General features: G+C 32.0%; 1 pseudogene; it reads left to right on the forward strand.

The window, feature by feature from the left end:
• The first annotated feature begins 14,740 nt into the window (after positions 1–14,740).
• LOC140701200 (small ribosomal subunit protein eS1-like) lies at positions 14,741–54,872 on the forward strand (annotated as a pseudogene).
• The last annotated feature ends 17,217 nt before the right edge of the window (positions 54,873–72,089 follow it).

Below are 72,089 nucleotides of genomic sequence, written 5' to 3' on the forward strand. Positions count from 1 at the left end.
TGTAATTTGTTGTAGCCACTATGGGAAACAGTATGGAGTTTCCTTAAAGAAAAAAAAACTAAAAATAATTACCATATGATACAACAATCCCACTCCTAGGCATATATCTGGAGAAAATGCTAATTTGAAAAGATACATGCACCCAAATATTCCTAGCAGCACTATTTACAAAGGCCAAGACATGAAAGCAACCTAAATGATCACAGATAGATGATTTGATAAAAAAGATGTGATATGGATATAAAATAGAATACTATTCAACCATAAAAAAGGAATGGAACAATGCCATTTGCAGCAACATAGATGGACCTAAAGGTTATTGTACTAAGTGAAATAAGTCAGACAGAAATATTTTATGATATCAATTATATGAGGAATCCAAAAAGTGATAAAATAAACTTATTTACCAAACAAAAACAAACACACAGGCATAGAAAACAAATTTATGGTTAACAACTGGAAAGGGGTGAGGGGAGGGATAAAGTAGGAGTTTGGTATTAGCAGATACTAACTACTATATATAAATAGATAACAAGATCCTACTATATAGCACAGGGAACTATATTCAATATCTTATAATAACCTATATTGAGAAAAGAATTTGTATGTATAACTGAATATGCTATACACCAGAAACTAATACAACATTGTAAATCAACTATATTGCAATAAAAAAATAATAGGTATATTAATGATTATAGCATTTATGCATTTACAAAAATATATCTATATATGTACATATATGAAACTAAATAAAATTATTTGAAAATAAATAATAAAATAAAATAAGGGAAAAGATCTTTTTTATTATTATAAGAAAAAATCCTAGATAAACAAGTTTATACTGTATAGCACAGGGTAATATATTCAATATCTTGTAGTAGCTCACAGTGAAAAAGAGTATGAAAATGAATATATGTATATTCATGCATGACTGAAATATTGTGCTAGACACCAGAAATTGACACAACATTGTAAACTGACTATAACTCAATTAAACAAACAAATGCAAAAAAATATTCTGAACCCTTGTCTTCCTAGGTCCTCCAATTCAAAACTATAATACCATAGTTTGCCAAATGAAAACCAGTGTCTTTTCTCACAGTCTACTTTAAAATCATTCACCCCAGGCCTTAAAACCTTTCCTAATTTCCCTGTTTTGATAAAATATTAAGTCAATATAGTGAATTTTGTCCCTCTCTCTGCTAGGTCTAAACTCATTGGTTTTGGTTGACCAAAATATTCAGAACATTAGAGGAATAACACTGTGAATTCATAAGACCTTGACTTTTGAAATGAAATTATACACATTTCAAGGTGAGAACTCTTTGTTTTCTTAAGCTATCTCCTGGTGAAATGCACATCCACCTTGGTTTCAACTGGATACCTTGAAGCACTATAAGGTCACTCATTCAAAGACTCCTTGAGGAAGTAATGAGGGTTATCAAAGCAACAGAGCTTTCCAGCATTACTTTTATCACTTCAGTCTCTTCTGACACCCAAACTTTGGAACTTTTTATGAAGGACATGCATTTTGCAGACTTTGTTTACATTGTTTGGTAATACAGAAGATATGTTTTCTGAGCAGAGGAGCCTCAAATAAGAATAAGAATCATGAAGTTCTCATTGACAGTCTCCCCTAAAGAGGCAGACAGGTTATGAATTCAATGTTTTGTTTTAGATGGGCCAATCTAGAGAAATTCTTACCAATTGATGGAAAGTAATCTCTATACACTCAGTAAATTGCTTCGATTGCTTAACAAAAACTAGAGCTGGTGGTTAGCCTCAAGCTAGTTGGGTCTCCAGTTACTGCAATTATTACAAGCATTTTTTTTTAATTTTATGGAACCTGTCACTTACACAATTTAGTGGGATTTTACAATCAAGTAATACAAAATTACTACTGACAAATTCTTAGGAATTGTACCAAAGACATGAAAGAAGCTTGTGCAAGTATTTAGTTCTGAAGGTTAAACTTCATTGCTTCACAGTAAATTCCCTTAGAGTTTTCCCCCTATTTTACAAGAATGAGAGAAAACAAAGACATGCCTTCCATTCAAACAGAAAAAAATTCCATATCACAGAGAACTGTCTGCTATTTAGGTCAGATCAACCTTGGGGAGCCAGGTAGTAATAGTGGTGATTCTTCTAGTGAGCACTGGATATAATAATCCTAAAAAGAGCAGTTAATCTATATATAAAATAAATTGTGAAGAACTGCCATAAAAAGGGCTTGTAGTATTTCTTCTATGCATGTGCTCATCCCACACCCCACAACATCAGTAACACTGGAAAGCTGATGCTTTAGACTGAGCATCTCAAATAATGTCAGGACTGATACCAGCAGCTGCCAGACTGATATTAGTTCATAAGTCAAATCTGAGTGGGATAATGAGGTTTTCACCACTGTATTCACTTAATGAAGACATTTCCAACAGAGTGATGGTATTCTCTGCTATAGCTGGGACAGTCACAGGAGGCTATTGGGGGTTGTCTGGCTTGTCTGTATGACAAGGTCACAATGGTCTTTCATCTCACTAGTCAAAATCTGTCATCCACTTCCCAGAGGAGCCAGCTGATTATTTTTCTGTTGGAATGAATGTTAATCTAGAAGAATGAAAAAAGATTTATTGTTCTCTCACTAAAGGTGACCCCTAAAAGTGGGATGGTGGCTATAAAAGAGAGGGAATCTATTGCACAGGCATAAGAGCCATTGTGAATAAAGTATATGACAAAACTGTGAAACCACTGGTGAGAATAATAAAGTCAGAGTTATCCTTTCAGTGTATATGGCCATCAGATGTCATTGTGAAATTTAAAAGAAAAAAAAAAAGACTTCAACGTTGTATTCATCCAGTCATCATTGCCAGTATCCCTTAGCTGGGATCAGGGTGGGAAAGGAGGAAAAAAAAGTGAATATTGTTGGTGTTTAGATACTCTCAGTTCTATTTCAGTTCTGTTACATCAAATGAGTTTCCCTTTTGTTTTCCGTTTTCAAACTCCTAGGTACCTATGAGCTTCACCATGTAGGGAGGACCCTGCAGAGTATGTCTATCTTCATGTTTTAAGGATTTTCTTGGAAAGTCTTGCTCCTTGAATTAATTACTTCTGTATTTAATGTTACCTGCTATATTTGTGTGCAATTGACCGGGTATAGCTAGAAACTCCTACGTTGGAGTTGACAGTATCCAGGAAGAGTTTCCAGTTTCTAGTTTACATCAAGTCTGTGTCCATCACATACAATTCATATAACAAATGTTGTTATTTCAATGCCTTAATACTTATGCAAGCTAAGAAAACAGCACTTTAATATCCCAAAATCATTCTATAGAACCCATAAGAACAGTGGTAGAGAGTTGGGGAAAAAAGTATATCTATAAAATGTAAGCTTGTCCAAATTTATATGGTACTATGCCCAGCTCACGTTCAGCTCCATACACATATACATGGAGAAAAGGCAAAACTCTGCAAATGTCATTAGATCCTCTTCATGTGTCCAGTGAATTTCTTAGTGTATAACCTGGAATTTCATGTTACTTTTGTAACCAATTTGTTTTAGGCATGGACTTGGCATCACCAATGAAATGACAATGCATGCAATCCTGAACATATTCCAGATGTTGTCGGAGCCAGCCGACAATCGATCAGGTCCAGAAATCTGTGCTGCAGGACTGAGAAAAGAAAGACAAGACTAAAAGGAAGACAAGACTAAAAGGTGGGGGAGAGGGTCTCACTCTAGCCCGCAAGACGCTAGGTCAAGAGTGGACCTCGTGTTTATTTCCAGCAGTTAATTTATATGCTTTTAACCCATAGGCAACAGTATCGTGGGTAACGGTATTGTTTTTATGATCTCTTAACAATGTGTACTAAAATCAGTAACTTGTGCATAGTTACATACATCATTATTGTTTATATTTCTCATCAATCAAGACTAACTGTTCCCCATGAGCTAACATCATTGATAACTGTTATTGTTCCTCTAGGCTAACATCGTGATTTGTGTATTGGTAACTCAGGTGATTGTCACTAAGATCACTAACTTATGTAACTTGTGTATTGGTAACTCAGGTGATTGTTACTAAGATCACTAACTTGTGTGACCTGTATCTCTCTTTCCAGAAGCCCCTGTTCTTAATAACTCAATGGCATCAAGATGTTTTTCCGACTCCAAATGCACCTGCTGTTTTTCTAACAAAGGGGTGGCGGGACAGAGATTGTCTTTGCTCAGTCAGCCTTAGAGCCTGACGCCCCGTACTCTGGGAGTTTAGGCCCAGTTTCTGTGCTCGGCAGTCCCAACCTCAGAGCCTGGTGCCCCGCACTCTGGGAGTTTAGGCCCAGTTTCTGTGCTCGGCAGCCCTCAGGTCATGAGTGGCCCCCCGCAAGATGTTGTTCTCAATGTGGTAGTCCAGCTTTCAGAGGATGTATACGTTGAACATCAGATCTGGTTTATAATTTGATTGTTGTACTTTCTTTCATAATGTATAAGCCATATGATAGTGCTTTTAATTGACCACACTAGACTATTGGTGATGGCCCAAGATTAAATATATACTTTAGTCAATGTATGGGTAGCATGCTAAGCCAGAATTTAGCCATTTACAAGTAATTACCAATACAAAATACCAACAATATTTTACTAATATTTTGATGAATATTAAAAGCACTCTGTCAAATTTCTCCCTACCAAGAAGGAATCCTTGATTTCTTTTCAGATACTAACTCTTGTGAGAATCTCTTTAACTCAAAACCCCTTTAAATTTAAATAATTTAATAGGGTCACACCTTTTACTACTGGGTGAGCAAGTACACATTTATATGATTCGTTTAGTCATCAGGAGCCAGGTTTGTCTCATTGGAGGCAATGTTTTTTAATTTTATGATAGCATTTTCTATGGTTTATCCCACTTCAATTGATCTTGGCTTGAAGAATACTCCTGTCAGTATTGAAATATTGACTAATTGAAATGATATTTTCTATTGGGAAATAATTTGTTTCCACTAAGCACAAGGAACAGTTTTAAAGCTTCATTCAGTTGAATGGAAAAATTATGAGCTCCTATGTCCAGGAAGTCCAGGAATTTCTGAGATTTTTCCCTTTCCAATTCCCATATACTGGAGTATATGGTCAGTGATGCCTGTGGGGACCAAAGGAAGAAGGTAGTAGGAGACTGGGAAACTGTCTTGACATTCAATTTAGGAAAATCCTCAACGTAGACATAGACATGACCTGTAGCACAGATTAGGATCAAGTTTACAAGACAGAACTGAGGGCTGTGGGTGATCTTGTCAATACTTTCATTTCATTATTTCTTAAAAATACTGGTGTCATCATTTGGGCCCCCTTCTGAGGTCCGAGTGGACTTAGTGTCTTCCAGAAAGATGGTGATGCAAGAGAGAGGGGTTTTCATATTTAAATGGAATATTTCCAGGAATATTTCTTGTCCAAATCTCTCAGATGTTTTCATTGCAGAACACACTGTCTCCTTTAGTACATTATTTGGTAAATCTTTCTTTTTTTTTTTCTTTTTGGAATTTATGGTTTCCTTTGGATTCCTCATGGTTCTATGTCCTCACTCCTATATCTTCTATATTTGAGAATTTGGCAAGTTATCAGTTTCCTCTTTGTCAACCTCTTAGCATCATAATCACATTATTTTATTTGAAGAAACATTATTAGGGATCCTGACCTAATACTTGTGCCCTATCTTTGATCCTTCCTCCCACATTGTCCAGTTCTACTTTCTATCTTGGGCAGAAAACTGGATTGCTTTCTAAGATACTTTTGCCTTTACTTCCTCCTATGACCTGGCTTCTGATGTAGCCTAGAAGAGCTAACCTATTCCTCACAATGTGCTCAATCTATGGTGCAAATCCAAATTGTTCCCAGCATTTCTACAGTGAAGGGCAATCTCCTTGTACTTAGGACTCTCCCATAAACATGTGGGGATGCCAGCTTCTTTCAGGGTGGTGACAACAGCACTAGGGGTCCTCTTGTTTGTGGTTTGGGCTCCAGAGAAATCCTTCTAGTGGGAATAAACCACTTTTCCATGCCTGCCTCACTTTTACTCTTACAAAATGTCCTTTGTGTGCATGTACAACAGGGAATAATTGACTCATAAATATGTTGTAACTTAAGGCTAAAGGATGTGACTCACTGAATGAGTCATAAAATGTTTTGACAGAAAACAAACAAGTTTTTAAGGATAATATTCTCAATATTTTAAAGAAATATCTTACAAATACATTTTACAGTATGTATGTACATATGTATCTTAAACATTTACTTCTTTGAAAACTGCTGAGACTAAATTGGGATGGTGTAAAACAACCAAAACACAAACACACAATTTTGTTGATTATAAGAAGTATCATCATAATTTTTTCCTGTAAACCAAGTTATCTTCTCATTCTCTAGTGAAAAATATTTAAACTTCACACTGTCAAAAATGAGAATAAAATAATCGTATTATTAAGCTTTTTATTTCACTTAATGACTAAAAATAGTTCAGGAAAGTTTTAAACAAACTTTATTTTTCAGAATAATTTAGAGTTACTAAACTAATAAAATTCAGAGAGTTTCTGTATACCTCAGGCCAGTTTCCCCTATTAACAAATTACATTAGTATTATATATTTGTTACAATTGATGAATTAATATCAATGCATTATTAGTAATATAATCCATATTTTATTTAGAATTACTTGTTTCTTACCTAATGCTCTGTTTCTATTCCAGGACTCTATTCAGGAAGCCACATTATATTTTTGTGTCATGAACCCTTAGATGCCTCTAGATTGTGACAGTTTCTTGTACTCTCCTTGTGTTTAATGACCCCGACAGCTTTAAAAAGTCCTGCTTAGTAATTTTGCAGAATGCCACTCAGTGGGATTTGCCTGATAATTTTCTCTGGAGTTATGGGTTTAGGGAGGAAAACCACAGAAGTAAGTTGCTCTTTTCATCACATCATGTCGAGGGTACATATTACTGTCGATGTTTACCATGATTATCTGTCTTCAGACAGTGTCAGGTTTCTGCATTGTGAAGTTTCTGTTTTTTCACGCTTTTCCAAACCATACTCTTTGGAAGGAAGCCGTTATGCTCAGCCCACACTTAAAGAGAGGGCAGTTAGGTCCTTCTTCTTCCAGGCAGACAATCTGCATGAACTTGAAATTTGTCTTCATGAGAGAGACATCTCTTTTTCCCTACATATTACTTCAAAATTTATTTAAATTAGTAGGGAAACATGGATGTGTATTTTAGACTCTGTTTTATAATCCGATACTATTTCATTTTGACTTTTAAATTGTACCAGCTCTGCCTACTGGGGACTCTTTCTTTTGCTTCCTGTGACCCTTTGACCTACACACATCATTGCTTTCCATTTTGGTTCTGCTTTGTTTTGGCTCTAGAGTACTTTCTTTCTGGCCACACCAGACATTTTAGGTTTACCTTGTATAATGTTTACTCTAGCCTTAGAAATATCCATTTTTATAAGGAGCCACATTTTCTTTAATTGGAGAATAATATTAGAAACCAAATCTGGGTACTAAGGTTGATAATACTACTAGAGTGTCATTATTTCTAGGCATTCTTGGTTGATAGAACAACTAGATATACGTGTGTCTGTTAACCCATGTACATATCTGTCTGTCTATCTATCTATTATCTCTTTATCTATCATCTATCTATCTAACATGTATTTATCATTTATCTATATCTATGTACCTCTTTATTATGCTAAACATGAGTTTATACTAATGTCTTCAATTCTGATCCATTATGACAAGTATATCCTAGCTGCCTCCCTTTGCTTATTTGTAAAGTTCAACTCAGGCAGAAAATTGGTCCCCACTGTCACCATTCATTTACTTAACTGCTCAGTTCCAGTGTGAATGTATAGTGGTTTATTTTTCTTGGTCTGTATTCCAAGTGAGTAAAGTGCACAGGTTTTAGGGTTTTGGGGGGCTAGCTTTAGTTTTACAACTCTTCTCATTTCCATAGTTATTTATGCCAGCCGCATTTTTTTCCAGCCTCATCAATGAGGTTGCTTTATACGTTTGTAACATAGTTAGATTATTTTGTCATAGTCTTCCTACAAGGCTAGGATTCCCTTGACAACTAAATGATATTTTATATTTACATGCATTAAAGTTTATTCTTCTGCAGTAAAGTTCAGTGAGTTTTGACAAATGCATAGTATCTTGTATCCACAATTACAGTTACATACAGAACAGTTTCACTGCCCTAAAATATTTCCCGTGCTTCAATGATTCAACTCTTTCTTTCTCCCTCTGAACTCTGGCAATAACTGACTTTTACTGTCTCTCTAGCATTGCCTTTTCCAGAATTTTGTACTATTGGAATTATATACTATTCTCTTTCACATAGCAAAATGCATTCATGATTCATCTATGTTCATGGCTGGATGTTATTTTTATCATGCAATAATATTCCATTGTATGGATGTACCAGTTTTTAATTCATTCGTGAAGTTTTTGGTAATTATGAATGAAAGTGCTATAAACAATCACATATAGGTTTTTGTGTGGGCTTACGTTTTCAAAGCAGTTGGAGAAACACTTGGAACCAAGATTTCTGGATATTATAACACAAAACTAAGTCTGTAAAAAATGGGCAAACTGTTTTCCAAAATGACTATATCATCTTACATTCCCATCAGCCATGAATAACAGCTCATATTGCTCCTCAATCTTACCAAGAGTTGGTGTTTTCAGATTTTTGAATTTCAGCCATTCTAACAGATGTGCATTGGGGTCTAAGTATTGCTTTAATTTGCAATTCACTTTTCTTCCACAATAGCAAAGTTTAATTCTTAACGCAATTAAAGAAAAATAAATACAAAAATGACAATTTTTTCCAGCCATAGTTCAGGCTATCAGCAGGGATACACTGGGTGTGTAGCGCACATAGTAGGACTGAGTTTGATCTTGAGGAATCTATAAATAGTATCCTTGCTTGATTAGTTTACCTATTTTTCCTACTCAAGCATCTCCAGTGAAAGAAGATAATAGATTGCAAACCTACTACTGTTCCTTCCTATCCTATAACTTTTAGATTGCATTAGCATCACAAACAGTCACTGTAAATGAAACTTTACATTCAGGTAGTCTTACTGGCAAATTCTACCAAACATATAAAAACAAAATAATTCCAATTTTACAATTGTCCATAGAATAAGAATGGATTGACTCCCTTCCAATGTGTTTATGAGATTAGCATAACCTTAACAGCAATACCCAAAGAAGTCAACATAAAGCAAATATCAGGCCAATCTCATTCACAAACATACATACTAACGTCCTAAAATAATATTAGCAAACAGAATCTGGCAATATGTGAAAAGGACATTATATTATGAACAAATTAAATTTAACCTAGAAATGCGAAATTGGTTTAACGTTTGTTAGTCAATCGGTATAATTTTTATAAATTACCAGAGAAAAAGGGAAAAATAGATACAGAAGAATATTTATCCTAATAAAAACCTTAGCAAACTAAGAGAAGGAAAAGTTCTTTAATCTCACTATGGACACCTACAAAAGGCTTACAGCAAGCATCACACTTAAAGTAGAACTGATGAATTGAGAAAAGAAGACAATACTTTTATTCAATAGTGTTTTGTAAGCAAAAAAAACTTAAAAAGCTACAAAGATTAAAGAAATCAATGAAATATTGTCATTCTTAGACAGTATGGCTGTGTAAATTGACAATTCAAAACAGCCTACAGGTTAAATTATCATAACTTATCATAAGGTAACTAGTAAGTTTTCTGGGTACAAAGTCTACATATAAATTTTATATATTTCTATATAATATGACAAAGTTGGGCAATAAAATACAAAATAACTATTTTCAATAGCTTCAAAAACATACAATTTCTGGTTTTAAATCTAATGGAAGATAGTAGGCTTCTACACATAAATATGTACAGTGTTATTATTATGAATTAAAGACAAAACTATGGATGTATATACCATGTTCATTGATTAGAGGAAGCAGTATTGTACAGATAGCCATTCTCCTCTCATTCACTTATAGATTTAAATCACAACCAGATTCTCAACAGGGTTTAGTTTTTCCTCCTTTGTGAAAACTAAGAAGCTGATTTTAAAATTTATATGGAATTGCAAAGGGCCAATAATATCCAAAATACTCTTTAAAGCAGAAGAAGACAGGGAACTTTTTGTGCTGTTCAGCATCTGGGTTAAAAGACATAATAATTGGTGATACTATTAACTTTTAATAAACAATGTTGAGCATCTTTTCTTATGTTTATTTGACAGGTGCATATTTTCTTTGATAAGATATCTATCCAGCTTTTCCCAGATTTTATTTGGATTATTTTCTGGATTATTTTCTGGATTATTTTGAGTTTTAAATGTTCTTTGTATGTTTTGGTTATAAATCCTTTATCAGATATGTGTTTGGCAAATATTTTCTCCAAATCTATGCCTTATCCTTTATTCTATTAACAGACACATGATACACTTTAAATGTTTTATAATTTTATTTGAATATCCCTCAGTAAAGTTGAGAAAAGGACATCTACAAAAAACAAAAACCAAAAACCAAACCAAAAAACAAAAAATCCCTACACCTAATGTTCATACTTACAGGTGAGAAATGCAACACTTTCCCACTACATTGGGAATAAGGGAACTTTACCTTCTCTCAGCACTCCTCTTCCACTTTGTACTAAGAAGTCCTAGCTGGTGGAGTAAGATAAGAAAAGAAAAAAGGTATGCTGATTGGGACAAAAGAAGCGACTGTCTGCTTTTGCAAATTACCTGATTATCAAGGTAGAAAATTCTAAAGCTGAAAAAAAAACCACTTACAGAACTACTAAATGATCATAGAATATTGCTTAAACTGTAAACATCTTTGATGAGCCCACTTTTCATTTTGTAATATTGTACTCCTGCTAAATAAAAGAACATAATTTTTATGGTACAGTTCTGCTCCAGATTAATTATCTCAGCTTTGTTATGTGTGAAATACCTTTATTTCACCTTTGTTTTTAAAATTTTATGTTATTTGCTTATTTATTTTAAACTCAAAAGATTGTATCTGAATTAACATACTTTATGGTATTTATGGTGTGCTGAACTTATTGGAGAAATGTATGTTCATATTTTTCATTGAATTTGGATAATTTTCAGTCATTATGACTAAATATATTTATTCTGACTTCTCCCTGACCCCAATCTTATTTTCATCTCTTTCTGGGAATGCAGTTGAATGAATATAAAACCAGCTGATATTTTTCCATAGGAAAATTTCCTCACAAAAGGAGAAAAGACATTTAGGATATAGTATAGAGGAATAGGGATATATGGAGAAATAGAGCTAAGAAATTGAAAACTAATGTCTAATAATATTAAGTGATTCTTAATTATGTTAAGTGTGATGATAACATTATGGATAAGATTTTTCTTAACATTTTTTATTGAGTTATAGTCATTTTATAATGTTATGTCAATTTCCACTGTTGAGCACAATTTTTCAGTTATACAATAACACATATATATTTATTGTCACATTTTTTTCTCTGTGATCTACCACAAGATCTTGTATATATTTCCCTGTGCTATACAGTATAACCTTGTTTATCTATTCCACATATGCCTGTCAGTATCTACAAATTTTGAAATCCCAGTCTGTCGCTTCCTACGCCCCTCCCCACCTGGCAACCACAAGTTTGAATTCTATGTCTATTAGTCTGCTTCTGTTTTGTTTTTAAGTTTTATTTTTTTTAGATTCCACATATGAGCGATCTCATATGGTATTTTTCTCTCTTTCTGGCTTACTTCACTTAGAATGACATTCTCCAGGGACATCCATGTTGCTGCAAATGGCGTTATGTTGTCATTTTTTTATGGCTGAATAGCATTTCATTGTATAAATATATCACCTCTTCTTTATCCAGTCGCCTATCAATGGACATTTAGGCTGTTTCCATGTTGTGGCCATTGTAAATAGTGCTGCTACAAACATTGAGGTGCAGGTGTCTTTTTGAAGTAGGGTTCCTTCTGGATATATGGCCAGGAGCAGAAATATTGGGTCATATGGTAAGTCTATTCCTAGTCTTTTGAGGAATCTCCATACTGTTTTCCACAGTGGCTGCACCAAACTGCATTCCCACAAGCCCTGTGGGAAGGCTCCCTTTTCTCCACAGCCTCTCCAGCGTTTGTCATTTGTGGACTTTTGAATGATGGCCTTTATGACTGGTATGGATAAGATTTTTAAAGAGTATTTATCTCTTAAAGGTAAATACAAAATATGTATAGATGTAGTAAGCAGATCTGGGTTTTACTTCAAAACATTCTTCAACATTCACAGTAGATAAGAGTATAGAGAAAACAATGTTGTCCAAGGTTTGACAGTTGTTGAAGCTGTCATGTGTTACCCTATTACCTGTACATTTGTGCATGTTTGATTTTTCTTAATGAAATACAATGAATAAAACAAACAAAAAAAACCCAGAATATTATATTAGCCATGAATGGGTTAATATTTCAATAATAAACATAGTCTGACTATGAAAACAAAGTCAACAACAAAATAAGTAATATTTAGAGAACTAGAGATAATGGGACGAGAGATGTTACAGATGATCAAGGGAGTCTGCCAAATTTCTGTAATTAGCTAGAGACACTAGTTTTTATTTCTCCCATCTTTGCTGATTGATACTTTTTCAAATTTTCCATCATATCTTTTGTCATAATTTTACATTGTCATCCCTGAGCACACTAATTCTGTTTCTACTCTTCTGGAAACCAGTTAGTCCTAAAGTATGGATGTTATTCCAAAAATATTGCTTAAGCTTTATACATTGCTTTCCTATACCCTATCTTGTTTCTTCTCCACACACATATTCTAGGTTACTATATTATCTGCTAGTAGTCAACAATTGCTTGTGATATTTACATTGTTTTAGCCTTTATAACATTTACTTTTTAATATGCATGAAATTTTGCTTAATTTACAGTGTGAGAACATACTAGCTTACTTTCTTCTATGTGGCTTGCTAAATATTTAAGTGCAATTTATTTTCTTCTGAATGGAAATAACTAAATATCCTCATCTAAAAATCTAACATATACTGGAACCTGTGCATATCTAGCTAGATATTTTTCTTCTATTTACTGTTTTATTTGTCTATACTATGCAAAATTGTATTAATTTTTAACAATGAGGTTTAATAAGCCTTCTGCTATAATGTAAAGTAATCCATCTGTTACTATTCTTTTAAAATATTTTCAAAGTATTCATGGACATTTATTCTCTTTCATAAACCATTAGATCATTTTATCCAATTATAATTCCCTTTGTAAAACTGGAAATGCATAAATGGAGTAGAGAAGACATAAAACATTTGGTACTTTATTGAGTACTACACAAAAATTTTGAACAACAATCAGGTAGATCATTACTGGCTTTAGGACTATTTTAGTTCTTCCTAAAAGCTCTAGAATTTTGTAAGGTGCCATTAAACAAAGTCACTCTGTCCCAAATAATGGTTTCAAATAAGGTTTCTTTATTTCCTTAGTGATTAGGTTGAGGACAAGTTTAATCCTCAGGAATAATATTTCTAACCCCTTTAAATATTTTCATCATGTTTTCTACAGTATATTTGTGTGCATGTGTGTCTGTACTTGTGTGTGAGAGAGAGAGAAAGGAACAGAGAAAGGCAATAAACTATAAATTTAAAAGGATAAGACATAAACTTCTGTTGGAATTGCATGGTACTGAATCAGTTAATTTAAATACAGTTTTCTTAGTAATATAATCTTAGTAAAGAACATTAGTGTTACTCTAATGAGTTAGATATTGAATCTGGTATCTAGCAACATTTGTAATATAAATATAAATATTCTCTTGAATTTTATCTGATAGCAAATACATGTGAAAACTTTTTAAGGGAAGTTCATTCAACTAAAATAGAAAAATATTTCCATTTAGGTGGTTAAGACAAAATGTTAAAGACAAAGTACTGCTGCAGTTTCTTATATTTATGAAATAATCTTGTATTTGGTATTCAGCATGTTCTCTAAAGTGTAATATCAAATTATTATCATTGGCCAGTAGCCAAAGCCATATGCTTTTACATACATTTTTAATTGATGGTCTAAGATATAAATATATGAAATTTAAAATGACTTCTTCAAAATCAAAATATTTGTGTCTCTATATTTAATGCTGGAGATTATGAAGTCATTATTGAAGAGGGCAGTTCTAATTCAGTTCTTTACTTGATAGTTGGTAAGCACATTTTAGATATATTCTAGCAAAGTAGTCTTCAGAGTTTAATAATGTTTCATACAATAAATATTAATACAAATGATAATTTTTTCAGAACACAGGCATCCTAAGATATCATACTAATATTTTCATATGCATGTACTTATAAATTACTCAATTTTAATGTACTATAATTTACTATAAATTTTTTGAGATTCTATAATTATTTTATAAAAATTAAGATTTTGTATGATTCTACAAACTTTAGTTATTAAAGCCCAAGGAAGTATATAAAAGAAATATCAAAATCAATGATAATTTGAGTGACGTCAGCATCATGACAGCATGATATCTCTTATTTTTGTTCCACTTCTCAACAACAGAAACATATCTACAACTTCTGAGTGAAGTTCCTACTGTACCTGAAAGGGAGGTGAGTGAGAATGAAGCAAAAGGTCTTGTAGGGGTCTGAGCATACATGAGGTACTGTGCTTTCCCCTCTGTGGACTGGCAGCCCAACGTCAAAGAATTCATGGAGGAGCAGCAGAAGGCAGCAGAAGCAGAGTCCTACTGGGAAAAAGAGTTTGGTCAACAGATATTCTACAACTCAGAAAAAGCATTTTGCTTGAACCATGAGGAATGAGAAAAACCCAATAAATCAGTGGGCAGACCCTGTCTATTTCTGAGAATAAGAGTTCAGAAAGAGCAGGGAGCAGACAGAATTCTTCCTGAAACCTTAAGGAAGGGTATCATAGTGACCACTATACCAAGACCTAACTGGGAGAACCTACTTCATTTTCTTGAGCTTGTAATAAGATAATTGAACAACTGATTCCTGGAGAAACAGAGATAAAGAAAACTAACAATTGGACGATAGAGATTAAGAATTAATCAAATTATCAGAAGGGAGCACACATTAAAAATAAAAATAAAACTGAAGAAAGAAAACTATTTAAGATTTAAATAAAATACATTTATTTATAATTTATTTTAATTCAATACATAAAGTGAAGGAAAGTATGCTTATTCACTGTTGAGTTCTTAATCAGTGTCTTAAATCTGAAGGTGAAAGTTCTCACTGAGATTCTAGGGGATTGATAGGAAAATATACAAACAAGAGAATATACAGCAGAAATCACCAATTCAAAAGAAAATGAGAATTTGCTAACCCTCCTACTCTGCTGGTGGGAATGCAGTTTGGTGCAGCCACTGTGGAAAACAGTATGGAGATTCCTCAAAAGACTAGGAATAGACTTACCATATGACCCAATATTTCTGCTCCTGGCCATATATCCAGAAGGAACCCTACTTCAAAAAGACACCTGCACCTCAATGTTTGTAGCAGCACTATTTACAATGGCCACAACATGGAAACAGCCTAAATGTCCATTGACAGATGACTGGATAAAGAAGAGGTGGTATAGGAATACTATTCAGCCATAAAATGACAACATAACGCCATTTGCAGCAACATGGATGTCCCTGGAGAATGTCATTCTAAGTGAAGTAAGCCAGAAAGAGAAAGAAAAATACATATGAGATCACTCATATGTGGAATCTAAATAAATAAATAAATAAATAAATACATACATACATACATACATACATACATACATACATACATACATACATACAAAACAGAAGCAGACTAATAGACATAGAATTCAAACTTGTGTTTGCCAGGTGGGGAGGGTTGTAGGAAGCGACAGACTGGGATTTCAAAATTTGTAGATACTGACAGGCATATGTAGAATAGATAAACAAGGTTATACTGTATAGCACAGGGAAATATATACAAGATCTTGTGGTAGCTCACAGTGAAAAAGAATGAGACAATGAATATATGTAAGTCCGTGTATAACTGAAAAATTGTGTTCTATACTGGAAAGTGACACAACATTGTAAACTGACTGTAACTCAATAAAAAAAGTTAAAAAAAAAACAAAAGAAACAAACAAAACAAACAAAAAAAAAACAAAAGAAAATGAGGAAAATGTAAGATTCCAGGGAAAATGTGCAACTACTTCAAATACAATGTATTGGACTGCAATGTGTTTCTGCTTTTTAATATGAAAAATCAGAAACTGGAAGACAGTGAAAGAAAACCTAAGACTTCTGTGAGAAATATACTGCTTCTCAGTAGCCTAAAATCCTACCAAAAAATCTGGAGTATGGAAAGGGGAAAAAGATTTTCTTTTTCCCTAATAGCCCATCTTCTACAAAATCAGATTTAAGAGAGGGAATGGAGGGGTGGATTACAGCGTCTTAGTGGGAGAACCAGTGCAACTTAATGGGGAAAAGAATGGATATATTGTGTATAAAGACAGTAGAGAAATCTGTGTCCAATTATGAGTAACCAGAAGAGAGAGGCAATCATGAATGAAATGAGAAATGATATTAGAGCTTTTCAAAGTAACAAAGAAAAAAAAAGAATAGCTATTTCAGCAACAAATGGAAATGATGAAGGTTGAAAACAATGACTAAAATAGTTTTTAAAATATAACAGAAAAAATATTTTAAAAATCAGTCATCACTATTTCAGGCATATACTGAATACTGTTTTTAAAATATCAAGGCTGCTATACTGTCCATAACTAAAATTCAAAAAGTATATATATTTAACATAATATACACATAATATAATTTAAAAAGTGTTTCAAAAATTGTGAAAAGAGATTCCAGATAACTAAACAAATCATTAGTTATAATGCTAGAACAATATAGATTTTTAGTTTAATATGATACTGACTTGATAGCTATACTGTGTAAGACTGTTTCAATTTGCAATAATTTGTTGTATATGGCAGAAATTTGCTTTCAGCTTAAAATAAAGCAGAAAAGATGAGACCATATTTATGATTGTAAGTGAAAATAAGTTTCCAAGAATATGAAATGTCTAACATATATTAGATATAAAATGCATTTTTAAAGTTTAAGAAATGAATAATAAAGTCATTAACCTCAAGCATTACATTTCCAAATGTTTCTGTATGTATATTCATGGATATATGTATTCATGTTAATATATTATGTTAAAAATGAACCAAGCACTCAGCCACAAATATCTGGAATCTTCATTACAAGTAATGCATAGCTTCCTAGAAAAAAATTACAAAAATTGATCTTTGTCAAATAGATAACTAGAAGATATTAATTGAAACAGAAGCTGTAAAGCTGGCTAGAGATACACTTGCAAAAATTTATCGGATCCAGATGGCTCACATATAACCTTGAAAGAACTCATAATACCAATACCATTTAAATTATTCAAGACTAAGACAAAGATGAAGTTAGATAGATTTCTTAAAGCAGCACAATGCTACCATAACCTTATATGCATAATAAAAATCAAACTAAGAATCAAATTCTGCTATAAATATTGATGCAAAAATTCCAAAATAAAATCTTTGTAAGAAATCTACCAAAATGTCTAATCAAGAATTTTTAATTCAGACATCTTTTACCGTTACGAATTATCTAATCAACTTACCATATTAAACTTTAAGAGAATGAATCAGATACTTCTATCAACAGATGCTAAAAAGCCTGTTAAAGGATATCCAGCACTGAAGGATAAATAAAACTCCAAAGAGAGGTAAAATATTATAGAGGGTAATGGTATTTAAGAAAATGTACTTATTGGAGAGAATAAAAGCAATTATTGAATTTGCCAAATTGTAAAAGTCGTATTACTTGAAAACAAGAATGTTATGAATCAGAGTTATGGCAAGAAACTTGGGAATATGGAGATAAGAAAACTGAAAATAACCAAAAAATTCTCTTCAAAACATCTCAGCATGTAATACATGATCCTTCTGGGCATTTGGGTGGTATGTATATGTGTCTGTACATACCTATGAATATATTACTAAAATCTATCTGGATTTTTAACATGTTTTTAGAAGGACAGCATTTGGTCTCCATGTTATTACCCATGTAGGATTTTTCCAGGCAGAGAAAGATTTGAGAATACTACAGGATGAAGAAATAAAATTTCAAAGATAGACAGGTAAATCCATTTATTCCGTAGCACCTGCGTAGTGACTTTGTGAATGACCTATTGTTCTAGGTACAGGAATGACAATGACCTCATGGATCTCTTATTTAGGTAGGAATTCAAGCAGGTAAACATGCAGTCACTATAGGGTAGAATAAATGCTGGCACACAAGAATATACTGGTGGCACAAGTTGGAGGACCCTCAACTCCCACATTTACTCACTGAAGACGAATATTGAGCAAATAAGACCCACTTCCTAGAATATGACTGATAGGTTCATTGCCCAACCTGGACGTGACTATGTTTTTTTTTCTCCCTGTTTTGCACAAGTGGTAACTGACTGTGGAATGCCCATAGTGACACTCTCCGCCATTTGCTTCTAAGGGGGGCGGTGGCATAAGGTGTCATTTGATTTCACTCATTTGTTTCTTCCAATTATTTGTTTAGTGTCTAGTCTGCCAGATCTTATGGTGAGCATTACCCTTTAAAATCAAAGATAATTTACTCTTGATTTTTTCCCCTTTTAACAATATAGTATTCTTCCAGGAAGACAAACCAGAAAACAAACAAATAAATAAGCAACAAATTGATGACACAAGCACATAGAAGTACAAGCATAATGGTAATGCCAGTAGGGTGGTAGTTGATTAAATATCTACTGTGGAGATATTTAGGCTGAGAAATGAAAAGATACTACAGAGCAAAGGCAGTTGAGGGTGCTTGAAAGGATACTTCAGGAGGAGAGAGCACATGCTCTGTAGTGGGAAGGAGTTGCTGTGCTTGATAATTGAGGGACCAGGGCATATACAGTGTAATAATGAAGAGAAAGAAGAAAAGATGAGATGGGAGAGAGAGGCAGGATATTAAATTGTGCATGGACTAACAGTTCTTTTTGCACAAACCGGCTCAAGGATTTAAGTTCTCACATCCATCAAGCATAATAGGCAGTAATTAGAAGGAATTGGCTTTATTTTATAGGAGAGATATTTGTTGGGTTTTGGACCACATGTTAGAGTCTCCAATTAGATGAGATATCTGCACTTAGGTTCATAGAACAAGTTGAGCTGAAATTAAAATTCACTTCTTTTGAGACGCCTTTGAGTGATTCAGTAAGAAACTGGGTATATTAAGCCCAAGGCCATTAATGTAACCTTTGGATACAGAATGTAAACATAAATTTGTACTGCGATCAGTTTGATTCCCCCCTACACACACACTGGGTTTCTGCAACCCTGATACAAATGGGGTAACTGAGAGAGAGAGAGAGACACTTGGGATAAGATTTATCCACATACATGGTGTAGAAAGATACTGTGGCAAGCTTGCTACAGTTGACAAGAAATTGGATAAAGTAATGGACCACAGAAGCAGATAATATAAAGTAGAATAAGCAGTAAGTGAAGACAGGAAAGGATGGAAGCTGCTGTGAGGTCAAGTATAAGTGGAGTGACTACAAGTTATGAAAATGATGGAGCATAGACGTGTGTATTTTAAACACGGGATATTCAAAATTACAGTCAGCTGTGGAGCAAGTCCAAGTGATGAACAAATCTATCAGGGGTCTGGGGGTGCATTGATAAGGGAAAATGAAGGTGATATTCCCCAAGATGAAGGTAATTGAGAATATCCAAACTGCAGGGTCTCCACCAGTGAATGTAGGATTTAGAATAAGAAAGAATACACCTGTCCCAGTGATAGGCAGCATAGAATAATAGTCAAAAGCAGAATCTGGATCCAGACATCCTTGATTTAAATCTTAATCTCATCACACATTAATTGGTGACATTGGGAAAGTTACTTAACCTACTCTGCACCTTACTTTCCCATCTATAAAACAGACATAATAGTATATACTGCATACAGTTGCTCTGAGAATTATACACCTAGAAGAGTTCCCAGTACATAAGGAACATGACAGAGTGTTAGATTATTAATTATTTTTAAGTTTTAATAAAGCGGTTGGTCTGGTTGCAGCATAGTGAACAAATGAACCTAGTCATTAAGCAGACTGGGAAATACAGTCAGGCTGGGACTGGAAGAAGCACCTTGGTTCCTCTTAAGAAACATGGGAGAGAATGGGGGCATGGACAGGACAGAAAAGAAAATACAATGTCATATAGCCAAGGGTGGAGAGCTTTTCAAAGCCATGGGTTTTGCTTTTCACTTCTGCTGTGCTATGAGAAATCACAGAAGCAGCAGCTTTGAAACTTACCGCCTTTGCTGTTAAAAGCTGCTCTGAGATTTGATGCCAAGTGCTGCCATTTCAAGCTTATGTTTCAATGAGTTGTTTGTTCCTTTAGCTGAATTGCTAAACTGAGAACCACTAATTGAGAATATGCGTCTCCGAAATACAGGCCACGTTAATGTAGGTAACTATGTGTGTGTTAGTTAATGTAGCTTCTCTGTGACACTTATCAAATAATGCTGGACTTTGTCGTGTTATCTAGGTGATAGATAAACCAAGAAGTAACATCCAGGTGGAACACTAATATTTTTTAAAAACATAATCGCTTTGTCAAAAGGAAAAAAAAAAGTAATAGAGAAAGATAAATTTTGGCAATAAACTAGGTGAGAATGAGGGAGACATGGAGTTTTTTTTTAAATAGACTCCCAGCTATGTCTTGTGATATGATATGGTATCTAGAGGTCAGTATATTAGCAAGTTCTGACAGAAAGGACAGCATTGAATAATTGGAGTACAGGTTTGGAAATTTTTTTAGAAATTAATGAATTGGCATTACTGATTCAAAGGATCCATTTCTGTTTCCTAGGAGAGGTGTAGTACTCTATTAACAACACTATGCAGTAATTAAAAGTTACTCTTGCACACAAAAGACTATTTGAAAATGAATGAACATTCTACTTTGTTTAATTCTACTCAAAATGTTGATTAAGGTTAAGATGGAAAAATATTCATAAATGCTTGCAATGTTACCAAGTCCAAGCTCATACTGCTTGCCACATGACAGGTCAATAAATCAAGAGACAAGTTGTTGGGGCAAGGAACAGCGACTTTATGCAGAAAGCCAGCAGACCAAGAAGACAGTGGACTTACATCCTAGATAACCATATTACCCAGTCAGAATTCAGATTCCTTTTATACTAAAAAAAGTGTGGGGGACATGGTTGGTTGTTGCAAATTTCTTCCAGCTGTCCACATAGGTCAGGTCAAAATCTTCAACAAAATAATTTTATTTTCTGTTCTGCAACTTTTAAAAATCTCTACATGAATGGAAAAGTGTTATATCTTTAAAGGTCAAAGTCTTGAGAATGGGCTGTCCTGTAGATTTCAGTCTACGGGCAATAGTCTTTTACAAAAGGTGCAAAACCAGCATGACCAACCACAGGAAAGAGAGCACAAGGTTAGACTTAAAGGAACAGCTACATTATGGAGGAACATTTGTTCTTCTCTATTACAGTAATAAAGTAGAAACTTCCTTGCTGCTAAATATTGATTTTCCTCAAACTTTTCTAAATATGTCCTTCTGTATTTTTTTGACCATTGATTATTTTAAGTCCTGGTAATTTCAAGTGTGAGGGAGCCACATTACTTGCGGAATTTTCAAAAATAAACTCCAAGCTATGTCTTGTGATGTGATACGGCATCTAGGGGTCTGCACATTAGTAAGTTATGACAGAAAGGACAACATCGAATAATTGGATGATCACTGGATATTGATGATGCCAGCAGAGCTCTCCATACATTAGCGTTTCTCTCTGCCTCCTTAGATTCGTTAGAGAATGAATACTAGCTCAGTCTAATCAACTAAACATAGAGTTGCCAAGTGTTTATGAGTGGAAAGCATATAAAAGGAAGTGGAATTCTTTTTTCTCCTAGCTTGATTTAGTCACATCCCTCATGTCTTAGAGTAACTATTTCCTTCTGTCTCTTATGTGATAAGCTTTGATTTCTCCTTTTCTGTTGAAAATACAACTAAAAAGTTTATGACATCCAATCATGAGAAAATCTGAAAATGACTTGTGTCTGAAAATTGTGAGAGTATGTAATAGAGATCTACTGGAATAATATTTTTAATCCTGTATTTTATCTTTCAGAAACAAGATCTGTAACTACTGATACATGTCACATAAGTTAACCTCGAGTATAAGTGAAAGAAGACAGTCACAGAATACTATGTATGGTCATTCTATTTACATGAAATGTCCAGAATAGAAAAATTAATGGATCTGTGAATGCCAGTGACTGGGGTGATAGGGAAATTGGGAACAATTGCTGACAGGCATGCTGTTTCATGGCAGGGTGATGAAAATAATCCTAAAACTAGATATAAATATTTGCACAAGTCTTTCAATATATCAAAAACAACTGACTTCTATCCTTTAAAAAGATGAATTTTCTGCACTGTGAATTATACCTTAATAGAGTTGTTTGAAAATTAAAACTACTAGCCAAGACTGACCTCATTAATATCATATTCATATATTTACAATGAAAGTCCAAACTGATTGTTTTTCTTGTGTTTTAAAAATATTTGTTGTAATACTAGAGAAAAATTGCACTGCATGCACAGTCAAGTGAGACGTATTTAGACTACCCATCAGAGGAGAGAATTTGAACTCCACTGAAACGCAACTCAAGAGAGTTTTTAAGCAGTGGCGTCAGCTAGTACAGAAGTACTTACTGAGGGAGGTTAGGTGGAGCCTGGCCATTGAGACTGAGTTGTCTGTGTTCATTCTAGTCTTACTTGTCTTTATTCCCCTGCATGTAAAGTTTGTTTGTTCTCCAGCTGCTTTTAAGATTACCTATTTACAGCTGGCTGTAAAAATTATGCTGTTACTCCTTGCTTCTTGTGCTTGGGTGTTAGTGAGTTCTTTGGATCTATGGATTTAGAGTTTTTGTTCATTTTTTTTAAAAGCTATTTAGCTTAAAGCTGTCTCACAGCGCACTGACGCTCTGTATTTGTTTCACATATTTTGCATTGTTTCTTCCTATATCTTATTTTGTAGACTCTCATTGTTCTCTTCGCATTCATGAAACATTCCTTCTGAATGTGTTTAGAACTTTCCCTTTGCTTTTTTGTTACTTATTTCTAATTTAATTATATTATGATCTGATAACATACTCTATATGATTGCATTTCTTAAAATTTCCAAGATTTGTTCTATGAATCAGAGTAGGGTATATTTTCACATATGTTTCATGGACACTTGAGAAAAATGTGTATTCTGCTGGTGTTGGACATTCTATAAATGTCAGTTTGCATTGGTTGATGATGTTGATGACCTATTATATACTTGCTTATTTCTGATGAGTTGTTCTGGAAATTTCTGATGGATGAGAATTGAAGTCTACGTATATAATTTTGGACTTCTCCTATAAGGTATATTAGTTTTGCTTCACATGCTCTTTTGTTTGGTGCATGCAGTTGTAGGTTTGTTATGTCTTCTTGGTGATTGACCTGTTTACTGTCATTCATGCGCCTCTCTATCTTGGAATTTTCTTTGTTCTGAAGTCTACTTTGTATGATGTTAATATAAAAATCCCTCTTCCTTTCTTTGATTATACTTTACATAATATGTATTTTCCATTCTTTTAATTTCTACCAGTCTATATCATTAGATATGAAATGAATTTCTTATGCATATCACATTGTAGGATCATTCTATCAAAAATCAGCTCTACAAATCTGTCTTTAAATGTGTGCCCATATTTCATGGTAGATGATGGCTTGTGGATATTTGGAAATGCATTTTTTTTAATTGGAAATTTTATTGTGCTGTCATGTGTTGTGTTTCCTGGTCTATTTTCCTTGAGTTTAACACCTTCAGTGCTAGTGTCCTAGGATAGACTGTTTTTTTCTGTCTGAAATTATTATATATATAAAAAATTAAGCTAAAATAAATAGTTAACTTAAATAACTTAAATAAAAGGTATTTATATCTGTCTTTCAATATTTTATGCAGACATGGGATATTAAAAAAATCTCTGTGTCATCTTACCTAGATTAAAATCTGCAGTGTAACCACAATTTAATTTGGAAAAAAATAATTTCCTTCAGAGTTTAATCAAAATATTTTATATATGCATTGTATTCTATTTTCCATTTCTGTTAGCTCACTTCCATCATCATCACCATCATAAATGGCCTAATTTATCTTACTGTTAAAAGTAAACAAAACAAAACTTAATTTTGAGTACACATTTTCTTCCAAATCTTTCTCTTACTACTTTCAGAATCAAAGTGTATGTGTATGTATAACGTGTATTATTACATTTACATACCCTCTGAATTTTGTCTCCCCTTTCATTAAGTGATATGGGTTTTCGTTAATATACTCTTATTACTTGATTTCTGAATTACGAGTAATCTCTCCTCTCTAAACACTTCTTCTTAATATCTATCTGAAGCATCTTTTTTCCTATTTGACCTGCATTTTTTTTTTTCAGGGTATAGCATGGGTTTTCTTCTATCATAACACCTTTTCCCTAAATGAGGAAAATTTAAATTTTAATGTCAGATATTTAAATTTTATCTTTATTTATCAATTCCTACATTTAAATCCTCATTTGCAAATCATATCCAAATCTGGCATATCCAAATAGGGACTCTTTATTTCTTTCCCAAATTTTTATCCTCCAAGTCACTATACAATCTTCTCCACTGCATTAAATGGCCAAGTTATACACACAGATTTTAAACTTATTTAAATTCAGAAATACAGAAGTCATTCTTGATTACTTGTTTAATTTACCCTCCTCTTGTATCTGATCCAGCAGCATGACACATTAATTATACATCTAAAATATATTTATAAACAACATATTTTACATTTTTATCTTCATTCCCTTAGTACTGGTGATTATGTTATATTGCCCTGCCTTCAATATCATTCTTCCATGGCATCAAGAGCGATCTTAAAATAGCATTGACTTCTGAAAGTACTTTAATAACTCTATTATGTAGAAAAATAAGTCTATACCCTTTCTTAAGATCAATATTTGAATCAGGTGCTGGGGGGTGCATGAAATGAGTCAGGGTCGTCAAAAGGTACAAAACTTCCAGTTATAAAATGTATAAGCCCTGGGGATATAATGTATAGAAAGGTGTTTATAATTAATAATACTGTACTGTATTTTTGAAAATTGCTAAGAGAGTAGATCTTAAAAGTTCTAATCATAAGAAAAAAATTTTATAGTTATATGTAGTGATGGATGTTAACTAGATTTTGTGGTGATTATATCACAGAATATACATATATCAAATCATTATGTTATACAACTGAAAATAATATAATGTTATATGTCAATTATATTGCAATAAAAGGAAAACAAAAACCACTTCTATACAATGTTGTAAGACTACAGAATTCATACTTTGAAAAAAATTTGTAATGATGAGATCAAAAGCTCAAGATATAAAATTTAATATATATAAAATTTAATATACAAAGCTACATTCTGTATAATCCCAAGTAGATAAATACATGTATGTAAATATCCAGTGGGGGTAAAATGTAATGATAGTGTTTTCTCCGTGACCAAAGAGCCTAAGGATAAGTTGCAGAAAAGTCAAGTGTTTCCCTGAAAAACCGAGAAGACAAAGGTTTGATTGACTATCTACTTAGATGAGAATTTTTAATACATTGTTTAAGTTGTGTCTGAGTTCTTGTGAATAGTTTTAATGAGTTTGTAGACCAGGGTACACTAATTTATTTATTTTTTATTTTACTGACACTGGTGTAAAAATGCATTAAAACAGATATATTTATCAGACACTGTATGCATTGGTGCTAATTCTAACAATTAAATCAGATATATTCCCTATCTCATATGTTTTTTCAGTATAAAATGGAAAACCCCTACTAAAAATACGATTTTCCTTTTATCTGACAATTTGGATTGTAAAACCCACAATTGATGTAATAATGACAGAGGAAATAAAATACTGTCATAATTACTGCTCATCTATTTTATTGTTTTTAGTCAAAATGATCATACACATGCATAAAATTACATATCTGCACCTTTTTCAGTGCCACGACTGGATTTTGATTTCAAGAGTTCTTAGCCTTTTATGTTGCTTCATTTTCCAGGACAAATAGGACTTACATTGAAACAATTCTATAACCCAGTTCAAAATTCTAATCTCATTAGTGCCTTTAGGATTAACAAAAAATTCTGAGGCTTATCATAGATTTTAGACTTCTATGCATTTAAAATATTATTTTACTTCCCTAAATAATTATTTAATAGGCTTATATTTAAAACAAACACCCTGGAATTGGACACAACATTGTAAAATGACTATAACTCAATAAAAATTGTTAAAAATTATTAAATAAAAATAAATAAACCACACTTAAACAGAATTTCTGACACATTAAATTTTCTTTGGTGTTAAAATTATATTCTTTACAATATGTAAATGATGCACACACAATGATGAAATACTTTGCACTACATAATATTCTCAATTGTATTTTCTTACATTGACAACCAGCCCTCTATTATATGTACCAAACAATTGTTCTAGCAAAACATGGACAATAATAACTTTTTAAAATTACCAAGCAACATTTAGGACTCAAATTAAGTTGGAACTCCATTGGATGCTATATCAAAAAACAAAAAATAGGTAAGATGAACTTTCTACGTCCGGCTGAATATTCTTTGGGGCAACCAGTGGCAACTCTATCTCAGCATACCCCTCTTCCTTGAAACTAGAAAGTCGTTTTTCATATTTATTGTTCAGTAAATTCAGTTTCAAAAATTTGAAATGGGAAACATGTCTCTAATATTATCAAGGATTTATTATGATTAAAATATGATCAATGTTTCTTGAGACAGGTACAGCTGCTATAGAAATGCATATACAACTTAAAGTAATGTAAAGCCCATGTTGTCTATATTCATATATTTGAAGGCACTTAGGCCTTCAAAAAGTTAAATAAAAGTTATTGTTAAATAAAGTTTTACTAAAGTCCTTTAGCAGAAAATGAAAAGAAAATTATAAAACCAGTAGTGGGTTAGTATCAATTTTCTTAACAAATGATATAGGTTAATTTAAGTAGCACCTCGAAACCCAGATACTCATTTAGCTAAACCAACTTTGTACTTGAAAAAATGAAAAGTCTTGTAACTATGAGCAGAGTCAAACATAAGCATTTGTTGATTGACACAGAGAAGGTGTTTCATTTTTTTTTATGATTGTTATACTTGCTACTGATTTTTTAGGGTCTATTGAGTTCCAGTTTCTATGAGACTGTTTTTCGTTCTAAAATGAATACTTGAACAAAGGCCCATTTTACAGAAAGTGAGAAGATTAAAGTGCTTAATTCCCTTGCCCAGTGACACAGTGCTAGAAAGTGATATATCTAAGTTCAAATGTGTGTCTCTGTTTCCAAGTCAGTGCAGTTTCAATGATATAATTTGTCTCCAAGTTTGACCTTTCACAATCTTTCTCTGTGAATTATTTATGTAATAAAATATACTTAAATTAAAACCTAAAGCAAAAATTATTTTATGGTTATTGATATATTTGTGAATATTAAGATACCTAATATACTGTTAGGAACAATATGTTTTATTATTATGAAGATAAAACAAAATATTGTTTACCAACTGCTTGAAATTTTAAATACTCAAAATAATTCAAATGGATTTAATATATTTTAAAATACGAGTGATATGTACAAAGACATGTTAAATTTATCTGGATCTCAACTATACCATAAAAAACTAAACCATAAGTTATTTTTACTTCATGCCAAACCATTGTGAACTATCCAGTTACAAATATATGAATTTGAATTATCATTCAATTATTTACATATTCAAGGGACATAGTAAATGAGAGTTACCTTTCGGTAGTCAGAGCCTTAATACCTATATGATAGATCAGAGAGCTATTAGATACAAAGCGTTTAATGTAATTTCTAATATATAATAAGTGCTCAAAGAATGCTAGAGTAATTTTCCTTTTCTCTAAGATATTATTTTATATTGAATATTTCTCACAAAACACAATATCCTATATTAAAGTTATTCATCTTGCATCTTAATATTATTTATAGGAAGCGTTACTATTATTCCTTATAGAGTGTTTATAAAGTAAAATGCATACTTACTAAAAGTAATCCCACTATATATATGCTATGTATACCTATTTATATGTATATAATCCCACTATGTATGTATAGATATGCTTGAATGGTAAGGAGAGGTAGTATCAATTATTTAACTCACATTTTGTCAGCATACACACACAACAAAGTGTATATATAAAATAAACAACAAATTTCTTTTGTATAGCACAGGAAATTATATTCTGTATCTTGTAGCAACTTATAATGAAAAAGAATATGAAAATGAATACATGTATGTTTATGTATGGCTGAATCATTATGCTGTGCATCAGAACTTGACAGAACATTATAAGCTAACTATATTTCATTTTAAAAAATAGTAAAATAAAGTGTGTGCATACAGCTTTAAATCACATGCATGTGCCATCCTGATTTACATGTTCACATTAATTAATATGGCATTGCTAGTTCTAGAAAGTCTCTGATGATTAATAGCTTAAATACATTTTCTAGTTTTTAACATATAAAATATTCACACAAACACAATGAAAATACATTGCTTATTTCTGAAATAATTTTGAAATAGCCTTTAAAGAGAACAGAAAGTGAATCAAGCCTTATGTAAAAATATTTAAAAAGCAAATATTTTTAAGCAATACTCTAAGGTAATGAATAAATCAGCCAAATATATTCTTCAGAGATATATTATTCCTTGACCAAACTTCATTAGAAATATTTCATTTACTAAAATGACTATTTGCACATCTCATGATATTTACATTCTAAAATCATAATTGTCATATTCATATACACCTACTTTCATGATGAAAACTTCAGGATGAGAGTACATTTCTGTTTTTGTTTCTCCAGGATTGAGTCATCTGTGTGTCCCTAAATTAAAACAAGCTATTTTCTATTTTCTTCAATTACTGCTTGCTACTACTTAACCAATTAGGAAGCAGTGAATCAAGGTGGTAATCAACTCAGTGGGAAATTGCTCTCACAGTATAATTTTTCTAGATGTTATGTAGTAATTACCACTGTTACATCAGCATTAATGGCAGGGATAATTTAGTTCTCCTACTGGCCCTAGATCATGATGACCCTTTATAATATCTTCTTTTTCATGTAGGAGGTTATTTTCCTGATTTGACATTTATGCCAAATAAGAAGTAAGCTGTTTAAAGCATAAAACAATTTAATTTCTCCAAAATAATTGAGACTGCAATTATACTGAATTAAAGTCATTGATAAATATGATTTTGGAAAATACATATTTTTGAACAGAGTTTTAACCTTCAATTTACAAAGCACAGAATTCTAAAAATACATTTTAATCTTAGATAAGGAAAGAAAGGGCTAGAGTTACAGCTAAGCCATAGGTAAGTTCATTTTTATCATTTTAAATGCTAAGACCATTTGCTGCTTAGAAGAAAGAAGCAATGTATAAAAATATTCCAGAAACTGACACAACATTGTAAATTGACTATACTTCAATAAAAAAAAATACTCTTACTAAATCTGTGATATGATTCCAAACCAATTTTTGAAGGAATTTTCAAGACACTGTAATATACTCTTAAAATGACACGCTGAACAACGTATTTTGCAAGAAAAAAATGAATTATATTTAAAATAGACATATTCATTTATTGCTTAAATTTGGTAGAGGAATGAAGCATTTAATCATTGCTTCTTCAGTCTTAACTTGGTTTTCCTTTTCATGTACTGTACAGATTTTGGGTAACTTACTTATAGCCTTTTCATAAAAACTTGAAATTTCCAGGAAAAATTGTGCAGGCAATCAAAAACAGTACTGCTTAGTTAGAAGTCTATATCTAATGTAGGATTCACTCCTCTGGATTGTATTTCCACCATTTGTATTATATTATATATCTGACTTCACTGTCTATACCTTTGGAGCTGATTCGATGATTTCTCTTTATTTTTGCTATCTCTGTTTTAGCCAGTGTCTTAATGTTTCCCTTAAAGTTGTTAAGATTGCTTCTCCCCTGTATTATTAAATCTCTTCTTAGCTTATGTTTGTCCTGTAGTGCTTCAGCCTTGTCTGGCTAAATCTCTGTTTTTTTCCCAGTATCATTAACATTGTCTATAAAACCATATAGATTTATGCCAGGATTTCCGAACTTTGACAATGTTGACTTTTGGTTTTGTTAATTCTTTTGTGTGTGTGCAAGGGAGAAAGAAATATTGTCCTGTGCTTCTTTGGATGTTTAGCAGCATCCTCTGTCTCTGCCTACTAAAAGACAGTAACTCCTCCAAGAGAGTGTGACAACCAAAAATGTCCCCAGAAGTCACTAGATATCTCCAGGGGAAATAACCACCTCCAGTTAAGAACTACTAATACATATAATGATCTTCCTGTCTTGAAGTTCTTCTAGATTCTCACCATGTTTGGTCCATAAAATACTCCTCCCCTTTTTTTTATTACCAAAATTATTTGGTTTAAAAAAATATGTTTGGAAATTCTGGTATTGCCTTATGCATGTTTAAATTATAGTACTTACTTAAAATATTTTAGGTAAGAATTAGTTTAAAAATAAATAGTTCTGGTTCAGTCATTATGGCAAATATTATGGAGATTTCTCAAAAGACTAAAACTAGACTACCATATGATCTAGCAGTCCCACTCCTGGACATATATCCAGAGGGAACCTTAATTCAGAGAGACACACGCACCTCAATGTTCATAGCAGCACTGTTTACAATAGCCAAGGCATGAAAACAATCTAAATGTCCATTGATAGATGACTGGAAAAAGAAGCTGTAGTATATTTATACAATGAAATACTATTCAGCCATAAAAAATAATACAATATTGCCATTTGCAACAAAATGTTGGGCCTGGAGACTGTCATTCTAAGTGAAGCAAACCAGAAAGAGAAAGAAAAATATCATATGATATAAATTATGTATGGAATCTAAAAAAAAAAAGACAAATGAACTTATTTACAAAACAGAAACAGACTCACAGACATAGAAAGAAAAAACTTATGGTTACCAGAGGGGGAAGAGGGTGGGAAGGGAAAAATTGGGAGTTTGAGATTTTCAGATACTAACTAATATATATAAAATAGATAAACAACAAGTTTATACTGTCTAGCACAGGGAACTATATTCAATATCTTATGGTCATTTATGGTGAAAAAGAATATGAAAATGAATATATGTATGTTCATGTATGACTGAAGCATTATGCTCTGTACACCAGAGATTGACAGAACATTGTAAATTGACTATACTTCTATATATACGAAAATATATATACAAATATAAATAAATAAACAGTTCTTGGGGGAGGGCATAGCTCAGTGGTAGAGTGCATAGCAGCATGCACAAGGTCCTGAGTTCAGTCCACAGTACCTCTGTTGAAATAAATAAATAAATAAATAAATAAATAAATAAATAAATAGGTTTATTTAAACCTAATTACTGCTTTCCCCACCAAAAAAAAAAAGAAAAAAAAAGAAGAAGCTACTTTAAAAAATAAAATAAACAACTCTGTTTATGTAATAAGTCGCAATCATTTGCCAAAATATATCAGGCACTTCTCTAACACTTAGCATGTCGCATCCATTATTCTGGTCCAGCAAGCCAGAAAAAGGAATAGCACACATTAAATCAGAAACACCTAATGAACTAGAGCCACAGAACGATACTTATTGCAATGTCACCAAAAATTAATAGAGGTAATTAAAGTTATTTAAGCAAACGGGATAAAAATGAGTTTCTGTGTTCCGTTTCCAGCAGTTTCATGGATTAGGTTCACTGAACAACATTTCCAATTGCCACAACTGAAATGTATGATATCATCTTTTAAAGCACTCTTTAAAATCCAATGGTGATTGTTCATAACATTAAGAAAGGCACAGATACTGAAAATAAATTGAAAACATGAATTCTTGGGATTAGAAGAGCACCAACACCAACGTTAGCACTAAGGATCTCTGTTTAGTGAACAACAGGACTGAGAACTGAAGCTGCTTCTGACCATTGCAGTAGCAGCCAGGACATGTGTGAGAGGTTATGCCTTGATCATGGAATGGAACAGGAGATTGCTATACAAAACTAAGACTCCAAGGCCTATAAACAATCTAATAAGTATAAGAATTAAACTATGATACAAGGTGGTTTCAACATTAGAATTGAGTGAAAAAAAATATATATATATGTTAATCACACAAGTGAAAATCCATCATGAGCCAACTTCAGAAAACAAATGTTTCCTTTCCTTCCATTTATTACTTGTTCCAGTTATTCAAGCTGTAGGCAGGTTTCCTACAGGGCCACAGATAACAACAGCCTTGCTAACACTTCTTGACACCATACAAACAAAAGCCATGCTGTAGTGATGTCCTTTTGCTTAGAAATGGGACCATGTCACTGACAGCTCTAATTTGGCTCCACGGGTTAGAATGACTCACCTGAAAGTTCCTTTAGGAATCTACACTATCTAATTTAATGATATCAGTATTGTATTTGAGGCACTAACATCTCTTTCCTTTAGTATATGTAAATGTAAATCTGTACCTGGGCCCACTCAATTAGGGGGAAGGAAAAGATCACAAAAAAGATAAAAACCTGCTGTGTTATGGACTTTTCTCTTCTCCAATCCTTAATTCGTACATACTTCAAAATCTTCCCAGTGAGGCCCCCACCTTATTTCCCCTTTGTATCTATTTAAATCCAGTTAATGACCCAGCTCTTCCTTGGAGGTTTTACTTATTTATTTAGTAAAATAAATCCCTGGGTATAGTATGTTATTCTTTCATCTGCCAGCTACCTAGGTGTTTGTTGGTATGCCTTCTGGGTGACAGCCTAGCAAAATGGACCTTAGACAATTCATACTTACTTGGGTAAATGTTTTTTGTCTCTTTTGCACCTGATCTTTCTGAACAAAAAGTGTGAATGTGAAAAGAGAATTATTTGAAAAAAAAAAGATGAATTTATAGCTATTAAAAAGTAACATCCATATTTTTTGGATGTAAAGAAAGAACAAAAACCAGGCCCCTGGGGGCACAGCAGTGAATACTTTTTTCCCAGGGCAGTACAGGGGAGGCAAGGGATTAATAATCTTTGATTGTCAAAGGATACAAACTTCCAGTTATGAGATGAATAATTGTGAGGATCTAATATACATCATGATTAGGATGGAGATTTTAACTAATCTTATTGTGGTAATTATTTTCTAGAATGTACTGGATGAAATCATCACAATTTACAACCTAATCTTACATATTTTATATGTCAATAGTAATATCTCATTAAAAAATAAAAATAACCAAACAAACACACATAGAAAAACAACTTTTGTCTTTCAGAACTGTCCTGGGAGTGTTTCTCCTAAAGACAAACATGCAGGGTGGCTATCCCACCATCCCAGCCTTCCAGCTTGGCTGCTGAGTCTGCCATCTTCCACCACGTAGTCCCGACCACTGGACAGCAAGGGGTGGCTGCAGCTTCTGCCTTCTGATGCTGTTGTTCCTTCCTGCACCATTCTCTTTTCTAGAGGCCACATGAATGAACCCAGGCTGGTAGTGTGGACAGGGAGGACAGATCAGACAGCTTTTCCCAAATCAAGGACAGAACCAAGTAATTTTAACTAAACTGAGAATTCTTGAGTTTAACATTACTACCACCACCTGCAACAATTTTGTGTGGATTAAGAGGAAATTCATAAAAACATTTCTTTATAAGAATTATTTCCTAAAATATATATATATATATAATATATATACAATCAATAAACTCATATGTAAAATACTTTTAAAGCACCAAAGCCTCCTATTTTTTCCTATTTATTTTTTTGTGTGAAGAGTAGAGAAAAATCACATTAACATAATAGACTATTTTCTTGCATCTTCCAACCCCCTTTCATTTTGGGCTATCTGTTGGCTATAAAATTATTTATGCAATATTATCACAGTATCAGTGTTTAAAGTTTGCAGCATTTTATTCTCTTTGGTAGTTATTATTTTAGTAGTTGATAGATCTTAATTATATATATAAGTGGATTAAACATTCACCTCCTGTGTTTTATTTTCATTTTTTTGATTCGTAAATATAAACATTACATTTTGTCACCAAGTTTTCTTTTTCAAAAATGTATCATAATTTATGCATTTCTAGATCTTAGTGGCCATGGGATCAGTTTTTCATTAATAAGGAATTAAAGGCTTTTCAAAACCTTGTCAGGATGATCTTTTCATGTTGATAGAACTGCTCCTTAAAGCCTGGACACATTCATCACTATAGTAAAAGAGTGGTGGATGCCAGAAAGGCATTGGCAGGAAATCGAGGACAGCAATGAGCAGCTTAAAGAAGTAAGCAGGTTAGAATGAATTTGTTATGTGAGATCAGAAAACTCACCACCTGTCTATATTCCCCAGTAAGAACCAAAGGAATTTATTAATGAAATAAAATGTTATCTTAAAAAAATTTAGAGCCATTGAAAAGCTCAACAGTGACTACTCGTTTTAAACCATAGTTGACAATAGGAGATGCTACCACTGAACTGGACTCATTTGTGTCAAAGGCAAATGTAGAAATTTGTTTCAGCAGAGACCAATGTATATATGTATATATAAAACATATTTTTGCATGTGTAACAATGGTGTGTATATGTATTCTTAACATATATGTACATAATTCTTTAAATATATTTGTATAAACACAGGGATATAGTCAACTTAAATAACAGAAGAGTAACAGCAATAAAATATATCACTCTATTTTTAAAGTACAGCAAACAATGTATCAAAATTTTCAACAAAAGAAGCTCAAATGGTGCACAAGAATTAGTAACTAAAGACAACTATACCAATCTGATTTTTTTTTGTTACCAAGAAAATATTTTATTAAGCAAAGCTTTGTACTAAGCATTGTTCTTACGGATAATGCCAAAAAAAATGTGTAAGAAACCCATTGTAAATGGGTTCAATGTCTTTTTTTTTAAAAGAGAAATAACTAAGTGTATATTTTCCCATCAACTTTCTGATAGATTGTCATAGAAATGCTTCAACGAATAAAAGTATTGAAGTCTTAAATAATATGTATTTTATAATCAAACACTAATATAATAATTACAATTGTGTTTATAAAACCTGATGAATATGTAGATTGCTTTGGGTGTATGACCATTTTAACAAAATTAATTCTTCCAATCTAAGAACATGGGATATATTTCCATTTCTTTAAGTCATCTTTAATTTCCTTAGTCAATGTTTTATAGTTCTTCACATGTAAGTCTTTCACTTAACAAAGAAGTTGTGGTATATTTATACAATGGAATACTACTCAGCCAGAAAAAGTAATACAATAATGCCATTTGCAGCAACATGGATGGACCTATAGATTGTCATTCTAAGTGAAGTAAGCTAGAAAGAAAAAGAAAAATACCATACGATATCAGTCATATGTTGAATCTAAAAAAAAAAAAAAAAGACAATCAAACTTATTTTCAAAACAGGAACAGACTTACAGACATAGAAAACAAACAAGGTTACCAGGGGTGTAAAAGGGTAGGAAGGGAAAAATTGGGAGTTCAAGATTTGCAGATACTAACTACCATATATAAAATAGATAAATGACAAGTTTATACTGTATATCACAGGGAACTATATTCAATGTCTTACAGTAGCTTATGGTGAAAAAGAATATAAAAAAATATATGCATGTTCATGTATGACTGAAGCATTGTGCTGTACATCAGAAATTGACACAACATTGTAAAATAATTATATGTAATAAAAAATACACACACACACACACACACAACACACACACACACACACACACACACACACACACACACACACACACACAAAGAACCTGATGAACTTCCAAATACCAACCTACCATTTTATGTTGTTATTTAAATTCTCATTGCTATGATGGAGTCAGAGTGTAGGGAAAAATATATAACCTTTTTTTCCCAATTTATTGATTATTGATTGAAAGCCTAATGCTTCCTGGCTTTGGAAACGTCATATGTCTCAAGCTCTACTGTTCCCTGACTTAGCTATAGAAATGATGCTATGAATAAGTAAAAAGGGCAGGTATACAATATAATCAGATCTGAAAAAAGATTATCATATATGTATGTTGCACATACAACTGGCCTAATGTTGGGTATTAAAAACTAACAGCTTAATTTATAATTGTTTTATTGGAAGTACTATTGGTCTATAATTCATAGAAAGGATTATAAAACTGCTCCCTTTTAGTCTGGGCAATTGAATATATTTTGCTGTTAGTGGTACCTATACTCATTCTTCAATTTTCAGGAGCTATTCTTTTTTCATTCAATACCAAAAAGAGGTTACTGCTCCTACATTTTTGCTACTATTGTTCTTTGGAAATATTACTGTTAATACTCTTTAACAAAGAGCAGACTGACTTTTCTTACTGTGTAACTATTTTAGAATATTGAAATTTAACATTCTTTATGTAAAATTAAATTCAAATTCATATGATAACTTCAGTATGTAACTGAATGCATGAATTAATAGACATGTTTATATAAAGTGTTCCCTTTTTTAATCAACATGTTTAATTACTTAATTATTTGTACAAAGGCTAAAATGTGTTTCTAAGCAGAGACTGAGATGAAATATGGAGTTGGAGTAAGAAAGAATTTGAATTTTGTTTTTATTTATATATAAGTTGCATAGCCTTGAATAGATTGTCAGCATTCTCTAATATTGTTTTAATAACAAAATATGGAAATGATAATAGTACTTAAGTATTTTTGTGATGATTACATAAGGTATGTATGTAATGTTATCAGAGCATTAATGGAAGAAATGGTTATAATGTATATCACACTTGTTATGAATATAAAAGAAAGAAATATTCTCCATTTGGGAATGTGATAATATGGAATGTAGGCAAAAAGAAAAAATTCCCAAATGTGAGTAAAAATTTTGAAAACCATTTTTATCAACTTTCTTTTTCAAATTTGAGACTAAGTGTATATTTACATAATTTCTAAGCAACTCCATCTTAAATAATATACATATTTTAAAAATAGGAATATGTATAAATGAACATAATAGGAATATATGTACAGTCAATGTGCAGTTGACTTTTATTTTTATCAGCTTTAGAGCTCTTATATTTTACTACTTTTATTCTTTTTATAGTAGTACATGTCTTATCATTTTACTTATTTTTCTACTAGGTTCTGTTTTGCCATCTTTCTTTCATTTGACATTATCATATAGTTTCCAGCTGATGCTGAAATCACCCTTTACTTTCCAGAAGCCATTGTATTCTATGAATCTACTTTTAAAATATTATTTGTCTGTGCAGTTGCTACAGAGAACAGTAAGACAGTTCCAAAAAAATCATGATGGAATTAACATATGATCCAGAAATTTCACTTCTGGGTATACTCCCAAAAGAATTCAAAGCAGAACTGAATGTCAGCATCATAGTGGTGTGACATATTTCCATTGTCTCTTCCCTTCAACAGAAGCCCTATAGACCAGAAGATAGTGAGGTGATATTCTCTAAATACTGAAATATAAAAACAGTTTATATTAAAAATACTGTATCCAGAAAAGTTTTCATTCATATATAAAGGATAATTTAGGACTTTCCTGTACAAACAAATACTGAGGAATTTTATCAACACTAGACCTGCCTTACAAGAAAAGTTGAAAAGAGGTCTTCAAACTTAAACAAAAAGGCTAAGGTACTCAAAACTTGGAATATGGTTGATAAATAGACAGACAAAATCAGAAGATTGAAATTCCATAACAGAATACACTGTTAAACATTTAATTGTAGCATAAATATTAAAGGGAAAAAAGCAGTAAAAAATAAACATAGATACTTCAATTGGTAACAAACTCACAACATAAAAAGGGATAATTTGAGGCAACAAAAACATAAAAATTGGAAGGGAAAACAATGGGCCCATATAGAGAAATGAAGATAAGATACTATCAGCAGAAAGATTAATTTTATCTATAAAACATTTTATAAAAACTTCATGGTAACTACAAAACAAATTTAGAACAAAGACACAAAGCATATATAAGAGGAAACTGAGAAAAAATTATAGAAAACCACCAAACTATAAAGGCAGACAGAAACACAAAGAAAAAGAAATAATGTAGTGTCTTTGCCTGGTTTTGGTATCAGGGTGATGGTGGCTTCATAGAATGAGTTTGGGAGTATTCCCTCCTTTTCAATCGTCTGGAAGAGTTTGAGAAGGACTGGTATGAGTTCTTCTTTGTATGTTTGGTAGAATTCCCCGGTGAAGCCATCCGGTCCTGGACTTTTATTTGTAGGGAGGTTTTTAATTGCTATTTCTATTTCCTTTCTAGTGATCAGATTGTTCAAGTGTTCAGTTTCTTCTTGATTCAGTTTTGGTGGACAGTATGTTTCCAGAAACTTGTCCATCTCCTCTAGGTTATCCAGTTTGGTTCCATATAGTTTTTCATAATATTCTCGTATGATATTCTGTATTTCTATTTTGTTTGTTGTAATTTCTCCATTTTCCTTTCTTATTTTGCTAATTTGTGCTCTCTCTTTTTTCTTCTTTGTGAGTTTGGCCAGAGGTTTGTCAATTTTATTTACTTTTTCAAAAAACCAGCTTTTGGTTAGGTTGATTTTTTTCTATGGTCTTGTTAATCTCTATTGTATTTAATTCCTCTCTGATCTTTATTATTTCCTTCCTTCTGCTGCTTTTTGGGGCTTTTTGTTCTTCTTTTTCTAATTGATTCAGGTGGAGGGTTAACTTGTTTATTTGAGATTGTTCTTCTTTTTTGAGGAAGGCCTGTATCGCTATAAACTTCCCTCTTAGCACTGCCTTTGCTGTGCCCCATAGGTTTTGAGTGGTTGTGCTTTCATTATCATTTGTCTCAAGGTATTTTTTAATTTCAGCTTTGATTTCCTCATTGATCCATTGTTTTTTCAATAACATATTGTTTAATCTCCATGTTTTCCTTTTTCTCTCCTTTGTTTCTCTGTTGTTGATTTCCAGTTTCATGGCATTGTGGTCAGTAAAGATGCTTGAGATAATTTCTATCTTCTTAAAATTGTTGAGGTTTCTTTTGTGTCCAAGTACATGATCGATCCTGGAAAATGTTCCATGTGCACTTGAAAAGAATGTATATCCTATTTTTGGGGGGTGTAATGCTCTGAAAATATCCACCAAATCTACTTTTTCTATTGCAGTATTTAATTTCTCTGTTGCCTTGTTTATTTTCTGTCTGGAAGATCTGTCTAGTGATGTTAATGCAGTGTTAAAATCTCCAACTATGATTGTATTCCCATCAATATCCCCCTTTATCTGTGTTAGTAATTCTTGTATGTACTTAGGTGCTCCTATATTGGGTGCATATATATTAACGAGTGTAATATCTTCATCTTGTATCACTCCTTTAATCATTATAAAATGTCCTTCTGTTGTGGAGAAAGGGGAACCCTCCTACACTGCTGGTGGGAATGCAGTTTGGTGCAGCCACTGTGGAAAACAGTGTGGAGATTCCTCAAAAGACTAGGAATAGACTTACCATAGGACCCAGGAATCCCACTCCTGGGCTTGTATCCAGAAGGAACCCTACTTCAGGATGACACCTGCACCCCAATGTTCATAGCAGCACTATTTACAATAGCCAAAACATGGAAACAGCCTAAATGTCCATCAACAGGTGACTGGATAAAGAAGATGTGATATATTTATACAATGGAATACTACTCAGCCATAAAAACCGACAACATAATGCCATTTGCAGCAACATGGATGCTCCTAGAGAATGTCATTCTAAGTGACATAAGCCAGAAAGAGAAAGAAAAATACCATATGAGATCACTCATATGTGGAATCTAAAAAACAAAAACAAAAACAAACAAACAAACAAAAACAAAGCATAAATACAGGACATAAATAGACTCATGGACAGAGAATACAGACTTGTGGTTACCAGGGGAGTAGAGGGTGGGAAGGGATAGACTGGGATTTCAAAATTTGTAGAATAGATAAACAAGATTACACTGTATAGCACAGGGAAATATACACAAAATGTTATGATAAATCACAGAGAAAAAAACGTGACAATGAGTGTGTATATGTCCATGAATGACTGAAAAATTGTGCTGAACACTGGAATTTGACACAACATTGTAAAATGATTATAAATCAATAAAAATGTTACAAAAATCTATTATTGTAAACCAGCTAATAAGAATGATAAATAAACTTTATAAATATAATTCTGCTAAAAAAATAAATAAATAAAATATATGTAATGTGGGTTTACTACTAATATAATTTTAAAGGACAAATTTTTAAATAACAAGAAAAATGATCAGAATACCAATAAAAATTGAAAACATTCTAAAAAAAAAAAGAAATAATGGAGATATAGAACAAGCAGAAAACAAAAGATAATGTTGCAGTACTAAGTCCTTATTTATCAATAATCACCATAAAGATAAATGAATGGAATATATTAATTACTATATATAAAATAGATAAACAGCAAGATCCCACTGTAAAGCACTGGAACTATATACTCAGTACCTTGTAATAGTTTATAATGAAAAAGAATATGAAAAGGAAAAGAAAAATTTAAAAACAAACAATTGGAAATGATGAAGTAAACCTATCACTTTTTGTAAATTACAGGATTTTTTATATAGAAAAGCCTAATGACCAACAAAAAACTATTAGAAATATTACCAAGTACAGTAAATTTGCAGGGTATAGAATCAATATACAAAAGTTTGTTGCATTTCTATATAGTAACAGCAAACTAACAGAAAGAAAAATAAAGAAAACAATTCCTCTACAATCTCAACAAAAAGAATAAAATAACTAGGCCTAAATTAAACCTGGGAGGTGAAAGACCCACTCACTGAAAACTATAAGACCTTTGTTGAAAGAAACTGAAGCATACACAAAGAAATGAAAAGATATTCCATGCTCACAGATTGAAAAAATTAACATTGTTAAGATGCCCATATTAACTCAAGTAACCTAAAAATTCAATACAATTCCTATCAAAATCCCAATCACATTTTTAACATAACTAGAACAAAAAAAAAAGTTTTAAAATATATATGGAATTGCAAAGAACCCCAAATAGCCAAAGTAATCCTTAGAGTAAAGAACAAAGCTGATGTATTACACTCCCTGATTTCAAAGTATATTACAAAGCTATAGTAATCAATACAGCATAGTATTGGCAGAAAGATAGACACATACACCAATGAAACAGAACTGAGAGCCCACATAAAGCCACACATTTATAGAAAATTAATTTATGAAAAGGAGCAAAGAACATACAACGGAGAAAGAATTGTCTTTTCAATAAATGGTGTTGGAAAAACTGGGCAACCACAGGCAAAAGAATGGAACCAGACCACTATCTCACACCATACACAAAAATCAACTCAAAATGGATTCAAGCCTTGAATAAAAGACCTGGAATCTTAAAACTCATAGAAGAAAACAGGGAGTATGCTCTTTGACATCAGTCTTAGCAATATCTGTCTTGATATATCTCTGCAGGCAGGGTTAACAAAAGCAAAAATAAACAAATGAGACATTAAACTAAAAAAAATTCTGCACAGTGAAGGAAACTATCAACAAAACAAAAATACAATTAAATGGTTGGGAAAAGATATTTGCAAATCATATATTCAATAAGAGATTAAAATCCAAAATATATAAAGAATTCATAAAATTCAACAATAAAAAAAAAACAACCAGATTAAAAAATAGAAGAGCTGAATAGACATTTTTCCAAAGAAGATATACACATGGCCAATAGGCACATGAAAAGATGTTCAGCATCACTAATAATTAGGAAAATAGTTAGGAAAATGTAAAAATCACAATGAGACATTACATCATGACTGCTAAAATGGCTGTTATCAAAAAGGCAGGAAATAACAAATAATGGAGACGATGTAGAGAAAAGGGAACCCTCATGCACTATTGGTGAAAACATAAACTAGTACAGTAACTACAGAAAAAAGTATAGATTCCTCAAAAATTAAGAATAGAACTACCATATAATTCAACATTCCACCTCTGGGTCTCTATCCAAACAATGCAAAAACAGTGATTTGAAAGTAAATTGCACCCCTATGTTCATCATAGCATTATTTACAATAGTCAAGATATAGGAAATCTAAGGGCTGAACTACAGATGATTGATCAAAGAAGACATGGTATGTATACATGTAATTAAATACTGTTCAGTCATGAAAAGGTGAAATCTTGCCATTTGTGACAATGTGGATGGACCTTAAAAGTACTGTGCTGAGTGAAATAAGTAAGGTGGAGAAAGATACATATAATTTTACTCATATGTGAGGGAAAAGAAATCAAACCTAACAAAAACAACTCCTAGATACAGAGAAAAAAGTAGTGTTACAGAGGGGAAGGGGGAAGGGAGGGGAAAATGAGTAAAGGGATTCCGCTATATGACTGATGGAAATTACACTTTTGGTAGTGATCACACTGCAGTGTAGACGGAAGTCAAAATATAATGTTGTACACATAAAATTATGTAATATTATAAACCGATATTAGCTCAAGAAATAAACAAAAACAATAATTATTTGACTTTAAAAGAATCAAGCCTCATACATTCTTAAGAAGTATCCATGCTTATCTTTACATTTAATTTCAACTCGAAAGTTTGTTTGCTTGTTTTAAGAAAGAGACATGTTATAAATCCAAGCAAGGATTTTTTCCCAATCTAATGTCTACTGAAAAGATTAATAATAAAAGCATTTCTTTATAGAATTATAAGTTAATATTTTTAAATGCACAAAAAGAGATTTTAAAAAAGTAAAAACATTTTGAGACATCATTAAAAAAATTGAAAGCAGGGTTTGAACAGATATTTGTACTCCCTTGTACACAACATTTATTCAAAATAGCCCAAAGGTGGAAGCAACCTAAATATTCACTGATGATGAATGGATTAAAAAATGTAATATATACATACAATGGAATACTACTTAACTTTTAAAAGGAAGGAAATTCTGACACAAACTACAACATAGATGAACCTGGAGAAAATTATGCTAAGGGAAACAAATGACTGGACATACACTGTATGATTCTATTTATGTGATGTTTGCAGACTAGTCAAATTCATAGAGACAGAGGTTGAATGGTTGTTGCCAGGGATTGGAGGAAGGGGAGAAGGAGGTGTTATTATTTAATGAGTACAGAGTTTCAGTTGTGCAAGATGAGTTCTGGAGATGTATCATGATGTTTGCACAATGAGAGTACACTTAATGCCACTGAACTGCACACTTAAAAATGGCTAAAGATGACAAATATTATCTTATGAGAATTTTACCACAGTTACAAAAATAATAAAAATACAAAATAAAATATATTATTTGTTATTCCATAGTTCCAGTTGCTACTTGAACTGGTTGATGAGGGTGATGAAAAAGACTCTATTTTGCATACTAATTAACTATGAGTAGCAAAACTGCAAATAAAAAATTAAATTGAACAATGAGAATCTAATTTTAACATTTAAAATAACAATTGTATTTTGTTTCAAGAACAAGATAAAAAATATATAGTGGATTTGAAATATAGACCAAAAGAATGGATCTGAGGTTCTATAACGTAATTAAAAGTTTATGTGATTGCCTGAAAGATAAGTAAACATCTCCCTTTTATGTACACATGATGTTTTCTAGGAATCATGATGCTCATTTCACTTCCTCTCTATGCGATGAATCATAATGAAGTATTAGTAGAATAAATCTTTCAAAACCATCAAGACTGATGGTAATTTTTCTGTGCATGTTGGGCATTTTGCTATTCTGTACAAATTTGATGAAGATAACATCAAAGAACAAATGATTTAAGTAGTTACAGCAACAATTATAGGAGGCTTAAGTAGGTTAAAGGGAATAAACTCTATTATTATAGTTCATAATTCTGCTCAAAGGAGATAAAATAAACATTGTTACTACTTAATTGGTTCTCAATCTGATTTCTTCCCTGATAAGACTTTATCAGTTTTATCTGTTCTTTACAGGAAAAAAAACTTTTATTTTTTATAAGATTTTTATTAAATAACATATTTATATTTTATATCATCTAATTTAAAAATAGTATAAAATATTCCTTATTATTTTGGGTTCTGGGATCCAATTCCAAAGTCTATGTTGGGGGATGTAGGATTTCTCCAATCTAATAAGCAATGTTTAATACACTAGCTAGGTGTCCTATAATTCAACTCAATTCTGACACTACCTGGAGATAGCCTCAGATCCCACAGGTTAAGGGCTCTGTCTCACAAGACATTCCTCTCCCAGTGCCAGTTGCAAACCTAGGTTATTAACTGTGCTTCTGACCCAACAACTACACATTGGAGGTTCTAATGACCATCTTCAACTCAGAATACCAATTGCAAGTTCAGGTTGTTACCTGTACTTCTGGCCAACTGAATATAAATCATAGGTTTACCATGACCCCTTCCTTGGGTTTGATTAATGTGCTGGAGCAACTTACAGAACTCAGAGAATGTTTTATTTACTAGATTATTGGATTATTTTCAAAGGATATAAATCAAGAACAGTCATATGAAAGAGATTCATAGGGCAAAGTATGGGGGAAGGGAAGCAGAGCTCCCATACCCTCTCCAGGTGCCTACTCTTCCCAAGCCTCCACATAATTACCAACCAGGAAGCTCTCCAAACCCAACCTTTCTGGGCTTTTATAGAGGTTTAATTATATTGATATGATTGATCAATCATTGGTCATTAGTGATTGAACTCAGTTTCAGGCTTCTGTCCACTCCCTGGTGGTGGTAGGTGGGACTGAACTCTTTAACACTTGGTTGACTCCACTGACAACCAGCCCCATTCTTAGCTGCTTTTCAAAGTCATCTCATTAACATAAAAAATGATATTTTAGTCATTCTCAACAATGAGGAAATCCATCCCAAGGGTTTTGGGAGCTGTAGGCCAGGAAACCTGAATGAAGACCAAACATATGAGAAATACACTTTAGTCATCTGAATGGCCAAATAAGCATTTTTCTTTAAATTACTTATTATTTTATTAAAATGATATAATACATAGTGTAGTTTGTAGCATGAAAATACAATTAATTAAGGACTACTCAGATAAGATTGACTTTCTTTGGATGATTATATAATCTTGAAAAACTATTACTTATTTTTTTTATACCATCTGTGTTCATTTATAAAGATAAGCTTATTTCAGGAAATTGTGGATTAAAATGGGGTTTATCCTCAGAAGATTGTTCCATTCCTATTCTTTATAATTTGATTTTAAATAAATTTAATAATTTTAACAAGAATCTCATAAACAAATGTTTACCTTATCTAATGATGTGATAATTTTGTATAAATTTAATATTTCTGAAATAATTCAACTTGAAGACAGTAGGGATAAAAGGCTTCTATTTTTCTACAGAAAAGCCACTGTACAGTAATAAACTCTTTACCACATTTCCCAAAATGCCCTTTGCGTGAACTCATTTTTAGAGAATGATAGACCTTAACCTTTCTTATGGGATAAAAAAGAACTTTTACCTTCTGAGACCTCCCGGGACCACTGACCTCTCCTTGTTTCATCAGAGGTGAGAGCTTGTCAGTAGCCACATTTAATCACAGGCCATATCAGGTATATCTTCTGGGACCAAAGTGAGCCTAAAGTCTCACTCTGAACTCTTAAATAGGTTACTGGACTTTACTGGTTGGCAAAGAGCTGTGACACTGCTTCACATTGTGGGAGTATTGAGCCCTAATACGATATAATTTTAAAATAGAATAGTATAGAAAAAAGGCAACCTTTTCAAAACTGAATGTAAAGCAATTATCTCATGTTTTTAAAGCCATGCTATATTATTCACTGTAGTAAAATATTTACATAAGCTGAGTTATTTAATTATCATAAAAGTAAAAAAAAAGATGAAAAAAATGAGACTAAAGGAAGTTGGTCCCAACTTTTCAAAGCTATTGAATGACCCAGAGTTTAAAGTCAGTTCAGTTAAGCTGTACAGTCATTAAATTTCTGCCCTGAAGCATGGCTTTCTTATTTTCATGGAATCGGTAATAAATCTGAAAATAATTCAAAAATTGAGTTAAATACAATTAATTAAACACGGCTTTAAAATATTAATTTTGGTATGTTCAAAAGGGCTCAGAAATAGGAAGTCTACTTGTCTCAGAGCAATTTTTTGGTCACCTTGGATTACCTTAACAAAAGAAGTGTGCCCTGAGGTTAATATTGGCCCAAATACTCCTCAGAAGACCTAATTGTACATATTTGAAAGTCATTTAGAAGGAGTCAGAGAGAAGCTCAAAAAAAAAAAAAAAAAACCAAGCAAAAGTGGTTAATTTAAAACTGATAAAATATATTTTAGGATAAAACATTCAAGAAACAAAAATTCAGAAATAAATAATAGCTTGATAAAATATTTAAAAATTAACATTTATGCAAGCTAGGATTTGAAATAATTTAGCTTTTGTCTATTTTTTCTCCATTTTTTATATAGCATTTTGTGGATGTGAATTGTACCTTCATTGTGGAATACATTTCCTGATTTCTCCCTCTCATTAAAACTATTTTTAAAATAAAAACTGAGGAGAAATATTTTCAAGTCCCATTGTATATCTTGGTGTTAACATGTTTTGATGTCTTGATTTATTGACTGCGGTTTTCTCTTTATCTGATAATATTACTATTGTTTATCCAGTTGTTGTTGCTTTTAAATTATCTTCTTTGAGATAAAATATCTTCTTTAAGATTATTTGTGAAATCTGAAGACCTCCTTTCCCCACAATGTGTGTTTTTAAAATACTTGCTAATACCTTTCTCTTGTTTTTTTCTAATTTATTTTAATGTTTTAATTTGTTGAAATGATTTAAGTTCCTAACAAATTTAAGTCTTAAGTCAAGACTATGCAGAACTAAGTGCAAGTCAGTCTATGAAGAATGCATGGTGTTATAATGCGTCACTTTTCCCATTTAGTTTTGCCCATATTTCTTAAGATTCTTCTTCATGTCTACATGTTTTGGACCATATTTTAAGTGTTTCTATCTTCTCTATTGCCTTTTCATATTATTTCCACTATGTTCTTACATTTCTTATACTTTTCTCTACTTACTGGTGCTAGCTAACTTTTACCTCACTCTGTGATGTTTCTCCTACATAGTGTAAGTTACATCTACATCCCAAAATTCAATAATTATTAGGTCCTTTGATTTACTGGAAAAATTTTGGTCACGATTTTACCAAAGGTATGGTCATTTTTTTTAATGACATTGATTATTTAAATGAATTTGCTTATATTAATTCCCTTCTTTATTTTACAACTTCTTTCAGTTTCCATTACCTTTTCACTGCTAATGATTATTCTTATTTCAAAGATGAATTTTCCACCTGAACAAGTTACTTGCAAACTTACACATATTAGGAGGAGCCAGAAGAATGTTCTAGAATATACATGTGACCTCCAGGAATAAAAGTGTGTGTGGGTCTCTGTCTCTGTCTCTCTTTCTCTGTGTCTGTCTCTTGTCTGTCTCTGTCTCACACTATCTCTCAGCATGAGTGCATGTGTGTGTGTGCACACGTGCGCATGTGTGCATGTGTGCATGTATTTAGCCTTACTTTCTGTTGCTGTGAAAACAACAGAAATTGCAAATATCAGTGAAAGAGTTTATTACCCATGAATATCTCTCTGCTCTGACATATGCATAAGCCTCTGATTTCCTCTTTCACCAGCTCCTCCCTGTTCTTCCTCCTGTCAGATCCATTAACTCCCATCTATCTGTCCACAAAATAGACCTTTGATTTTGTTTTTTAGAATGTGTACCAACTTTGGAGAATTCCCTGCCCTCTCAACATTTCATTATTCCTCAAATGCAAGGCATCCACCCTGCATCATCTCACATTCTGTAGGGCACTTGTTTTCTTCACTGAACTTGACATTTTTCTTCTTATTCCCATATTCAGGATGAGAGCTTGCCCTACTTTCCATTAAGATGGAATTATTGTTTCATGTTCCCCTCATTTTCACTGGTTTTAAAGAAAAGGAGGTAATGCTGTCTTTGTGGCATTGTTTTAAACACAGAAATTTTTGTAACATTTAATTACATCTTGGAATCTCATTAATTCTACACTATCATTTCCCAAATTTAAATAGTCAAAATATATTGAACCTCTGTCATATAGAAAGTTATATGTGACAAGAAAAATGAGTAAGATACAGTTCCTTGAGTTGCTCACAATTTACTCAGAAAGGAGAATGTGTATACATCTCATCACACTACATGGCAGAGTATAATAAAGATTAAAATCATAATTGATTAAGACATAATGTGATTTGATAAAACAAAAAGATGACTGTTAAAACTATCATTTCTTTCCTGAGTTATGAAATTATGACAGCATACCATAAATATTCTTTTCAAGTTATCCTCATTAAGATCTTTTGCTTTAGATTTACAATGGTCTGAAAAGATCTGCTGTTGTATCACTCTGAATACTGTAAATTATTCATGATTCAGCATTTTTCATGTTAAATTGAAGTTGTGAAACTGGCTGAAATATGGCAATAATTAATACATTACAAATCACAGATCTTTATCTTTAGCCCTTTCAGTGTCATTTCTTTTATGACTCAGTCACATATTAATAAAGCAATAGGACATATTTGTGCTTTTTACAGTGAAGGACCATGATCAATAATTGTTGATATTTCTGGCTTCTCACATAATCACTAAATGGTATTAATTTTAATGATTAAAATTTTAAGTCACTTTATTTTGTGTTGAGGTATTTTTTAAAAAATATCTCTCAATCCTCTTCCCCTTAAAGGTCCTCATGAGCAAATGTCTGATGAATTTTGCTCATTGTCTTACTCTTTCTATACTTGTATTACTGCCAAAAATGATTAAACAGCTTCTTTGAAGACGTATTCTATTACATACAAAAAAGTTGATTTTTTTTTCTTTTCAGCTAGAAAACATTTTTCTGTCTCACCTAGATTCCTATTTCTGGGTAAAGTTCCATTTTCTTCCTAAGCAGTATAGAAGATATAGTTAATTGTTTTCTCAATTTCCCATTACCTACATCAAGAAAACACACACTTAATTTTCAAGGCTTTTTATACTATGTGTTTTATGTTAAACAGTACAGATGACTTTTTGTAAGTACATTATTCTAGAAAATAGAATCTGATAAATTTCAAAAATCTTAATGCGAAAAAATGAAGTGACTATAGAGGGCAATATTTTTTACTTAATAAAAGTAGTTGACATAGTTGACTAATTCATAGCTCCCAACACATATTTTCTCTTGATTAGTAATAGCAATATTTAAAAAACACTATTGATCATTTCCCATAAACTGTACTTAATGTTTAAGAGAGATTAGAGAACAAAGCAGAAAATTTCCATCTTTTAGTATAGTGTGGAAAATAGAGAAGAAAAAATTACATAAAATAAATCATATATTTGCAATTGGGCAAATAGGTAGTGTCTTTTAAGTTGAAACCAAAAGAATAACTAGAATTGAATGAGCAAAGTCTTGAGGAGTGGAGAGTAAGCATTCTAAATATATACCATACAGGAAATTGATAAGTGAAAAAAAAAAACCATCAATTTTAAAGACTAGGAAAACTTAAGAAAAGTGAATCGTAGATCAGGGAAGGTGATTGTTACAAAGTAAGTTTAAATCAGATAGCCATGGCCATGTCCTGTGACACATATAGTCATGATTTTGGACACTACCTGAATCATTTTAAGTGGGGAAAGGTAACATCATTGTGCACCATCTCAATATCACTTTATTTACTATGTAAGTCATAAACCAGTAAGTGGCAGGGTAATAGAGTGGGCAAGCCTATGGAGATTAGGAAATAGAATTTTTAAAAGTTAGTGGACAAATATAAGTTTAGGAAGATGGAGATACTGAGGTAAATTCCCCAGTTTTGGCATTATCAAACTTGGAGGAAATGCTACTCTATTGAACTGAGGAACAAAAGAAAAGAAGCTAATATTTCTTTGTACAGAAAAGGCTCTTAGATTCTTTTGGGGATATTGCTATTCTGAGAAGCAAACAAAATACTCAAGCAGAGATTTATTTAATATAAATATGTACTGTTTAGCCACTGAACATTGGCATTAATACGGTAAAAAATACAAAATAATTTTTATGGTGGTTATATTGAAGTGAGGGTAACAAACAACATAGAGAAACCATAGTAAGGTATAAGTCTTACGAAGAAAAATTAGATAAGCGATTGAAGATAATAAAGGATGATAGTAGTGACTATTTTAGAGAGGGCAGGGCAGAGAGGGCTTCTGAGTAGGTAGCTCAGGAAAAGCTGCGAGTATGTAAGGAATGAGCTTGCCAGGGGGCAATGCACAATTCCTCAAGATGGTGAGAGTGTGGAGGAAAATAACTGACTTCAGAATAAACTTGATTTGGGAATTATTGCACCATCCCTGGAAAATTAAGTTTTGGGATTAAATGAGATAATCCAAGGATGAAGGCTGAAAAGAACTCTGATACATTCTCCTATTTAACGTCATAATTAATTTCAAAAACTATTAACTTTCTTTAGGATAAATATTATTTATAGTCCCTGTCTTATTCAGGGTCCTGGAAGACAATTAAATACACTTTAGAAAAGAAGAGCTTTTTAGAATAGATGGGCTAGGTTATCAGAGCACATTTTTCTCAAGTCAGGCCATACTAAGTTTGATGTTAATTATTGATTTGTTTGGCCATATTGGGAGGTGATGTCATGGGGCTGTCGTGTATTGGTTCAATATGTGGGCACAGTTAAGATTCTAAATAGTTTTCAGGCATGAAGGTAGTTCTCTTATTCTTTAGCAAGGGGGAGGTCTCACTTCTATGAGACTAAAGTCTTCAGTCAGTTCTGAATTTCAGAGTTGAGCACATCAGCAAGATGCCACCATCCAAAGTCTCACAGCCTTCGTCTTGACATTAACTATGGTACAGAGACTGTCCCATCCTGCTCTTTTAATCTTCTCTGAAGTCTGGTTCTCATGTAGCTAGATCTGGTCTTGACATTCATCACAGTCCAACAGTCTCATTGGTAATCTAACAACTGTACCCTTTATAGTCAGTTACTTGGGTTTAATCTCTAGCAGTATCTTACCTGAAATGCTAAGCAATCTGGATCATCTTCAAAAGTACCATAAAACAAGTTTATCTGACTTCTTTAGTTCTCTTTTCCAAGAGTCCCTAAAAGTCAGTCAGGATTCTACCACCACATAAAAATCCAGCTGCAGGATTGAGCTGTTGAGGCATGGTATAGACAGAAAACTGAAGCCTACACACATGCTCGCATCCCTTTTGAAATCTTTCTCCTCCTAAACAATTTGGATGGCATGCTTTCTTTTGCATCCTGGGGAATTTTTCTCAAAAATAATTCTGCATATATCATCTACTTTTGCAAATATTTATCCTTAATCATTGGTCATTACCATTTAATTTTAGATTAATGCAAAGAATATTATTATTATATTATAAAGTAATTACATAATATTTCCTTTACTTTTTAAAAATCTTCTTTATTTCTCCCATTCTTTCTTCTAAACAAGGTAATTATGAGTGTGAGGCATAATTTGCAGTATTTTCAGGGACAGCATTGTCAAAAAATATCAGAAAATAAACATGGTACATATTTTACTTCAAAAGTTACCACCCAACTTTTAAAACAAATGATTCAATATGCATATAAAAAGGCAAAATATAATATTATGCTTAGCATTGGTAACAAAACAAAATTCTCAAAATTTGAGCAAGTAAATTTGTTTTCAGAAAAAGTAACAGAGTAAAAAAAAAAGAAAAAAAGTAGCAGAGTGAGCTGTGAAAATGTGGGCACTATTTCCTGTCAATATTTGGCTTAAGTATGAATCAGAAACCACTATGGAATCTTTTTAAAGGCTATTAACTTGAGGGCAGAGAGAATTTGCACCCTGATTCTAGGTGAGGCTTAGGTAATCAGCAAAAATCATAGCACATTCTCACTGGGTATCATAGAGCAGCAACCTAGACGTGATCAGTGTAGTGTGTATTGATGTGAGGTCAGTCGTGAGCAAACTCATTACTCTCAAGCTATGTTCGAGCTCTATCAAGCTCCAGAGTCACATCGTAGAACATTCAGAATTTTCTGGGACTCCAATTACACTAAAAAAAACCCCTGAGACTTATAGAGAATATATTATTAAGCTTGCTTAAGGTCCTAAAGATAGAAGAAAAGCCTACGCCAAGAATGAAGACATTTGTTTTCGGAGGATACTTATCCACAGTGAAGAGCAGACAGGATGGATTTCATTTGAAGTTTGGGGATATTACAGCACTGGGACTAAATAGGACAAAATCTTTGATTTCCTATTTCAGTCACTACTGCAATAAGATTTGCATAATATGTCATTTTCTTTGATGATCCCTTTATCTTAGTCACTCCTGAGACATGTCTAATATGGACCATATGTTGCATTGTCACAAAATCTAGAATAATTTTGAAAGTAGAAATTAATTAGACTAAATTTATAAAATATCATAACAATACAGTGCAAAACTTAAGAAATGGAGTATCTAGGAGGTTATAAAACTATTGTATAATATAGATAGAACTTTTATTTTATCTATAGATGTGAATATATATATAAATACTCACATACATGTGTATGTGTATGCAATCTATTTAAATATTCATAATGTCTAAAATAAATCTTCAAACAAAATATAGTCATAGTTGTTATTGAAGATTATTTGGAAAATAATTATAATATTGTGTTGAAATCCACATTTAAAAAAAACTTTATTCACTAGAAAATAACTGCTAAAATTTTTCTTTAATAATAACAAATAATATTGATGGTAGTGATGATGTATATCAGGCATTTAACAGAAGATTTGAGAAAGAGAATAGCAAAATAATTCTAAGAAAACAAAATATTTTAGATATTATTGATTACACACAGAGCTTCCATCCTTTACTATCACAGTAAGTACTTTACCATAATAACAGAGGCTTCAGTTTTCCCTCTTCCTCAAGGAACTCTGTGCTTCAGAAAAAGTGACTTCATTACCAATTTCAAGGGTGGAATTATTAAGAAGTGTTTCCATTGCTTTCACCGCTTGTTTGTTGCAGAATGGACTATGTGGTGATTCTAGCCAATAAAATACTAAGAAAAGTCATAGGGACTTGTGATTTATTTTTTTTTGCCAGAATCACATTGATTCTGCTTTTACTGGTTGAGACTGCCCTTGTAATTTTGCTACTGTGTTGGGAATGAAAGGAACACAAATAATAGCAGGATGGAAACAACTCAGGTCCTCGATGAAATCTTTGAGTTAGTGAATCAATCAACCTGAATGTCACTAATTATCTGGAATTCTTAGGAGATACAGTACATTTTTCTTAGAGTCTTAAAAATGTGGAAACATAGCTTATTTTCAGCCAAAAACATTCTATCATCAAGAAGAAAATAAAGATCAAGGTAAAATTAGAGACCAGAAAAAGGTGATGAATATGAAAAAGAGCCAGAGATATATAATAAACAATACAAATACATTAATAATTAGATAACATGGAAAGGAGAAGGATATTATTTAAATTCCTAAAATTGAGATGAAGGGAAGAAGAAGTCAGACATGGGAGGAATAAAAGAGAATTTAAAGTTATTCATGAATAGATGGAAAGGATAAAAAAATTAAACCCATAGAGGACATTGCATCTTATATTGAAGAAATACTCATCACAAAATAATATGGTACATAGTTTTCAACAAAATTGCCTTGAAATTATCATGTGACTGATAATTCTATTGCTATTTGAATTGCAGTGGAACATAAAAAATAAGTATTGTTTTTGATATTTTATTCTGAATATCATACTGAACTTACTGTTCTATGAGTAACAACCTTAACAAGTAACATCTGGGTTGGTAAGAATAAACACCTTACAAAAGGAGGCAAAAAAGGAGCCAGGAATAAAGTTGTTCATCCCTCTTCAAGACTGATATGTGAAAATACCAGCTATGTTCAATAGAAGAAATACTGAAAAAAGCACTTGTCATAAATACTCAAAGGAAACAAAATTGCATCTGATTACCTCAAGGACTTTTTTTTTTAAGTAAGCCTTACTGATCTGCAGACTAATGAAGGTTTATTTAGAAACTTCAAATAAATTATTGAGAATTTTCAGGCAAAGGAATTCCTGACCAACTTCTGTGGCATGGATCTTACCCATGAAAAAAAAATGTGCTACAAGGCCAAAAACTGGCAGACTATGGTTGAAGGTCATCTTGACTTCTAATTACCTATGACTATTTGCTTTGTCTGCTCTATATTGGTTTTACTAAAAAAAATGCAAGCTGATTCAGAAGACTTCTTATGCTCAGGACCACAATTTCCCCAAATCTCATGATGGAAATCATGTTCTAAATGGTGCAGGCATTGAGGCATTTATGAATAAAGCTGCCATGAATATCTACATGCCTTTTTTTGTGTGTTTTCAATTCCTTGGGTAAATACTAGGGATCATGATTGCTGGATTGTGTAGTAAGAATATGTTTAATTTTGTAAGAAACTGTCAAGCTGTCTTCCAAAGTGACTGTACCATTCTGTATTCCTACCGTTAGTGAATGAGAGTTCTTGGTGCTCTACATTCTCACCGGCATCTGGTATTGTCAGCATTTTGGATTTCGGCTGTTCTAATAGATGTGCGGTGGTATTTCATTGTCGTTTTAATTTACATTTCCCTAATTATATATGATGTGGAGCATCATCCTATGTTTATTTACCATCTGTACATATTATTTGTTGAGGTGTCTGTTAAATCGGTTAAGACCTTTGATCCATTTTTTAATTGGATTGTTTATTTTCTTATTACTGAGTTTTAAGAGTTCTTTTTCCATTTTGGATATCAGATGTCTCTTTTGCAAATATTCTCTCCCATTCTGCGGCTTGCATTTTCATTTTCTCAACAGTGTGTTTGCAGAGCAGAAAGTCTTAATTTCAGTGAAGTGCAGCTTATCAATAACTTCTCTCATTAATCATACCTTTGGTGTTGTATCTAAAGAATAACCACCATACCCAAGGTCATCTAGATTTTCTCTTATGTCATCATCTAGAATTTTACAGTTTTGCTTTCTACATTTAAGTCTATTTTCCTTTTTGAGTTAATTTTGTGAAGGATATAAAGGTTGTGTCTAGACTTTTTTGATTTTTGCATCATTTGTTGAAAAGCTATCTTTTCTTTCCATTATATGTACTTGCTCCTTTGTCAAATATCATTTGACTTTATGTGTGTCTATCGCTGTACTCTGCATCTGCTCCATTGATCTATTTGTCTATTTTTAAAAATTTTTATTGAAGTATAGTCAGTTGGAATTTGTCAATTTCTGGTATAGAGCATAATATTTCAGTCATACATATACATAGAAATATTCATTTTCATATTCTTTTTCATTATGGGTTACTACAAGATATTGAATATAGTTCCCTGTGCTATACAGAAGAAATTTGTTTTTTTAAATCTATTTTATATACAATAGTTAATAGTTGCAATTCTCAAACTCGCCGTTTATCACTTCCCACCCTCTTTCCCCTGCCATAACCATGTGTGTTTACTATGACTGTGAGTCTGTTTCTGTTTTTTAGATAAGTTCATTAGTGTCTTCTTTATTTATTTTTTGAGATTTCACATATGAGTGATATCATACAGTACTTTTCTTTCTCTTTCTAGCTTACTTCACTTAGAATGACCATCTTCAGATACACCCATGTTGCTGCAAATGGCATTATTTTATTCTTTTTTTTTATGACTGAGTAGTATTCAACTGCATAAATATACCACAGCTTCTTTAGCCAGTCATGTGTCGATGGGCATTTAGGTCATTTCCATGTCTTGACTATTATATGTAGTGCTGCTATGAACATTGAGGTGCATGTATCTTTTCAAATTAGAGTTCCCTCTAGATATATATGCACAGGAGTGGAATTGTTGAATCAAATGGTAAGTCTATTTTTAGTTTTTTGGAGAATCTCCAAACTATTTTCCATAATGGCTTCACCAAACTGCATTCCCACCAACAGTGTAGGAGGATTCCCTTTTCTCCACATCCTCTCCAGCATTTATCATTTGTGGACTTTTTAATGATAGCCATTCTGACTGGTGTGAGGTGATACCTCGTTAGTGTCTATTCTTTAACCAAGACTACACTGTATTTCTGCAGCTATATATTTAATCTTGGAGTGCTGTCAAGCCCTCAACCTGATTCTTCTTCAATATTTGTTTTCTATTCTAGGTGTTTTGTCTCTCTGTATAAACTTTAGAATCAACTTGTCCATATCCACAAAATAACATGTTGGGATTTCAGTGGGGATTGCATTGACTTTATACATCAATTCTGAATATTTCTCCATTTTTCAGTTCTCCTTGGTTTCCTTCATCAGAGTTTTGTGGTTTACTTCATACATATCTTGTGCATATTTTGTTAGATTTATATCTAATTATTTCACTTTGGGGTATTATTATAAATGATACTTTTTAAAGGTTCAAATTCCATTTATTAATTGTGGTGTAGAGGCAAGTAATTGGCTTTTATATATTTTGTGTATCAACCTTGCATCCTGCAACCTTGTTATAACTGCATATTAGTTCCAAGAAGTTTTTTGTTGGTGGTGGTGGTGTGGTTTTTTATTCCTTTATATGTACTACATAGATAATCATGTCATATGTGAACAAAGACAGTTTTATTTCTTCCTTCTTTATTATACATTTTTCCTTTTCTAATCTTATTCACATTAAATAATACTTCCTGTACAATATTGAAAAGAAGTGATAAGAGGGGACATCCTTGTTTTGTTTTTGATCTTAATGGGAAAAATTCTATTTTCCCATGTGTTAATTTTTTAAGTAAAAGTAGTATTGTATTGGGAAGATGTTTAACAAATTATAACTCTACTATCTTATAAACATTTTCTTTTTTGTTGACTTTGCAGTCCTTGTACACATTAAACAGACTCAATCACAAGGTTACACAGCATAATGGATGCTCAATGCCATGATGGATTCTCACAATATGCAATACCACTCCTAAGAACTTCTCCATATTTTAAGTCCAGAAAACAAAGAAACCCGGAAATTTAAGATAAATATTTACAAATATAGTGTAGGGAGAAGCAAAATATTTCAATAGTTTTGTTAAATGCCTTCTTCTAGGTTTAACACAGGAAGAAACAGCTAGCAGCCTCTGGATCAGAAAAGGGAACTTGACCAAAACCAAAAAACTATAAATTTCCGAAACCTGCCAGCAACCCCAAAGTGAGATTATATAAGCAACTAGATATACTTCAGAATTCTTAACTTCTCAGTAGTTGACTTTTAGTAATTGATGTTGGTACCATGCTGCTGCTTATAAATCATTAATGCAAACACTGCTTCCTTTGGTATTCCTGCAGTGTTTTCAGGAATTCAGTGTTCTGCAGAAGGAACTCTGCCTCACCAAAGCAAGGTAGGAAGGAAATAGGTTACTATAGAATAATAAGGCCCTAAGCCATGTGTTCATCTTTTAAAGTCTAGAATTGGTAATCATTCTTCTGTTTAAGCTATACACACACACACACACACACACACACACACACATTTCTGTTTAAACTTCAAAAGTAAAATCAACCACATTTTATTTGGAACTATTTTTTTCACTATGTGAAAAATCAGATTATCATTAAGATTTATCATTAAATCAGATTATCATTAAGACTTTCCCTTATGCTTACTTCAGACGTGCACTAATGTTAAGAAAGTTGAGGTCAACTAAGACACAATTTCATCTATATACTCAGTAATTTAATAAAATTGCGTAGATTGTGCAAGGAAATCAATTGAAATGCATTTAGAAATTAATGTATTTACTATTTAAATATCCTTTTTTAATTAAAGATTATCTGTAAACTAGAATCTCAAATGTTCCTTTTACTTTGAGTTTTTATTCTTTCACTGCGTCAAAAGTGCATTTTCATGTTTAAGCATGCTTTTTATATTTTCTTAAGGTGTTTATCATAGGTTTGGTACTAAAAAGACATAAAATGTGGATATTTAAGTACTTAAAATTTCTCCGTGATGATACCCAAATGAAAGAGATTTAAGATTAAAAAAGCCCTACAGATCCTTGAGCAGATACACGTACATGACCACACAGGCAAAAGTGGTGTTCTTTTATTAAAAAAGGAAGGAGCCAGTTTTAGAAGTTGATAAGATTTAAACAGATGGAAAAACAAAGGTAAAAAAAAGATTGAAGATCAAAGATTCTGAGGCTATTACTTTATATTAAGAACATATTTTAAATCAATTGTTCAGCAATATCTGCTATCAAATAAGAAATTAGTTTCTGTTACAAGTAATATTGGAAAAAGTATATACATCAGGTTGACTACAGTAGCTGGAGTGGCATAACGTCAAATGCTAAGAAATCAAGTTCTGTGAAATTAAGTAAACCAAAGCTCAAAGGTTTAGCTTCAAAATCCCCATATGCTGAGTCTGTGGAATTTGGATAATATTTAACAAGAGCAGATTTTTTTTATAGTGGTTTTCAGAATTACAATCTTTCCTTTAGAAAGTTCAACATTTTTTGCTTATTTGTGCTAACACATGTATCCTGCCATATAAATCAAAATCACCAAACCTAAAAAAAAAGGCAGCATTCCATTTATATTTTTAAAAGATATAAATAAGTCAACTGCATGAATCTGAGAACATTATTCTTAAAAAGTAACAACAAAGAATATTACTAAAATTTACATGTCTTTTATGTAATTAACTTTTAAATTGCTAATGTGGTATTTAATGCCTGCAATAATGTATTTCTTCATAAAGGAGTGGACAACTTAAATATGATTTCCTCTAAAGAGATTAATATAAAGGCTAATGTGAGATTTAAAATAGAATTGACCTAGTGGTCTATGAGACTAGAGCCCTCTGAACTGGAGGAATATATTTTTCTTTAATTTTATTAATTTTTCTTATTTTTCATTATTAAAGATTAGCAGAGATCATAGTGCATATTAGACTTGAATTTATATATAGTAAGCACATTATTGAATCAGCAAAGGTATTTGTTTTTTAGTATTTAATTTGTTCAATAAGGATTCAGGAAGGCCAAGATTAGTTATGATAGAATTTTCACTATCTAGGGCAAGAAGATATTAGATTGATTTTACATGTAAGCAATTTACAATTTTTTCTGAGATTATATCACATTCATTGCTTATTGTTAAGGTATATTTTCTCTTATAGAATGATGCTTAATAAAATTCAATTTTATTTTCTCTGCTTTTTATTGTATTCACTATCCTAGAAAAGTAGTTTTAGAAAGCATGTATTTAGGAAATATTTGTTAAGTAAATAAAAATTTATTAATTATGTTGAGCAGTAAAAGGAAATGGTAATTAAGAGATGGCCACTGGATTTGATTTTGGAAATCTTCATTGATATTGATTGGAGCAGATTCAATGCAGTTGTAAAGATGGATAACTAGAAAGGGTGGTTCTAAAAGTGGAGGTGAGTATGAAAGGATAGAAATAATAAATAACATTGTCAATACATTTTTCTCTAAACTGACAGCATCCAGGAATAATATATCACTGTAAACTAATAGCATTCAAGAATAACAGCTCACTCGTGTGTAACTCTAAGAAGATATCCTGTGTTTTCTGCATAGCATATATTTAAAAAATATGTTTGAAAACCAGTAGTTCATCAATATAAGTCATGCTTCATAGAATACTATGGATTATTTTCCTCTATTTTAATTTTTCTGAATTTATAATAATATTCCCACTTTAACTTATAATGTAGAATATTCATCTCCCTTTTTGCTAAGGGACTTGGAAGAAATAATGGGTTGCTTACACAATTTTTTGTTTGTTTTAGAAAGTATATTCCTAGCAATGCATATTGCATATGTCCAGGGTCCTTCACTTATCATTACATTCCTATTCTCATACCTATTGTCTTATATTTTTATTGTATTACACAATTTAGTTTATTGTTAAATTCATTATTAAATAGTATTTTACATAAGCTATATATATGCATTTTTTAATTTCCTTAAATGAAATATTTTTAACTTTATTTCTTTATATAAAAGAGAATATATTTCTCTTTTCTTGCCTTTACTACATATGTCTCCTCACTGTTTACCCTTATTATACTACACAGTTTTTAGTTTTATGCATTTATATTGAACAGGAAAAAACACAATTAAGGCTATGCCTTCTCTGAGTGCAGCTGGTAACATATTCTAAGACTTCTTTTAAGTAATATGATAAATAGTTCTATCCATAATAATAAGAGATATGTAGTATTTTTCTCCAATGGCTTTGACTGTTTTTGAATAATTAATGATTTATTATTAATTCTTTTGCATTAAAACCAAAATATGTATTGAGAAATGTCAGTTAAATATACTGAGATTTTCATTGTAGAAATATATTTAATTTTTTAACATATTCTATATACAGGAAAATATATATCTGTATATCTGTCTATCTATCTTGTATTTTACATCATTCAAAATAAAATAAAATTTTGAAATTCTTGATTTTATAGCACTGAATTCCAGAGACTTCTTCATTTAAACAAATATGATATTGTAAAGCAATCATATAATATGCTACTATCCGGAGTCTATGGAAAGATTATTAGCTGCATAGATAAACTATAGTGATGATTTCCAGTGATATTTTTATTCTATGAAGAATTTTATTATACTAATATATTCACTATAATATCAGGGAATATGCTAAAATTAAATTTAAATAGAAGTTTTCAAATTTTTTTGTTCAAATGAAAATATTTACTAGTCAGATATTATGTGATGTTCAATTTGTTGTTTTCAAAGTTGCAAAACACTAACTTTAAATATCATAGGAGTGTGAGTAAGGTAATAATTTTTGTTTTGTTTTGATTTGGTTTTAGTTTTTTGCTGTTTTATTGACTTAATGTTGAATGCCATCTAAGTGACAACTATGAATATTTTTCAATAACTACAAGTTATTCTTTAATACCTTTTTTCCTGCCAAAAATAATTTAGTAGTCAATAATGTGCCTTGAGTACAAAATCAATAGGGAACCAGCACACCACGTAATATTTATGTATATTCACAATACATAATTCTGTTAACATTTGTTTCAAGGGTATTTTAAGTAATATCGATTTTTGTTCCCTGTTGAATCACACTGTCAACCTTTATCAAAAGAAAGAGACAGTGTGCTGCAGCTGATAAGAGTAGTTGAATAATTTTATGATGACAAAGTTATTTTCTGTTATTTATCAGAGATGTCTCAATATTTACCTTCCACTATGTTAAGAGATTACTGATGGGTCAAGAATGATGAGAACTGAGACTTGATAGTTAATATAATAGCAGCGATGTCACTGATGACCTAACTGGGCAGTATCAGTGCAGTGCTGAAGGTGCCAGCCACATATGAATTGATTAAAAATAAAATAAGAAGAGAAAAAATAGAGGAGGTGAGTTTAGTTAGCACCTTTAAGAAGGTTTCTTGTTATTTGTTTGTTTATTTGCAAAGAAAGAGAAAACAACGGTGCAGAAAAAGACAAAGAGTGATCATGAGGTGAAGTTTTAAATAATTTTAAGCTGTACAAGCAATAGAACATTATTCAGCCTTAAAAAAGAAGGAAATTGGAGCATTTATGACAACATGGATGAACTTTATGGAAGATACTGTACTGGAAGCAGCAAGATAAATACTGCATGATCTCACTTACTTGTGGAATCTAAAAAAGTCAGACTCAGAACCAGAGTGGAATGGTGGTTGACAGGAGCTGGGGGATGGGAGAAATCGGGAAATGTTGATAAAAATGTACAGATATTCAGTTTTAAGATTAATAATTTCGAGGGATCTAATGTACAGCATAGTGATTATAGCTAATAATACTGTAAACACTTGCAATTTACTATGAGAGTAGATCTTAAATATTCTTTCCACACACACATAGATAAATTGTGAGAGGTGATAGATGTGTTAATTAACTCAGTCCTCAAAAATCATTTCACAATGTGTACATATATTAAAGTCATCATGTTCTGTACCTTAACAAATCACATTGTACAACAGCTAAATATATACAATTTTTACTTGTCCATCATGCTTCATTAAAAAGTAGGAGAAATTTTTAAATTAAACAACTTTTTTTTTGAGTAAGAGTCTAAGTGCCAGTGGAGTGAATGAAGTGAAGTTGCAGGAGGCTAACTGGAGAATTGTCAAAATGAAGTCCTTGAATTGCATAAAGGAGATGCAATTTTTATATACACATGGTGGTAAAGACTTTTGTAGAAAAAAAAAGATAATCTGGAGAAATACAGCAGTAGCAGGAGAGAAGTCAGAGTGTGGACTCAGATGCAGGTGGAGAGGAGCAGCAAATGTGGGTTGAAGATTTTGTCTCCTGAGTGTTCTGTATCTGTGTAAATAGAGGGCAAGGCCATCAGTGGAAGGTCAGAATGTAAACCAATTAGGTGGAGATTTGTTGAAAGAAGATAATATTGCTTTAACTATCCAGAAGAGTCAGAAAATAAGGATAAGTACGATAGCAGAGAGAAGAGGATAGTAAAGGGGCCAGGGACATTCTTACAAAACATTAAGGACCCAACTTAGATTGGTTATTGTGAATTTAGAATTTGGTCATTACTATGGATTTACATTTTACACTAGTCATATTCACCTTGATGGATTCAGGCATGGAGTAGTGTATAATTTGATTTTGGTTTAGTCAAAATAGAAAAACAAAGTTAAAGGTAACAAGGGACTCACAGTTGTAGGCAAGTTTCTAATAGGTTATAGATTTCTGAGGTTGATAAATCAGAATAAACAACCTGGAGTCTTAGGATCCAGTGTTCAGAGGATAGTGACCAGAATTAAAATTATGAGAGATTGCTAACATGTAAGGTATCAACGCAGGAGTGAAAAACCAAGGTGATCTAAAAGACAAGAGCACAGGGGGAAAGAAAAAGACAAGGAACTGAGTTGCCGAGTCACTGGGAACATTACTTATGTGACTACTATTAACAGAGAATTATGATGAGAGTAGAGTTGAAGGGAAATCAGAGTGAATCCAAATTAAATAGCTCATTGTAATATCTATCTATAAAGGGATAAAATAACATTTTTTCTAAATTGCTTCCCTGATATTAGTACCAGTGTATTTAACTTTTGAAATACTTTGGTACACATACTATACTTTGACTACACTTTGTTGCAATATTTACTGTTAGATTGTAGTTCCCTTGTGGTAATACAGTGAGGGAAAAAAAGGTAAAACAAAAGGTGATTTTTCTCTTTCTTCATTGGCCCATTGGAGTTCCTTCTCCTGGGTCCTTGGGACTGAGACACGGATTTTCCCTTGTGGTCTTTGGTGACAGATCTGTCACTGACCTTCCAAAAGTGTAATTCTTTGACTGGAGCTGTCTTACAAAAGTTAAACAAACAGGTGAAGGAAATTCCTCCCTCACATTTCTGCCGAAAAGGCTCAATTTTTTGGCTCTATATAAAAAGAGATTTTTTTTCTGGATTTTGTGCTGTTCTGCATACTGAGCCTTTCTGGGACTCAGGCCAATTTTTGAGTCAAATCTGGAGTAAACAGCAACAACAAAAAATTCACTGCTGTACAGAGCTTTCTTAGTTTTCACCACCTTTTCAATCTGCCTGAACTTAATTATTTTTCACAGTCTTCAGATAGTTGTTCTTCATACTCTGCCCAGAGCTTTCAATTGTCATTTGTGGGGAAATGAGATCGTTCCTAGTGGGTTTATGCCATCTTTCTCAGCATGGGAATAACAAAATTGCAATAATTAATTGATAAAAAGAAGTTCATATAATTCAAAGGAAAAAAATATGACCAATACTGGAAGGTGATCAAGGTTTTTAGGAAACTACTGATAAAGTTATGCTATCTATGGTTAAAAAATTAAACTGTATTTCTAGTATAATTTCAGATTGGATCATGAATATGGATTATAATTACAGTAAATTATCATAAATAAAATGCAATAATACAAAAAATACAATGATCTCTAACATTTAAACAATTAACATTTATTTATACTTGTTTCTATATAACTATATACAATATTATAATAATTTCTTTCCTCAAACTATTTCATTAAGACATTAAATCCATGTTTTTTGCTCATTATAATAGTTCATAAGATTAATAAATAAAAGAAAATAGAATTATCCCATAGTCAATTCTATAAAAATATAACATAAAAATGTTTTACAATGTTGTAAAACTCTGCCACAGTCTTAGTAGAATGAAAAGAAAATCAGATCTTTAATGAAATTAAATCTGTTGTTTATGTAGTATACTAATATTCATTTGTTTCAGCACCTGATAATGTTTTAATATATTTTTCGTTGAAATATAGTAACTATCCAGTTTAAGTAAAAACAACTAGAGAATATTAATCATTTAGTTTCTATTGAAAACTGTGCCAAGAGAATGCATGTGTTTTGTATGTGTATGTGTGTATAGTATGTGTCTGTGCGTATTGTATGTGCAAACCCACAGGTGAAAAAGGATTTATTTGATGTTGCAACAAAAACAACACCAAGCAAAAGATAAACAACTCAGTGACAAGAGTCCTGTATCATTCAATGTCATACTTGCCTTGGCTGCAGCGTCTCATTAAAAGTCATATAAATTATTGTCCAGTTTTACTTCAATGGTGGGAAATAAATTACTTGCACATCTCTTGTGGATTAAGTTATCTCTATGCATGCATATAAATCATGCTGAAAGAAACCAAATTACCCCCAAAATGCTCATAGGCCCGTATTCCTCATTCATAATAACATTCATTTCATCTATAGACATTTAATAGTGTAGTACAGTTAATATGTTTCAAAGATGACCCTATAACACTCAGGATTATTAACTACAACAAATCTGAACAGCAATTCAAGGCTGCCAGTTTCCTGGCAGTACAGTAGATCATTTTAATGCAAGATATACCTGATAAGTTTCAGCTGCTCACTACTTTTGAAGGCAATTTTCTCTGCTCCTGCTCTTCAGACCAATAAAAGAGTCAGAATGTTAGGGTCACTTTAGTTTAGTTATTCTAAAGCTATAGTGTTTAAATCTGTCTTGGTTCAAATATATCTTTAGCTACTTAAAACTTCTCTTCTAGTACATGTTCCAACTTTAAAACCCACAGAGGTAGTTTTGAAAAGGTACCATCACAGAAATTGTTATTTGAAAAGTAACTCAAGCCATGACCTTGGAGTTGCATTTCTGGCCGAGCTGTCATAATCAAATTTCACATTGCAGGAGGAGAATTTAAAAATAAACAAATCACTATTCAACGCGATGCATGCATCCATTGGAAGTTCCATCAAACATATGGAAATTTAATGTCTTTAAATAGATTTTCATTTTTCCAAATAGGCAAAATAAAAAGACAGAAGAGCACTGTGGAAGCTTATACTTAGTGCCTATAGAATTGCTTAAATAAAAATATAGAGTTAAAGTAATAAAATAATAATAAAAAATAATACTGATTTCACAGGATCTAGGCTCCCACGACTAGTGGAAGGTTTGGTGAAGAGATGTCTTACATTGTAACACAAAACTTCCCCACCATAAAAATAAGGAATAATTTTGAAAATTACATGCAATTGAAATAAGTTATTATGTAATGAGAGAAAGAATTGAATTATCAGTTCAGGCTCATGCAGCCCATAAATCTCACACAATACCAACATCCACTAATTCTCATAAGCACATATTGTTAAATGTTTCATACTATTTATTGAGAAGTTAATATTGAGATGTTATGGACAGCACACTCTTTTAAATTTATCCTTTATCTCCTCTTTTGAAAATCTTCTACCTGCAGAAATTATATTATGCAAACGTACAAAGTATGACACCTAGTTATTCTGGTCATATATAAGATCACTGAATATATCTTACACATATACATGTCTTAACATAATTTTTCTCTGATTACACATACCTTATGTCACAGATTCAGAAACACATTTTTTATATTTTAATAGTTATAAAAATTGTCATGATTTAAATTGATGTTAAAATATGGTTGCCAGTATCTATAAAGAAAAATGAGTTGTGAAGCAGAATGTAACAATGTCAGGCTTGTCAGAGCAATCTGACCGCAAATGTAGGCAATAATGGTCTTCATTAAATAGAAAGACTTTAAAATAATGATAAACACTAGCAGTGAATTTTTGTTTTCACCATATGCTGGTATTTCTATACAAGATTGCTGGTAAAATATTCCTCTATGACAAGAAAAACCACTCTTGCCAAATAAGTAAAAAATTCTCTTTAAATTTTCGTTGTTGCATTTAAATGAACTTTTAAAAAAATTGTAATAAATCACTTTGAATATTAATGCAATGTTAACCAAATTGGAAGAGCAGGTGAAAAAGCAATATCCAAAATGATACTAATGTTCATCAAGACTGTGACAGGCATATCAGGGCTATAAAAATCAAAATCACCAGTACCTGATGTTGATAATTAACGATGAATCAGTAAAATCTCTGAAAGTGAAGAAGACTATCTCAAGCTCTGGTTTTGATACTTTAAAAATGTGGGGTATTTCAGGGTTTGTATAAATGTGCTTCTTGGACAATGACTTAAAACTTTTGTCATTAGGTAGTATAATGTCTTTTTTTATTATTATTATAGAAAAGGCTGTTATAAAGCTGTGTGTTTCTCAAACAGTTAAGGAGGAAATTTCCCTAATTATTAACATGCTATTCATAGTAAATATAATAAATAAATTAGTACACGATATGTCAGTCTTGAAATTCTGCTTCAGATAGGAAAACATTTGTAAAACATATAAAACTGAAAGTTTGAAAGGTTTGTAGCTTTATGTCTCTGAGGCTTTTGTACATCAATTTTTTTTTTGCATCAAATGATGCTATTATAAAATATGGCAATATAGTTATTTGTATTGTGATTGCTGTGACTCACAGAGGCAATTTCAGGAAAAAAAAATTATAGCACATCTTCCTGTGATGGCACTGTAACAGAATGAACATCCCTATACGAAGAAACAATGATCTTACAGAAACAGAAGTTACATATGACTTGCAAAAGTGATTCATCAATATTCAAAAAGTAAATCATGTTTCCCAAATGGATTCAAATGATAAAATCTACCATGACAAACACTGGAAATTCAAGAATATTTCTGTAAGTTTTTTGAGTAAACAAATGCAATCAATCACCTCCCCTTCTCACATCTTAAGCCTAAACTCTTAGATCCCAAGAAATCAGAAGAAAAAAATAAAAGAATAAAGGAATGGGTATAAGATCTAATTAATACTAAAATCTAGTCAGAAGCCTTGTATAGTTGAATATTCAATTAATATCTGCTATATAAGAAAAGAACACAAACTTGGGATACAAATTCATAGATGAAACAAAATAAATCATCAAATCACAACATTTCACACACACACACACACACACACACACACACACACTAATTAAGGGATTTGTAAATGGGTGTAGTATTCACATACCTTCAGATACAACTGAGAAATCACAAAGCTTTGACAAAATTGACTTTTTTTTTACTAATATTTGTTACTTTTCTAATGTCTCTAATAATTAATAGAAAATTGAAAGAAAGGAGGAATGTAAAGCATAGGTCAACCCAGTGTGGGAAAAAGAGAGTCAAAAATTCACTGATGAAATTAAAACTTAAGAGAGAGAAAATCAGAGTCAGACACACTCTATTTCTCAAAATGCGCATGGTAGCAGTGATTTGTCATGGACATAATTCCGAGTTACTTTTTATTAATAACTCTAAACTTATTCTACAACTTGGCATAGACTTAGAATTTAAATCTCTATTAATGGATATTAATGAATTAATTGTTCCTTTTTTACCTTTCATTTTTCATGTAGCAAAAATGGCTATGAAGATCCTAGCTCTTTATGTGGTTACTTCCTAGGATACTTCCTGGAAGTAGAATTGTTGAGTCACTTGGCATGTATCGCTTTAAAATTCTGGGAACATGTTTCCCAAGTCATTCTCACCACTGAGCTTTTGGTGCTGATTTTGTACCTAGCCTATCTGGAGTGATATAGGAAGAATACTAAAGTTTGAATTATATCACAATCAAATTTTTGAAGAATCGTTTGACATTAGTAATAATTATGTCTTTAAATATAAAGTATACAAATAAACTATAATCTGCAAGCTTAAATATAGAGCTTTGTGAATTCTTTACAGAAGTCACTAAAATAAATGCCATTAAATAAATATATTAAAATGAATAATTCAATAAACATTCTAATATTTGAAGAAAGTAAATTAATTTTATAATTGTAACATAAATTGAGAGCTACCTTAGTTTAAATATATCCAGTAGAGTTTTACTTAAGGGTTATATAGTTCAAAAACTTTACTTGGATTGGTTTGGCTTAAATACGATTGACTCTTAACATTCTTACTTCAGTTACCTTAAAAATACACGCTTAGGCTTAAAGGTCATACCAGTTAGATCTAGATACATGTTTTGTTGTAGGAATTTCTATTATATACTGTTATCTCAGGGCTCACTTTTGCTAGTATGTAAATATGCATGAATATTTGCACACGATTGTAACTTAATACAGTATTGCTTGTTTTAGTCTGTTCAGGTTGCTATAACAAGATAACCATAAACTGAGTCTCTTATAAACAAAAAACACTTATTTATCACAGTTTTGGAGCTGAGGAAACTCAAGTTCAAGGCACTGGCACATCTGGTGTCTCACAAGGGCCCATATCTTGGTTCATACACTGCAGACCTGCTTCCTGGCTTCCTGGGTGATAGAGAACTGTCTTTTGGCATAAGATCTCTCTGAGGTATCATTTATAAAGGTCACTAATTCCCTTCATGAGAGATATGCCTTCATGACCTAGTCACCTCACTAGGATCCCACTTCCAAATATGCAGTGTTATATATTTTGTCATATGAATTTGGGGGGAATACATTTCAGCATATGAATACATATCAGCATATGAATTTGGGGGGGCATATGTTTAGACCATAGAAGTTCTTATGTAAGAAACAGCATTTTTAACTTAGAAAATATCATTAAATTATTAAGATGTTTTAAATTTTAGATGTCTATAAATCTATTGTATTTACAACTTATAAACATGTTTCTGCCTATTCTGTAAATTGAATTAAACTCTAAATCAGCTCAAACGTGTTTTGGCCTTCTCTTATAATTGTTTTATGGAGAAATTCTAACAATGTTTGAAAAATGAATACATCCTGCATATATAAAATTTATATTAAAAAATCTGAGATAAGAAAATTTTATGTTTTTATGTTAACTTCTTTTCCATTCTAAACTTTTTTCCTGAAAAAATTAGAATTATTCACAGAATTTCTTTTTAAACCAATGATATCCTTGCTATGTTAGAAGGCTCCTTGAAAAATAGCAGTCATTATGTGGTCCATAAAATATACATCTCGCAGATGCTCACATATTCCTTCCAAAGATGAGAGAAAATGTATCTACTAATAGGCAGGCATGCTGATCTCTCTTGGGTTCTGAAGAGTAACTGGGATGTCATCTTAGAATACAAAAATGTGAGGGAAATGGTGCCATTTACACAAATAACTAATATAACCCCTGCCAACTGGAGCAGTTAGAGGTAGGCAGAATGAGGGTGGTGAGGCTGGGTGGGTAGGCAGTGGATAAGCTACTCATGACACTGTAGAATATGTTGGGTTTCAGGTTCTAGTGAAAGAGCAAAGAAAGCTAATTAACTCCCTTAAAACGAGGGAGTGCCATGATCATAGTTCTGTAAAAGCACTATGTTCTGTGCAAAATTGAATGGATTGGTGCATTCAAAGACACAGGCACATCTGTTAGGAAGATTTTGTAATGTTTGAAGTGGAGAATAATGATAGGATGGTACTGATAGAAAATCTCAATTTCAGAAATATATAAATCAAGGTAAAATTCCTTTTTAATTTAAGCTTTAAATGAACAGAAATTACTGAGCAAGTCCTTTTGATTTGGCAGCAAGAGAATACTAAAATGTATTCTTTTCAAGACAATGTCTGATTTAGAAATGCATGATGGATCATTATAAGGAGGATTGCTTCTTCATGATCACTTTGAGTTTTTAAAGAGGATCTTTATATATATATATATATATGTATGTATGTATATACACACACATTAAAAAGACTCATGCTATTACAGGATTTCAGTATTCATTTTCTCTTATGGAATATAGAAAAGTACATCTCAATGTTAGAATGCCTAAAAGCTCCAGTACAATCATAGATTAAAGAATCTGAAGTCAACTTTATGAGAAGAAATTCTCAGAAGGGCATTTTTCTTTGTTTTTTCCCCAACTTTATAGACACATAATTGACAAAATTGTACATATTTAAGTGTACAACCTGATAACTTGATATACACTATACACTGTGAAATGAGCACCACAATCAAATCAATCAACAACTATCAGAAGAACAATGAAATGTTGCAGTTATCTTTATCTTCAGAATTTATAATGGTATCCTGAGAAATTATACCAAAAGAAAACAAATCACTTCTCATAGCAAAAGGATATTATTCACTATAGTAGTCATATCTGTCAATGATAAGTGAAAAGTAAATGATGATTCAGACATATGTGTGTTATTTTGGGGGGGATATGCCAATTTTTTGAACATTTGATTCTGTTAGTTTTATTTTAAATAAGATTTAACTACAAATGTTTTGTATCTAGTGCAGCATTTTCCCTTGCTATTATTTTTTTAAATTTTTTTGAAGATATCCAAAATGGCTTTTCACTCAAAAACTGATGATAAATATACCATTAGAAATGTTCCTTCTTCACCTAGGAGCTTGTCAGACTGAGAGTACAGAAAAGTGAGAAACAGATCAAAGACCAAGTGATTCCATTCACAGATTGACTTTTCTACTAAGGTGGAACTCCTTGCTTAAAAGCATGATTTTTCTCTCCAGACAAAAAATTTTTTATATATTTTCTTTATCATAAAATGCAAAAGAACATATATTCCTAATAAGTTCCAACCTCTTCATCCTAAAAAATTCTCTCCACATAGCATCACCTGCAACATGACTCTTAACTTTTATTCTTATTCACACAATTTTTAGGATGATTGGTTACCTTTATTTTATTTACCTCTGGAAAAAATATCTGAATGTATTTGATAAAGTAGGCCTTTACTAATGGTTAGCTTTAGAAGCTTGATAAAACTTTGGGATTTGATCAGTTCAGTATCATTGTCTATCAAAGAGGTATTCATGCTTCTTGAAAATGAAAACAAAATCTTATTTTTAAAAGCATCCTCAGCATAGCTGTAGGCTTACAGAACACTTAATAAAAATATTATTAATAAAAATAACACATATTCAAAAAGCCTTGTGTTCTCTAGAATAACCGACTATATCCATATGCTCTTGTTTGTATACCAAAAATCTTTATTTCTATTGCTTGCTTATTCTTTTCCATAAAACATAATTGTGTGCTGAGATTCTAACAGAAGATTCTTACTTATATTAATATTTATTTCCCACAAGTATATATGCTAATCTATCTCAGTTTTGCACTTATCTTTTTCTCTCCCATTAAGAATACAGGATTTAGTAATTATATTTTGATCCAATGATTTAATATTACAAATTGCTGCCATGTT

This window comes from Vicugna pacos, chromosome 14, assembly GCF_048564905.1.
Source record: "Vicugna pacos chromosome 14, VicPac4, whole genome shotgun sequence".
NCBI lineage: Eukaryota > Metazoa > Chordata > Mammalia > Artiodactyla > Camelidae > Vicugna > Vicugna pacos.